Raw genomic sequence first — 72,089 nt, forward strand, 5'->3', positions numbered from 1 at the left:
ACACGCCCAGAGAGGTAATACCGGTATACACATACATGCCCAGAGAGGTAATACCGGTATACACATACATGCCCAGAGAGGTAATACCGGTATACACATACATGCCCAGAGAGGTAATACCGGTATACACATACATGTCCAGAGAGGTAATACTGGTATACACATACATGCCCAGAGAGGTAATACCGGTATACACATACATGCCCAGAGAGGTAATACCGGTATACACATACACGCCCAGAGAGGTAATACCGGTATACACATACATGCCCAGAGAGGTAATACCAGTATACACATACATGCCCAGAGAGGTAATACCGGTATACACATACACGCCCAGAGAGGTAATACCGGTATACACATACACGCCCAGAGAGGTAATACCGGTATACACATACACGCCCAGAGAGGTAATACCGGTATACATATACATGCCCAGAGAGGTAATACCGGTATATACGTACACGCCCAGAGAGGTAATACCGGTATACACATACATGCCCAGAGAGGTAATACCGGTATACACATACACGCCCAGAGAGGTAATATCGGTATACACATACACACCCAGAGAGGTAATACCAGTATACACATACACGCCCAGAGAGGTAATACCAGTATACACATACATGTCCAGTATTACCTCTCATTTTTTACTGGACAGAGTGTCCAAATACAGGACAGTCCGGTTAAATACTGGACACCTGGCAACCGTACGAGACGGTGAGAGGTGACAGACAGGGGACTGTGCCTTTAACCCCTTTGCTGGAAAAAGAGCCTGAAACGTGTACCTAAGGGATTAATAATCCCTGTCCTTTCATCTGCAGCTGAACGTTGGGTGTGTGCTGAGACCATGCGCCATTTGCACTATACTAGCCTGCAGGCCCCATCTACAGCAGCTGTAATAGAATGCATTTAAGACACATGATCTGGCTTGTGTTCATATATGCCTAACCCAGGGAAGCTCTGCCACTGCTTCATTTATAGCTCCACTTCTCCCTGTATACAGTGATGTGCTCTCCCTGCTCTGTTAATCATGATGCTGGTTTGTTGCTTCTTGCGATTTTCCGGAGTAACCACAGTTCAGACCTGACACTTCATCAAAAGCACAACAATTGTTTTCGTAGTTAAATTGTGCAAAAACATATACACAAGTTTTTACTAGAACTCCTGAAAATGACTCAGAAAATGACACATATTATGAGATAACTCCATATAACTCCCTTCATAATTGCTGGTATTGCTCCACATAGCTCCCCCTATAACTCTTCCTATTACTCTATATAAACATTCCATAGAAATCCTCCTATTGCTCCATATCTCCTTTCCCTATAACTCCTAACACTTTATATAACGGCTCTCTATAACTCTTCCTATTTCTCGATATAATCCCTCCTACTGCTCCATATAACGTCCCCCTAAAACTCCTCATATTGTTCCATATAATCATTCCCTGTAACTACCTACGCTTCATATAATGGCTCTCCTTATAACTCCTCCTATAGCTCCCTATAACCGCTCCCTATAACCTATCCTATTACTCCATAACATCTTTCCCTATGATTCGTTCTACTGCTCCATACTCTTTGTGATTCCTCTTATTGTTTTATAAAATTATCCCCTTATTGCCCCAAATAAGTGCTCGCTATAACACTTCTATGACTTCATGAAACCGCTCCCTATAAACTCCTCCTATTACTCGATATAACCTTTCCCTGTAACACCTTCTGCTTCATAAAAGTCTCTCCCTACTGCTCCTTAGTCTCCCCCTACTGCTCCTCCTATTGCTTCCTATATGGGTTATTCACGAAGGTCCATTGCGGGTCCATCACGTACACCTGTATTGTATCTGTACCTCCCTGTATTTAGATTGCAAGCTCTGCGGGCTACAGATTCCCTTCTCTCTACAGTAATGTGTACCTATGCCACTGTGCATTAAAACCCCATTGTGTTGCCTCCTTACTCTGTATGTTACTGACTCGTTATGCTCTCAGTGTGACGCTCTGGCTGCGTGGCTATCGCAATGTTATGAATACATTACAACCTTAGCAAGGCAAAGCGTTTCCCCACCAGCACCGTGGCCTCCCCAGGTCTCACATACAGCTCTCTCAATCTATGGCGTGTGTTAAGAACACTATACCCTCTCATATCCTGGGTGGAGCTAGAGCTTGAAGTTACAGAAAAACATAAAAAACCCTTCAGATCTGTCTGTTACAGTACAGAAGAGGCAGACAGGGGACTATTAGAAGCGTGTTCTAGCAAGCAGGAAGACAGGACGTCAAATTACAGGGAGAGGGGGAGCTACTTTTAGGGCTAGGGAGTCATCTGTTACCCTATACGCTGTACTAGTCAATCAACTTTTCACACACAACTTTACCCTTCTGCTTAATGAACACAGGACATCTCTTCCGCTCTTCACAGTCTCTCCCACCAAGAGAAAGGACCTTCTACAACTTTAATGAACTTCTAAGGTTTTTATTATTATTATTATTTTTTAATTGTTATTTTAAACATTTTTTTTTTTTTTAATGTTCCTGATTTCTCGTAGCTGCAGAACCACTTATCTGTAAACAGGGCTTGGATTTCTCAATGCCAAAAGGAGGGGAATAAACTTTCAAGAGTTAAATGCTGGCAACGAGTTCACGGCAGCTTAACAAGTCCTGATTTAGCTGGGCCGGCATAACGAAAATTACAGCAGCTCAGCTGAACGGGTTTGAAAACAAGGAAGTCGTGCAAGTTTCAAGTCTTCGACTCCCTTCAGGTTTTTCAAAGCATGGAGGTCCAAGGTATGTGGCTGTTGTTTTTTTTGATGAACCTCCTCCACGTAGCGTTGTCTATGTCTACCTGTAAGACTGTCGATATGGAGCAGGTGAAGAGGAAGAGAATTGAAGCCATTAGAGGGCAGATCCTCAGCAAACTCAAGCTCTCCAAACCTCCAGATGTGGAGAGCGAGGAGATGACAGTGCCTGAGGAGGTCATCTCCCTCTACAATAGCACAAAGGACATGATCAGAGCCATGGCTGAGAAAGAAGAGGCGCATATGGCACAGGAGTACGCTGGCGAGGAATATTATGCCAAGCAGGTGCTGAAGTTTCCGATGAACCTGGAAGGTGAGAGTTAGAAACCCTTTTCTAGCACCTGCGAATTCCACGTTACACTTAATGCAGTCACCTCTGGTGTGGAATCTTCAATAAAATATTTTATATTTATACAGCACATCTCTATTTCAAAGTGTTAGGCAATTAAACATGCACCCAGCCACCTCTGGGGTAGAATACTTAATACATTTTAGAATTATACAGCGCATTTCAATTACACAATTATACTTGATGCAGACCGCTCTGGGTTGAAATCCTGAATATCATTTTGCATATTTATACAGTATCTTTCCGTCCTAGAGTGTTATACAATTATATTTCATGCAGTCACCTCCGGGGACGATTCCTGAATAATCTCTTTTATATTTATACAGTGCCTTTCAATTATACAGTTATTATTCAGCATTACACCCCTATGTGCCTGCATAGAGTATATATTATATATTTATACAGCGCCTTACAATCACACAATTATACTTCATACGGCCACCTTTGCGGTGGAAATAATCTTGAATATCATGATTTATACACTGCCTTTCAATTCCAGGGTGTTATACAATTGTACATCATGCAGCCACCTCTGGGGTGGAATCCTGAATAATATACTGTATTTACACTTCATGCAGCCAGTTCTGTAGGAAGGAGGGAGATACTGATAAATATATTTTATATTTATGCAGCGCTTTTCAATTACAAAGTGTGTTTCACAATTATTTGTTCCCGCAGGTGCAGTGGGGGGAATCCTGTATAATATTCTGTATTTAGACAATGTCTTTCATTTACAAAGTGCTTTGCAATTATGTTTCATTTAGCTGCCACTTTGTTTAACCACCTCGGGCTGGAATCTTGACAATCTTTTATGTAGTATAAAAGATATTATTCAGGATTCCACATGAGGAAGCTAAACGAAGTATAATTGCACAGCACCTACAAAATGAAAAGTGTGTTCTAAATATAAATTCTATTATATGTTTAAGGGAGCAGTATAGCTATAAACAATATTATTACAATTACTTTATATTAGTTAATGAATGATGCATGCAGCCACCTCTGGGGTAGAATGATGAATGCTGAGCACTAACCATGGCAGCAAAAAGATTAAGAAACAGAGCTTGGAATTGCTTTGCAAAGCATTGTGACAGTGAAGAGGTTTAGTAGCATATGGCACTGACCGTGACAGTGTCTGCGGTGAGATACATGGTGAAATTGTGCAGGGGTAAAGTATCTCTGGCCGAGACCTTTTTACTCAGATAATTAGTACCTGAAGTACAGTACATGGATAAAAGTGAAATTAAAAGGAGCTGCCAGGTCTGCACACACATATGGATCAAGTTAAAGTTACCAGGGCCCTGACAGTCAAGGGCTTGGTAACTTTAACTAGTTCCATGTGTGTTAACCTGATACATGAACGTAGCTATAGCTACAGGCTCAGACACCCGGAACTAGAGTTACTTGCTCCCACCACATGTAGAGTACTAGTTAGTTACTAGCTTACCACTCTCTGTCTTGTACACGCAGCTAGTTTGAGTTGCCAGCTCCTATCTTCCACACATACACCACATGTTAAAATCTCCTGAAACTGATGTAACTATAAGATCACACATGTTTCTTGTTAGAGATACCACCAACCATCACATTCACCAAGACGTAGTTTAGCTATCTCTCAAATGACTCAGAGATGGTCAGAAAACTAGAAACATGGAAAGTGACACCAGATACGAACCATTTGGCCCACACTGTTTGCCAGTTTTCCTGTATGTGGTAAAACCTCAGACCCTATCTGATCGGTGGCTTTCTTTCATATTGACTGTAGAATAGCCTTATGTCCATCCCAAGCATTTTTAAATTCCTTTACTGTATTAGCATCTACCACCTCTGCTTGGCGGCTATTCCACATATCCACCAACCTTTCAGCGGAGTAGCATTTTCTCGCATTTCCTCTGAGTCACTCTCCGGTTTCAGAACTTGACCTCTGGTTCAACCACTTCTCTTTCTCTGGAATATGCGTACTTCTTGCACCTTGCTGAACCCCTTGAATCTAGTTACAGTTACCCCCTGACTTACAGTATAACACAAAACTAGCTACAGTTACTGCCTGACATACTACACATTGTGACGGTGGGGGGTAACCAGGCTCTCAAATAAAAGGTTAAGCCCGTTTTTGGTTACCCTTGATCCGTGTATAAGGGTTCAAGTGAGTTAGCTCTTGCTCCCAGTAACATTGTATGTTCCAACCGTACCGTGCGTATTAAAAGTATTTTTTGTGTTTTTACGTTTCCGGGCATGTCAGCGAGCAGGGATTGCTGGGGTATGAGTTTCCGGGCATGTCAGCGAGCAGGGATTGCTGGTTGATGAGTTCCAAGGGGGTTTTGCGGAGGAATGGTTGTCAGAATGTGCCTAGGTAGTTGGGGTCCAGAGTTGTCTATTCCCCTAAAAATGTACCCGGGAATCATGCCTGATTCCCGGATACATGTAGGCACATTGTTCCAGCAATATCTCCCCTTGAAAACGCGAGCGCGACTCACCACTAGGGTACCCTGCTTCAGCATAGCCCAGAAAGGTGAATTGGGCACAGGGATGAACAAGTGTCCCTGTAGCTGAGGGGATCCCTAAATTAAGGGGGGTACCCCAGCTAGTGCCCAGGTGGCCCAGAACCTGTATTGGGTTTGTGGGTGCCCCAAACGTATATAAGGTTGCGGGGGACTCTCAGAGTCCAGACTAAGTCCGAAAAGATAGTGTAAGGGGAATAAGGGTGATAGAAATAAAAGTACATCTTTCTAATTCTATTCCCCATACCCAGAGACTTAGGCGTGTATTAACCATGCTTTATTATAATGTTCTGTAATGTGCTGGAATGTTGTAATGTTTCGGAACCGATGCCCAAACAGACTGCAAGGGTTAACCCATCGGCGCCATCATGTCTGCTGGACATCGGAGTTCAAAGTAGTCAGAGATGCTAAAGGTGTGAAAGTCATTTGGGTAGCAGGGAAGGGGAACTATGGCAGTCATCTGGGCTGCCATTTGCTCTGCCAGACCTAGTGGAGCCTGACCCAGTGGGTGGCATTGAGATAGCCAGGGACGGAGGTGGCAAACTAGCACATGTCCCATGGCAATTTCATATTTCCCGCTGACCTGGCTTTTTATACCGATGATTGCCTGCTGAGTTTCATGAATGAACTCAGAATACTATAAAGAATGTGTGGGCCAATGAGAATTGAGATTCCCAGTAGTAAGAGCGCAGTCGGTCTTTTCAAAGTTGCTCTTGTGCGAATAGCAGAAAGTCTGCCTGCCAGATTCTAAGTCACGATTTTAGCGGCCAAGTTCTCAAATCGAACGTAGCGGACGCGGCTGGGATTTGTAGATTTGAGTTCCATGAGATTTGGGATAAAGAAAGTCTCAGAAGAGAAGGGAGCAGTGGCATGTGGAACTTCCTGCCAATTTCGGTACTAGGAGATTCCGGGCTAAGTCCCGTTCAGGATAAAACTCTTATTTAGGGTTCCCTGCACCTAGGAGAGTCTAGTTTTTTTTACCCCAGTCCCAAAGTAAGTGTGTCTTTTTGTCTTCCATTGTGTGTAAGCAATATTGTACGAATAAACATCAATTTATTTCATTACCTTGTTTTGCTCAGTGAATGATCCCGGTTGAAAAGGGTTAAATTGCCTGATCTCCCGTGACATGCTTATTTACTGGTGGTAACGGTGGGATGATTGAGCTTTATGTTATAAAATCCTGCAGGGACTTATAACAAAGAGCAACTCGTAGATTGCAAGCTCTCAAACAAGTAGTGACTTACACACGTTACACAAAGCAGGAAAAGCGCAGGTTCTCTCTGTCACTTAAGTTTAGTGCCACCAGGCAAAGCTGGACAAACGGTTAGATAGTTACCGGACCTGGGACCGTCCACGAATTGTAACCCGGTCTGAGGGATATGGACTATAGACCATAGGTCAGGCAAAGACAATGCTGGAGGAGAATCTTGAAAGAAAAGAAGCGGCATAGCTTTACCTGCTGCAGATGTAAGGGCAACTACTCCGGCCAAGGTACAGGAGGATGTTCCAGCCCTGGAGGAAGTGGAGGAAGTGGAGGCAGAGGAGGGGGAGAGCGAGGATCAAGAGGAACCAGAGTGAGCCTGATCGAGGTAGTGCAGCCGTATTAGCCCCTATTGCTACCGGTCTCCCTGCTGCAGGACTTGCTTCTCTTCGCCACTTGGGGAGATGGGGTCACCTTCGAGCAGAGGTTGCAGCTAAATGCAGCGTCTCAAGTTGTGCAGCCCTCAAGACCCTGGCGGAACCCTGACCAACCTCCCCTGTCAAAAAGGTCTCACATTAGACCATCAGCACGGTTCCGTGTGCTAGAACGGGACTGGGTTTTGCGCTTGTCGCCACTATTGACGGGGATCACCCTGCAGACCTTCCAGGAGATCCCGTCGATGGACAGCAACGACTACCAACATGTGAAGGCTTTGCTGTTATGCCAGTATGCCCTCACTCCAGAGGCATACCGTGGCATGTCCAGGTCTGGGGAAAAGACCAGCCGGGAAACACACATGCATTTTGCTTCCTGACTTATCCAGCATGGCACTCAGTGGATGGAGGGATGCAATGCCACCATGTATCACAGTTTACTGGACTTAATGTTCAAAAAACAGGTTTTACAGTGGTGCCAGTCTGAGGTGCGGATTTGGGTATATCACCATAAGCCCGCCACTTGCCGGGATGCGGCCAGGCTCGCTGATGAATTTGTAACCAGCCGTGCCATGTCGCACAAGAAAGGGTCTGCCCAGAATGGAGCCATTCCGGTTCGGGCAGCTAACACCACTCCACACTGGTACCCCAAAGACTGAAAAGTTCAGGCATGAGAAGCGGTGCTATCAATATAACCGGACGGGGCACATCAAGCCCGATTGTAAGGAGATGCACCGGACCAACAAACCCCAGCAAGGGCAATGCTTTCCAGCTGCGAAACCAGTCGCCGCCGTGCGACTGGGACACACAGAGGAGCAGCGGATTCTACCCCTTCAGCAAGTGGCACAGCAGAAGCGGCAGAGGGGCATCAGATTGCAATGGTCGGGTTGCAATCCAACGATGTCAGGAGGAAGCATTTGCATCCAGTGACCATCGGAACTCGCCAAGCAGCTGGCTTGCTTGACTCCAGTGCCACTGTTACCCTGGTGAGACCTGATATGTCCAATCCAGAGGATCTGCTCCCGGACACAGGGATGCAGGTAACCATGCCAGATGGGGGACCTAGGTCAATCCAGGTCACCCGGGTGTTCCTTGACTTGGGCGCCGTTCGAGGCATGAGAGATGTGGGTGTTTTGCCTGGGTTGGATTCTGGAGGTGCTACTCGGTAACGTCCTACAGCACCTCATCTTCTCCTTTGCTAAGTAGGCTGCTCTAGTTGCAGCCATTACCAGGAGCTAGAGCAGGGCACTTGCCCAGATAGGGGAGCCTTTGGTACCCCTGCCCACTGAGGATCACGCCATCCCCCTGCATTTGGGACCAATAGCTCCAGAGGTCTCTGAGGAGACCAGGCAGGTAAGCCAGACAGAGACACGACAATGTACTGACTTCCCTTCCAACTTACCTGTTTCCCCATTATCCGACTTAGTGACTGAGGGAGAGTGGCCGATGCTGGGGGCACAGTTCAGTGATGCGGTGCGATCCGATCCCGGCTTTGAGGCCATGAGACTTTGGGCGTCCGAGTCTGCCTCAGAGTGGGTTGGACCAGTTTCTTTGGCACAGTGGGCTCTTGTATAGGGAGCAAGACCCTACCACTCCAGATAGAGTGTGGACCGGTAGGAGACAGTAAATGGTACCCAGGGAGTATAGGCAGCAGTTATTGCAGGTAGCCCACTCCATTCCACTAGCGGGGCATCAGGGGGTTACTCGCACCAGAGCCCGGCTATTGCAGCGTTTCTACTAGCCGGGGGCATCTAGGGCAGTGGCAGAGTTTTGCCGGAACTCTGATGCCTGCCAGCAAGTAGGTAAGGCGGCCGAACGTGTAAAGGCACTCCTGAATCCACTACCGGTAATTAAGGAACCCTTTCAGGGAGTAGCTATGAACATAGTGGGACCTCTGAAGATCCCTAGCTGGACCAGCAAGTGTTACATACTCACAGTGGTGGATTTTGTCACCTGTTACCCTAAGGCTGTAGCGCTAGCCACCAGGCGAGTGCAGTGGCAAAGGCATTGATAGGAATTTTCTCTAGAGTAGGTTTTCCTAGTGAGATTCTAACTGATAAAGGGTCGCAGTTCATGTCTGAATTGCTAGAGTGTTTCTGGGATTCGTGCTGGGTGAAGCACCAGCGCACGACCCCTTACCACAACCCAGAAAAACAGACTATGAGCAGTTCAGTGGCACCCTCAAGCAGGTGCTTCGGGCATTCATAGAGGCTGAAGAGAAAGACTGGGAGACTCATCTGCAGCACTTGCTGTTTGCATACCGAGAGGTACTGCAAGAGTCCACTAGCTTCTCTCCCTTCGAGCTTCTATATGGTCGCAGGGTACGGGGACCGCTTGACCTATTCCATGAGGGATGGGAAGGGGAGACTACTACTACTGATGCTTCTGTGCTGAATTATGTAGTAAATTTCCGGGGTGGTTAGAAATACTTATGGGGTTGGCTCAGGCTAACCTCAGGGAGGCTCAGACCAAGCAGAAGACTTGGTATGACCAACATGCTCATAGCAGAGAGTTCATTCCTGGGCAGCAAGTGCTTGTTCCCACTTGGCAGAACAAACTGATGGCTGCCTGGTCTGGTCCATATACGGTATTCAGCAGAATGAACGAGTGCAACTATGTTGTGCAGTTAGATGGAGAGACAGGAAGACATAGGACTTATCACATTAACATGTTGTAAGAGGATTTTCCGTTTGGCATCAGTGATGGCTATCTGTAGCCCACTGATGGGGAACCCGCAGAGCCAAGCTCTGCCCGACCACCTAGGGAAGCTAGGCAAGGGGGCACAGTGGAGCAGGTCAATATAGGGTCTCAGCTCAGTGCCCCACAGCGGGTGCAAGCACAAGCTATGCTAGAGCAGCATACGGTCCTGTTCACGGATAAGCCAGGCAGGACATATCACTGATCATCCAGTCCACACCTATCTGGTATCAGAGGCGAAGGGGAGTATAGAGAGGGAGGTAGAAGAGATGCTTGCCCTAAGGGTAATTTCCCCGTCTCAGAGTCCCTGGGCTTGTCTGCTAGTCCTCGTGCCCAAGAAGGACGGAACCACTCAGTTCTGAGTTCAGCTCACTGCTCAGATGGTGCTGGATGCTTATCCCATGCCCCAAATGGATGAGCTATTAGATGAGCTTGCGGGTGCAAAGTATCTTACTACTATGGATTTGTCTAAAGGGTACTGGCAAATCCCTCTGACCCAAGAGAAGTCAGCATTCATTATTCCGTGTGGCCTATATGAGTTTTTGGTTATGCCATTTGGAATGAAGAGTGCCCCGGTTACCTTGCAACGCCTGGTCAATAGGTTACTGGAAGGGATGCAGAGTTTTGCAAGGGCACATCTGGATGATATAGCTGTGTTCAGTAATTCCTGGGACACTCAGTTCATGTAGCAGCGGTGCTGAAGAGAATTAGGGAAGCAGGACTGGCACTTAAACCTACCAAGTGTCTAGTGGGTATGGCAGAAGTTCTGTACTTAGGTTACAGAGTGAGTGGAGGGCATCTGAAGCCAGAGCCAGCTAAGGTAGAAGCCATCATTCAGTGGCCAGTGCCCAGTACTAAGAAGCAAGTCATGACTTTTCTAGGCACCACTGGCTACTATAGGAAGTTTGTTCCCCAGTATAGTGCCATTGCCAAACCCGACTGACTTGACACAGAAATGACTCTCGGTTCTGGTAACCTGGTCTCCTGCCTGTGAGGAATCATTCCAGGTGTTGAAGACAACACTGGCTAGTGCTCCCATCCTGGCTGCACCTGATTACAGCAAGTATTTCCTTTTGCAGACCAATGCCTGCGACTATTGTATCGTGCTGTACTCAGCCAGGTGGACGAGGAGGGGGGTGAACTCCCCATTGTCTACCTGAGCAGGATGTTGCTGCCCAGTGAAGTGGCTTATGCCACTATTGAAAAAGAATGCCTGGCCATTGTTTGGGCACTGAAAAACGTCAGCCCTATTTGTATTGCAGGTCATTCACAGTGATAACTGATCACAACCCTCCGAGTTGGCTACAGAAGGTGTCAGGGGAGAATGGCAAGTTACTTCGCTGGAGCCTTGCCCTTCAGGAGTTTGGCTCTACCATACAACACAAGAAGGGTAGTGAGCTTGGTAATGCCGATGGACTGTCCCAACAGAACATCCCCAGCGAACCAAGAGCCTCAAGGACATCAGGCTTGCCCGATGAGGTGACTGCCACAGAGCCTTCATCTTGAGGGGGAAGGTGTGACGGTAGGGGGTAACCAGGCTCTCAAAGGTTAAGTCCATTTTTCGTTACCCCTGATCTGTGTATAAGGGTTCAACAGAGTTAGCTCTTGTTTGCTGGACATCGGAGTTCAAAGTAGTCAGAGATGCCAAAAGGTGTGAAAGTCATTTAGGTAGCAGGGCACAAGTACCCAGGTCCGGGGGAACAATGGCAGTCGTCCGGGATGCCATTTGCTCAGCCAGACCTAGTGGAGTCTGGCCCAATGCGGGTGGCATTGAGTTAGCCAGGGATGGAGGTGACAAACTTGCGCAAGTCCCTTGGCAATTTCATATTTCCTGCTGACCTGGCTTTTCATACCGGCTTGGCTTCAATTGGCTGCTTAGAAAGTTCCCACGCTTTGATTGGCTGCTGAGTTTCATGAATGAAACTCAGACTACTATAAAGAATGTGTGAGCCAATGAGAATTGAGACTCCCAGTAGTAAGAGCGCAGGCGGGCTTGTCAAAGTTGCTCTTGCCCGAATAGCAGAGCAACCGCTTCTATTTCAAGCCAGAAAAGCCTGCCTGCCAGATTCTAGCAGCCAAGTTCTCAAAATCAAACATGGCGGACGCGGCTGGGATTTTGTAGCGGATTTGAACTCCATGAGATTTTGAGATAACGCGCGGTCAAGAAAGTCCAAGTTCTCAGAAGAGAAGGGAGCGGTGGCGTGTGGAACTTCACGCGATTTCGGTACCAGGAGATTCCCGGCTAAGTCCCGGTCAGGGTAAACTCTTATTTAGAGTTCCCTGCACCTAGGAAAGTCTAGTTTTTTACTCCAGTCCCAAAGTAAGTGTGTCTGTATTTTGTATTCCATTGTGGGCAAGTGATATTGTGCGAATAAACTTCCATTTATTTCATTACCTTGTTTTGCTCAGTAAATGATCCAGGTTAAAAAAAGGTGTAAATTGCCTGGTCTCCCTTGACACACGACTAGTTAGTTACTGCCTGACATATGAACACATTGAATGACGGTGAGTTACTGTTCCAATCTCTGGTAAACACACGATTAAGGAATATGTGTGCCGGTGTGTACTAATTACAATTCATACAGGGTGTGCTTAATATAATTATGTGTCTGAATGTTTTTGTCTGTGTTTTCATATCCATACTTATTGAAGATGGAACCGGTGAAGTGTTTGCCAGCAATAATACGTTTGTCAACAGAAAAGTGACAAGTAGAAACTCACAGCTGGCAGCTTTCAAAATCCCCCTGAGGGAAGGAGACTTGTCAGTGTGAGGAAGGGAGAGAGGGAGGGAAGAGGTGCAGGACACGGACAATCCCAAAATAGCTTTGTATAAACATCATTTCACCCCTAAATATATCAATTACAGCGATGTGTTAGGGGCTCTAGTACTGAGGGTGTTTATCAAAATTACCCCACGTTACAGCACTGCTTGTGCTCTCTCTCTTTGTCCGTCCATCTGCCTTTTGTTCCTAATACACTGCAGGGGTTATTAATTAAACTGTGATAGTGCCAATCGGGGCACTATTGATGTCAAAGTGAGTTTCTGTGTGATAGTGCCTCACTATAACAGTTTAATAACCCCTATATTTTATCTCACGACTGTCCCTTTTCTCTTGTGCTCCTGTCCCTATCCTCTCGGTGCCTTGTAGATGTGACTGCCGCAGTCTCTGCCCTCCATATCACTTTCCTGTTACGCTAGGGCTTGTGTTCTCTACTGGCAACGCCAGGAAACATTTGCTAGCCATGAAACTGCACATATCTTGGAGACATACTTTCTGTGTGTGTGTTTTGTGCCTGCGCTCCGTGTGTGTGGCCAAGTCCCACCGGCCTGTTTATCTGTGTATTTAGAGGGCGTTGTTTGCTCGGAGACTACAGCATGTGCAAACGAAATGAACCCTTTCGCTGCCCGGGTGCCGGCCACACATTGCAGGCAACGTAACGCACTGCACCGTCCAGACCACAGGGGTGCAACCTTTTTCCCCTGCGCCCCACTGCCGGCTGTCACCTCACCCCGCGCCCTCCATCACCCCGGCGTCATGATGTCATATTGCCATAGAAACCTGACCTCATATGACCGTGCGGCGTCATTTGACGCCGCGTTGCCATGGCAACGCGTGTGGAGCCAAGGTGAGTAAAGGTTTACAGAGGCCCTACAGCTTCCCCGGCACTTCATTTAGGTGCCTTCAGGAAGTGCGCGGGGCCCCTGTAAACCGCACTTCCCCCGCAGGCAGTCTCGTGCCCCCCCTGGGGGTTTCGCCCCCCAGTTTGCGCCCCGGGTCCTCAAGGGCCAGGTTTTCAGGATATCCCTGCTTCAGCACAGGTGGCTCAATCACCACCGAAAGCCTGAGCTGTTGGTGGCCCTTGAAGGCGGGAGTAGGCCACCCCTGCTCTAGATTGCAAGCTCCCAGGATCCGGGCCCTCATTACCTCTTTGTATCTGTCTGCGCTTGTTTGTCGTTATTTGGTTTACGTAATTTACATCACTCTGTACCCCCCATTGTACCGCGCTGCGGAATATGTTGGCGCTTTACAAATAAGCAATAATAATAATAATAATAGCAGCGGGAAGGTTACAGATAAAGCATATAATGAACAATCTGTAAAGCCAGTGCGACCAGCCTCACACTGATGAGTCCCATTAAGGGTGAAACATGTCTGTGAATGGTTTCTCTGGCTTTGCATCTGATTCCCATGCGGTGCTTAAAAGCTGTGTTAACAGCGAGCATTAGCTTATAAGGTTTCCATGTAAAATGGATTTCATGCAAAAGGTGACATGGTGTGCTTATTTGCATGTCATTTCCCAGAATCCCTACCCAGCCTAGAAATATTGCAAAGCAAGTATAAACCAACCTCACTCTGATGATACCCATCAAGGTTGAAACCTGTCTGTGAGTGGTTTTAACTTGCTTTGCTAGTCCCATGAAGTGTTTAAAAGCTGTGTGAACGGCGATGCATCAGCTTAAATGGGCTGCTGCAGTGGTAGCACTGCATGCTAGGTGATAAGGGTTGAAAGGCAGGGGTGCAGACCTGTCTGAGACAAGTGATGTGCTCACAAGTGATATGTGTGTGTGTGTATATTTATTTATATATATATATGAATATGATGTGTGTGTGTGTGTGTGTGTGTATACACACACACACATATATACATACATATATATATATATATATATATATATATATATATATATATACACACACATATATATATATATATATATATATATATATATATATATATATATATATATTATACATGTAGAGGTATCAGTACCGTGTTAGCCGAGCTTCAGTAATCAAAAAATAAATAGATGATACCGTTCAATGGTGCCACTTTGGCAGATATAGAAAAATGCTCTTAGCGGCAAAATCATTACGCCTGTCTGCAGTATATGTAATAACATGTTCTTTTGAGCCACTTCTCCTGGTGAGTGCATTGGACAATAAATATTTAACATTTGCCTATACAAATTCCTACATAGTTACATAGTTACATAGTAGATGAAGTTGAAAAAAGACGTAGGTCCATCAAGTTCAACCTATGCTAAATTTAGACAACAGATACTTTATCCTACATCTATACTTACTTATTGATCCAGAGGAAGGCAAACAAAAAACCCCATTAAGGGGAAAAATTAATTCCTTCCTGACTCCAAGAATTGGCAATCGGATTAATCCCTGGATCAACATCCTTCCCATGTATACTTATTTGGTATATCCCTGTATACCTTTCCCATCTAAAAAGATGTCCAACCTTTTTTTGAACAAATCTATTGTATCTGCCATCACAGTCTCCATGGGTAATGAATTCCACATTTTAACTGCTCTTACTGTAAAGAACCCTTTCCTTTGTTGCTGGTGAAATTTCCTTTCCTCCAACCTTAAGGGATGGCCCCGAGTCCTTTTGCCCGTGGGATGAATAGTTCTTTTGAAAGCTCCTTGTATTGTCCCTGAATATATTTGTATATAGTTATCATATCCCCTCTTAGACGCCTCTTTTCTAATGTAAATAAATCTAATTTAGCTAGACTCTCCTCATAAGTTAGAATGTCCATCCCCTTTATTAATTTGGTGGCTCTTCTCTACACTCTCTCTAGTTCCATAATGTCTTTTCTTAGGATTGGTGCCAAAATTGTACTCCATATTCAAGGTGTGGTCTTACTAATGCTTTGTAAAGGGGCATAATTATGTTTACTTCCCTTCCATCCATTGCCCGTTTGATGCAAGATAAGATCTTGTTTGCCTTTGCAGCTACTGCATGACATTGGGTACTATTGCTAAGCCTGCTGTCTACAAGCACTCCTAAATCCTTCTCCATGAAGGATTCCCCCAATATATCTCCATTTAATTTGTAAGTCGCCTTTTTATTCTTGTATCCCAAATGCATAACCTTACATTTATCTGTATTAAACCTCATCTGCCATTTACCTGCCCATGGTTCCAGTCTCTCCAAGTCCTTCTGAAGAGAAATTACATCCTGCTCTGATTCTATTACCTTACACAATTTATTATCATCAGCAAAGATGGAGACTTTGCTCTCGATCCCAACCTCAAGGTCATTAATAAACAAGTTAAAAAGCAGGGGTCCCAGTACCAATCCCTGAGGTACTCCACTCACTACTTTAGCCCAACCTGAAAAAGTTCCATTTATGACGACTCTCTGTTGTCTGTCCTTCAACCAGTATTCAATCCAGGTGCATATATTATTACTGAGTCCAATTTTCTTTATTTTGTACACCAACCTCTTGTGTGAAACCGTATCAAAAGCCTTTGCAAAGTGTAAGTAGACCACATCAACTGCATTACCCTGGTCTAAATTCCTACTTACCTCCTCAAAGAAACAAATAAGGTTAGTTTGGCAAGATCTACATTAGTGGGTTATTTCTGTACTATCCTTAGCAGCCCCAAAAAGCCCAAGAAACCTTTTTTTCTGCGGGTGTCCCAAATACTGCTATCATCTCACCAAAATCCCCTTTGATTCTCTCCTGGAGCAACATACTGTACACATGCAGAGATGGGGTAACCCGACTCCTGAGGTGACTGCTCCTTTTTTATTTGGCAAATAAAAATATCACTTGTGAGCACTTTCACATGTCTGCAGCCCCGCTTTTCACCACTATCTCTTAGCATATAATGCTTCCACTGCAGCAAGGGATTCTGGGAAATGACCTGCAAATGAACACACAGCGTCACCTTTTGCTTCATGTCCATTTTAACATGGACCCCTATAAGCATATTACACAGCTTTTCAGCACAGCCTGGGTTAAAAAAGTGCACAGCCAGTAAATCCACTCACAGACAGGTGTTTCGACCTTTTGGGTCTCATCAGTGTGAGGCTGGTTATACTGGGTTTGCAATGTTAAGTTGGAATGGGTTGCAACCCCACATTATATAAGTTATGGTGGGTAAAAAGTGACAACAAAAACCCTTCAAACGTACAGCAAATAATTCCGCTTTTTAATTTACAGATTTACAGTATTAATTCTCTTTTAATGACAAATCAAGAGTATTACTATTTTTTTCATTTACAAACCCGCAGTACACTACTCTTCCAACTACAGGTTTAGGCTGCGCTTATACAGCTTGCGACGCGACCAATGACGTCACCCGTCGCCATGGTGACGAGTTGTATTTGGAAGTTTAGGCGACGTCGCTGGATGACGTCATAAAAGGGGCTGGCAGAGGCACGGAGAAGCTCCCGATTGGCCGCAAGGGGAGACCGTCGCCGAAAAAATCAAATATCAGTGACTACCAGATTTCTGGTAGCACTGTCGCTCTGTCGCTTTGTCGCCGTTGCGTGCACAATAAGCGCCGATGACGGCGACAATGCATTTGTTTTACCGCGAAGCAAGGGCGCCGTCTCCAGCACTATAAGCGCAGCCTTATACTGTTGTTCCACCTTCTTTAAATGGATTTATTTATGTTTTTAGAACATACACATGTAAACAGTTCTCTAATGAGGTTGATAGCCTTGCCCCAATATTAAACAGCTATATTATACTGAATTCAAATTAAACATATTAACACTCCTCCTCACCCCCAGTAACTTAAACCCCTGAGTGCACACTGCACCCCCAAATCTCAAAGAGGACCTAACACCTGGTTTGTCTCGCAAACATTACACGCGTTTCAAATTTCATGTAAATGATCACACTGCGTGTGTCACATTTAGCTTCCTCCGAGGGATTTCCCTAAAGTTTTAGCCTGTGGAACTAAGCTCTTATTACGGAGCTGAGCCAGGAAACTATTCAGGGACACCTGTGTCATCCTGCTGCATTGTTCCCTTTGCCCCAGCCAATCTCCAGTTTGCTTCTGTAGCAAGAAATGGACAGTGACTGAAGTGAAAGGACAGAAGAAGGGAGACATGTGGGAATGCAGGGGCAGAGAAAAGGGGAGACATGGGGGGGGGGGGAGATGTGGGGGGAGATAAAAGGGGAGAGGGTGAGCGCAAGGGAGAGTAACAGAGGACAATGCATTGCTGGGCTGCCTGACAGCAAAAGGGTTACATGTGTAACAGTGTATGTCCCATTATACCTTTCTTTCCCCCTGTTATCCCTGTTATGTAAGTCCTGTTAGCTGCAGGCAGTAACAGGTTAAATCTGTGGGATTTTGGGCCCCCTTGTGCTCCTCTTTGATGGACATTAGTGTGGTGATGACTCATGGCCTGTGTAAGCCTACCATGGATAAGTACAGACTATGAGCCAGCCCCTGATTCCCGAGGAAGAGGTAGAGCCAAAACGTATTCAGCCTTGTTCCTGCTCTGGTGGAGAGCGGAAGCAAAGAGCTGTCAGTCTCTCCTATGGCAGGATGTGCGTGCTCACCCCCAGCTACTGAGCTGGGGGAACATCTGACTCAGGAAGATGGCCCTATATTATCAGGGTCAAGCACCATCCAGAGGTTGGAAACCTCTAAACCCTTGCACCGCTGAAAGACCATCCTGCAGTGACTGCCAAATAAAGATCCCCTTGTTCTAATATACCCCTGTCTGAGTATCAGTCCTGGGGCAGGGGGAGAAAGAATGCAATAGTGGGGGCTGACCTCAGAACTCCTTGGAGCCCACTACTGCTGGAGGCACAAGCACCAGTGAGAAGAACTACAGATAACATCAAAAGCCTGTCCTGGTCTCCATAACACCGCATATCAGCTCAGCTCTCCTGATTTATACAGGTATAGCACCACACACCTAGATAGCATAGGCTGTGTAATCTCCCAGAGGGAGGGGGGGGGGGAACAGTGCTACACGTTATAGTTACGGGCTCCTACTTCTCTCAGTACACAATGCAGCAGCGATTCCCAAGTTACAGTGATCAGCTGTAAGGCACTTACAAAAACAAAAGCAGATGATTTTAAGATCCTCGCAAACAAAAAGTAATTGTCTCAGCAAAACAGACAAAACATGCCTGCATTTAATCAGTGATAAAGAGCAACAGGTAATTTGTACAGATGTAAATATGTTATCACTTTTAACCCTTTCTGCGCCAGACAGGTCTGAGGCACCAAAGAGTTGAATCACTAAGGGTTCTAAGAATCAACGTAGAGACAAGGTTGTTTAGACACACTGTCCGGTTTTGCAGCAGAGCTGCGGAACATATGAACGTAACTGTGAACACACCCACTCTGCCTATTACCATAAATAGGGGTGCACTAGGGTTGATGAGGCCAATTTGAAAGAGAAAAGGGTGGAGTACTAGCCGCAGAGGCTGCGGTACCTCTCCACCAAAGAACCCCTTACAGTGCACTCTCCTATGTGAATAAACTTGTATAGTACAACTGGACTGGTCGTGTGGTAATTAGTAGTAAAAAAATGTCTTATTAAAAATATGTTGACTCCTAATGCGTGTGTAGGTTATTGGTTTATAGGTAAAAAAAATATTGCTTTAATAAACTCAATCACTAAAATAAAGCGGGGTAATAAAACCTATACACATACAGACACGAACACTGGTGTATTTATAATATTAACACCTTAGAGGGATTGTAAGCCCCTCCTAACATATACCCTCCTTGTAGTTAAGTGTTGATCAATACAGCAATACCGTCTCTATGTAGAGATGGCTGTTGAGGGTTAATGTGCCCTCCTTGTTGTTAGGTTTTGATCAATACAGTGCTACGGTCTCTTCGTAAAGACGGCTGTTTGGGGGTTTGTATGGGCAGATGGTCTGCGTGACCCGCGTCCTCAATATGTCCTCGGTATATCTAGTACTTGCATATCACTAAGGACCTGATAACCTACCAAGCGTATGGTAAATGAACCCCAGTTTCTTACATCTGATGCAGAACGGCAGACTTCAGACATGGAGGATTCTTTGGAGTAAACTAAAAGACAAAAAGAGTGTCGCCGAGAGACGCAGAACGGGATGCATCTCATTATAATCTGTGCACCATTAACTCCTCCCCAACTCCTCCTGCTGACGCTCCCCAAGGTGCAAACTAGGACAGACAGGGGCAACATTGGAGCAAAGTACTTTGATACATAGGGGCAGGGTAAATATTCCCTGGTTTCGTTCCAATTGCCTTGATACATAGACACATAAGTGCCTGCAAGGCACTCCTTCCATTCCCCACCCAGGGGGAAGGTCAGATTTTCTCTCTCCCCTAAACCATACCGCGCTTTTGCTCTTCTCCTCCCTTGCATCCCCTCTCTCTCATTCTTTCTAATGAACCGTCTCATTCTCACTCTTTCTGCCTCCATCTCGTCCTTTCTTTTCTCTCATCCTCTTTTTGTTTAACTTCCTTCATGTCCTAAATAAAAACATTCAAGGTAAATTCCCATCCACACTCACTCTCCCCTGTGCACTCTATCACCTGAACGGTAACTCATGTATTCAATTAAATGTGTGTGTGTCTATATATATATATATATATATATATATATATATATATATATATATATATATATATATATATATATATATATATATATATATTGTCTATATATATATATATATATATATATATATATATATATATAGACACACACATATAGATATTATATATATATATATATATATATATATATATATATATATATCAAATGGAAATATTACTGTATGTCTCATTTGCATGTCTAAGACAGGTCTGCAACCCCACCTTTCACCATTATCACCCAGCACACAGCACTTCCACTGCAGCAAGGGATTCTGGGAAATTACATGCAAATGAGCACACAGTGCCGCCTTTTGCTTCAAAACCATTAACATGGTTCCCTATAGGCATAAGCTTGCTGCATGGTCACAGCTTTTGAGCACAGTCAGGGGTTAAGATGCATAACCAGTAAACCCACCCACAGACGGCCATTTCGACCTTAATGGGTCTCATCAGTGTGGGGTTGGTTATACTAGCAATGCAATAATGAAGCAAGGATAGGTTTAACCATACTTAGTTAAGTTATGGTGGGTAAAAAAAGCATACAGTAACATTTCCATTTGCTATATGCTTTGCTGTGTAGGGTTTTTGTCACTTTTTTTACCCACCATAACTTAACTAAGTGTGTGTATAAATATATATCTGTACCGTGTTAGCCGAGCTTAATAATCAAAAACAAATAGTCGATACAGTTCTGTGGCTAACGAAATGCTTTTATTTGTGCGAGCTTTCGATATACACGGATCTCTTCTTCGGGCGATGTTACAATTGATTAAGCCAAAAAACTCTCTTAGAAACAAAGCAACTGGAATGTTATCTGTGGGTGAAGCCTCCCCCCCTGTGCAGTATGCAATTTATGACTTAAGGTGTTAAATGGTCCCTGAATATTTGTGATGTAAGAAAATGTATGTGTGTGTGTGCGAAGATCTTGATTAATAAAGCGCCCACAGTGTATGTAGTGCTTTACAAAAGGCGTGTGTGAATGGGGAGTGTATAACAATGGTGAGGGTAGGTGTTGGAAAGTAAGAGGGTGTTGCATTTCTGTTCATGTGTGTGGCTACTATGTAGTCTCTGTCGGTATATAATTACATAGTACATATGTGTGTGTATGAAACAGGTGTTTGTGCATTCATTAGCGTGGTATAAATAGACGTGGTCTTGTGTTCTCGTCAGGGTAGTGGCTCATGAAGCTGCAGTCTCGGTTTAGGCCAGCGGTGAGTGTCCCGAACAGTCTCATAAATTTGTATTCGTGCAACCATCTCTCTTTCGGTGTTCTAAGATTACCTTTGAGTCAGAGAAATGTTCGCCGACAAGGCTGTCTCTTGTTCTGCGTGTGATGCTGTGGTGATGTAGATTCATTCTCTTGTTTATCCCCTGTCCCCTCTTACCTATGTATGTGTGTATGTCTTTATTTATATAGCGCCATAAATGTACATAGCGCATCACAGTAGTAATAAATATCATATAATTAGCAAATAATATAAATAACAGATCATGTATGTACTGTAGTAGCAGCCCCCTGGGCATTTCATGCGCATAATAAGGTACACAACATTGCTGGAGGAACAGGTGAACCTTCTTGTGATTTTGTGCTCGAGATTCAGTTGCATTGCTGAATACTTTACTCCTCACCATAATATTCTTGAGATTGAGGTTGTCTATATGATAATAAGGGTGCTTCAGGGAAGACCTGTTGCAGTCTTGTATCTTCCTGGAGATTGGGTTGTAGTTCCCTGGCGATCTTGCGTAGGCTTCTACGTTTTGGGTTATATGTGACCACCAAAGGTACCCTCTTTCTGTCTGTATTCAAGGAGATCACTTCTTGGTATTCTGGTGACTTTGTGGATTTGCTGGTCTACAATTCTGTGGTTGTATCTACGGTTTATGAAATCCGATCTCAAGGCTGTAATCCGCTGGCCTCACACAAATAAAAAGAAAGAATTGAGTGTATACATACTTACCGTATTGGCCTGAATATAGTGCTATATTTTTTTCCTAAAAATGTCCTTCTGAAAAACTGTCCTCGTATTATACAGTATGTGCAGCCTAACACCTTTTATTTTTCTTGTAGAACACCTTCAAAACATTAGGGTCGTATTATGTGTGAGGCCGTGCTATGTTCGGGCCAATACGGTGTATTTGAACAGCTTATATACGGCTGTAGAATATGTAGAACTGTACACAGAATTTTTAATGGAAAAAGTAACCCCTGACCCTTAGAGCTTACAATCTAAATTTGGAGCTGGGGGACTTCACACGAGGAGCTAACACTGAGCGCAGAAGGCGATGCTGCCCAGTTACAGGGCTGAGTGCTTTCAGTTTCTCTCGTCTGCAGCCCATGTGTCCCGATGTAAGCCGGACCTGTGTGGAGTGAGGGGGAGGTGGGCAGAGGGCAGGATGCTGTTTATTTGACTGTCTGTCTGAGCCCCCATTTGCTTTATATCCCATGGGGCCGCGGAATAAGGACGTATTGTTACAGGGACTCTGAAATAAACCTCATTATAAACATACAGCAGCTACCGTCTGGCACACATATGAAACAGTCTCTATGTGCTACTCTGCTATAGTGTTAACAATCGGTCTTCTTTTAACCCCTTCAACACTTACGGGATTGATATTTACAGTGCTTGGAAATATTTGTCTATATTCATTGAGGCTCCAATCTCACAGCTCAGAAATGATATTTCCTTTGGAAATAGTTCAATGTTCTGCTGGATGTGTTGGTTCTGAAGAAGTGTAAACTGGCTGCAGGATGTAATACTTTTTAATGAACCCACATGGGAGTCCTTCATAGATGAAATTATAGTGTACAGTACATATTAGTGCTCATAAAGAACAGACCTGCAAGGTTTGGAAAGCTCTAAATGTGAAGAAGAGGCCTGTGGGGTTTGGAAAGCTTTACACGTGAAGAAGAGACCTGTGAGGTTTGGAAAGCTCTACACGTGAAGAAGAGACCTGTGGGGTTTGGAAAGCTTTAAACGTGAAGAAGAGACCTGTGAGGTTTGGAAAGCTCTACACGTGAAGAAGAGACCTGTGGGGTTTGGAAAGCTTTACACGTGAAGAAGAGACCTGTGAGGTTTGGAAAGCTCTACACGTGAAGAAGAGACCTGTGGGGTTTGGAAAGCTTTACACGTGAAGAAGAGACCTGTGAGGTTTGGAAAGCTCTACACGTGAAGAAGAGACCTGTGGGGTTTGGAAAGCTTTACACGTGAAGAAGAGACCTGTGAGGTTTGGAAAGCTCTACACGTGAAGAAGAGACCTGTGAGGTTTGGAAAGTTTTGTACACAATTATTACTTCTCCTTTTGATATTGCACATACCCCTTTTCCATTCTAATCACACACTTCACTGTCAGTATTTAACGTTTGAGATACAGTATTAGAATATAAAATAAATGCCATGGTGCTATATATTGTATGAGATTTGGCAGTGCGGTTTCCTTCAGTATTTTAAGATGACTCATTCTATTCATCCGAACCTACATGTTAAACAGTCTGACCTCTTTTGTTGTATTGCTATTAGCTATTTCCTAAATGTATTGCTAAGTGAGACTGTGAATTCAATAATTACAAGGCCAGCGTTCAGTACTGTGTAATAGTCTATAGTGACTTTCTCAGATGGAATATAAATATTTGGTTTATCAGTAACAAACTACAAAATAAACTTGTATTTCCACTATTGTATTGCAAGCTTTTTACGGTGTGATGTCATAAAACGTCTTCCACAAATATAGATTGTAAGCTCCTTGGGGCAGGGAACTCCTTCCTACTGTCTCAGTTTGTCTCGACATATATGTGCTTTTTAGTCTATAGCCCCTCCTCACCCGGCTCTTAAGGGTGTATATCGAGGTGATGTATTTAAACAGTGGTGCTCAGTCTCTCACATTTCCTTCCCTGGGTGCTGGACTCATGCAGGCCGGGCGTGTAAAGAGGTGGTAACGAAGTGGACCAGGAACTTTATTAGTGCAATATGTTTGGTTTATTTCCAATAGATAACAGGATTCCTCATACTTAACACAGTTCTGAAACTCACATCATCTGTATCCAATAACTTAATCTCTAGGTACCTTACGCGTATCCCTAGAGAGGTACAGTGGCTTGTTTCTAAGTATAGAGTGTCTCTGACCTTTCCCTTCTCTGTATAGCACCCAGAAAAACCTCTCTGTCGGTTTCCGGCCCATATCCAAATCCTCAGGGTCCCGGCACTGTACCCTGGTCCACCCTCTTTGGGCTTTCTGGTATTGAGTCAGCTGCGAACCGGCCTCTGCTGCCAATCCTCTATGCTTTCAGTTTTCTATCTGCGAGGCCTCTATAGGGCATAGGGCTCCTCAGTTAGAAAGTAGTCTTATTGGTGCCACGTGAGTGGGTTCGTTTCCCTAGCTGTAACATAAAAAATAGGGACAGATCAAATATAAGATACCTAATTTACACATAAATGCCCAGTTACCCTGTGCCGGGTGACAGAAATAGGGCGTCACTCTGCATGAGCCCGCACAGGTAACCTGTTAAGGTAATAGTAATCCCAAAGGGTAGTCATATAATGCTATTGTCCGCCCTCCCGCTTTGCACTGCGCTGTGGAAAATGTTGGCCACATACAAATAAAAGATGATGATAATAATAACAAATATTGGAGAAAATACTTTTTTAGTTTTGTAAATCTCAGAATCAGGGATCACATGCTTCATTGTGAAACAATCTAAAACTCAACCGTTTTGGCCAATTTTCACAATTGTTTGCCAGAACAAATATTATAATTTTTTGCAAATAGCAGGGTTTAAGTAGCTCTCTGGAAATTATATTTGTATTTGACACGATGAATGTATTGCTCTTCACTTATTTGTATACTGTATGTCTATGTAGAGAAATAAAGAGACATACGGTACAGAGATGATAGGGAAGGGATAGTCATGGATGGATACGCAGATATAAAGAAAGTCTGATGCACATGTACATTAACTGATCGATTGTTTCAAATATTACATAGATACTCCGATACAAAGATAGGCCACATTACATTGTATGTACATACAGTACTCCTTGAGAAAGGGCTTTAGAGTCCGAAACGCGTGGGAGGTTTTTCCTGTCCTGTCATGTTTGTTTTTTTGTTTTTTATGTAGTCCAATAAACGATTTTAAATTTTCCACTTACCTGGTGAGCTGATGGTGCTTTCTTTTTGGACTTGGCTGTCTGGAACAAATCCTTCTTCTGCTCATACATTATATTGTACATTGTATTGCATCGTTAGACAGACAGAGGCAATATACAGCTGGATGAAAATAGATGGATAGATACATAGATGGATCTTGTTAACTGGTAATAAGAAATCTTGCTGACATTTTTCCTTTCTCCTCGCAGCGGAATCCCAAGGCAACAACGGATTCCTGTTCCCATTCAACGCCACACGGGTGAGGGAGAGCGTGGGTAGCGAGTCTCTGCTACACCATGCTGAGCTGCGCATGTTCAGGCAACAGGCATTCATACAAGATCAGAACATGGAGCAGAGGGTGGAGCTCTACAGGGTGAGATGGTGGTTATCGTGGGATCATACAAGCACAGCGACTACAATGCGCAAAGTATCCATACATCCTTCCAACCCTCTCTAATTTACCATGCCTGAACTTCCAGGCACCATGATAATGAACGTGCAGCATTACATAATGATACAAAGTATCTCTGCGCTCTACATCTAAAAAAGGAACACAATAATACATATCTCTGCCCCAATGAGAAGTAATGTACTGACCAATGAAGAAATGAATTTGTATACACTTTCAGTCAACATGCTACATTGTCTAATGGTAATTAGCATCTCGTTACACTACTAGTCATCTTCATAAAAATAAACCTGCTGCAAATCTCTACCCACTATCCCAGCCCACCGCAAATGAATATGCCAACTCTAAGGTATATATTTGGGGGGAGGGGGGATTGTTGCATTAAAGAGGCAATCCAAGACATTTTTTATCATCATTTAAAAAAAAAAAAAACATTATTAAAGCAGAGGGTCTTCGGACCTGGACCCCATTAATTTAAACTTCAGAGACCCCCTGCTTCCGGAGGTATTTTCCTCCAAAGAGGGTGCCGGTATCCACTCCAAGGTTCACTATGCGGCTGCGTTTCAAACCTCCCGTGTCCTGCAGGCCAATAGGAAGCTGGGACGTAATCCCGTGCAGCTTCTTTTTGGCCCATGTGACGAGGAAGCTGAAAACTGCAGGAGATACCAGCACCCCCATCTGAGGTCATTATCTCCGGAAGCTTCCAACCTGAATTAACAAATGAGCTTGAATTGCTCCTTTAATGGAGCAATGTGAGACTGCATTATAGATGGGATTCTAGCTGCCCTGACCGCCTGCCTCTCTCCTCTGCAGTGTACCGGGAACACTTCTTTCAGATACCTGGACACGAAGTTTGTGCACCCGGGAAAACCCAGTGAGTGGTTGTCATTTGATGTGACGGAGTCTGTGAAAGGCTGGTTGAGCCAGAAAGGTGAGAGAATGAGGGGTTGTGGGCAGGGTCGGGGTGACAAATGTACCACTAGGTGATTGGTGTATTGATGCCCAGAGCCTGGAATGTGTAGGACAATGATTATGCAAACAATTGCAGGGCTCCAGAGCTTGGAGTATAAATATGCAGAGTGTAGTGTGTGTAGGAGTAAGGTATACCCCGGTTTAAGGACACTCACTTTAAGTACACTCGCGAGTAAGGACATATCGCCCAATAGGCACACGGCAGCTCACGCATGCGCCTGTCAGCACGTCTTGAACAGCAATACCTGCTCCCCACCTGTACCGAAGCTGTGCGCAAGCGGGGAGACTATAGAGCCTGTTACACATGCGTTATTTACATCAGTTATGCACGTATATGATGATTTCAGTACAGTACATGCATCGATAAGTGGGGAAAAGGTAGTGCTTCACTTTAAGTACATTTTCGCTTTACATACATGCTCTGGACCCATTGCGTACGTTAATGCGGAGTATGCCTGTATGCAGTACGTAGCATATGCAGTAGTATTAATACACAGAGCCCAGTATGTGTAGTGGAGTATTAATACGCAGAGCCCAGAATGTGTAGAAGTATTAATATGTGGAGCCTGGCATGTGTGATAGTATTAATATGTAGAGCCTGGTGTGTGCCAAGAGTATTAATATACAGAGGCTGATGTGTGTAGGAGTAATAATATGCAGTCCCTGGTGGGTCAAAGAGTAATAATAGAGAGAGCCTGGTATGTGTAGGGTAATAAGTATGCAGAGCCTGGCATGTGTAGGAGTATTAATACGCAGAGCCTGATGTGTGTTCAGGAGTATTAATACTCAGAGCCTTGCATGTGTAGGAGTATCATTTTGCACAGACTGGTACCTCTAGGACTATACAGAGCCCCAACAGGTAGACAACTCAGGAAACTGGCACAAAGAGGCAGACCCTACTACCTCTAGAACTGGGCATCTTGAAAGAAATCCTAGCACTGATAGGGCTAGAGGTTTGGTGACAAGTATAGAACATGCCAACACTTGGGCAAGTTAGTTTAAGGGGCTGCAATTGTCATAGAGTCAAGCACCTCTAGGGCTAGACAGTTAGTGCATAACTGCAAGCATAGAGTCCGGTACCTCTAGGGTTGCACAGGTGTGCATAATCTGGTGCCTCTAGGGCAAGATAGCTCAAGGGGCAGGTGCAGGCATACAGAGCCTGACACCGCTTGGGAAGTGAAGGAGTGAGTAGAGGAATACTGACTGTCACACCTCTAGAACAGTATGAGTACATTAACCACTGCTTGTCATTCCCACAGATGGGAATGAGATGTTTAAGATGAGTTTGGCCTGCAGCTGTACAGAGAATCGTGAGGAATCCAAACTTATGATAGAAGGTAAGAGAATAGCCAACTACTCTTCTGTACGTCACATTGTGCCACCCAATGCCTCTGCAACACTACCCACATAATATATATTTATCTTCAATAGTCTTCGTCACCATATCACAGTTACATTTTCTTACTGTCACGGGAGACCCGGTTTATCAACAGCTTTTATACCGGGATCATTGGTTGAGCAAAGCAAGGAGGTAAAATAAATTGTCATTTATTTCAGGAAAATACATACACACAATGTAACACAATTTACACAGTTAACACACTTACTGGGAACGGGGCTAACGAATAAAATCTTCTTTTGAACGAAATTGTCAAAAATGACCTGTGTAGGAGCCCTTTCCAATGACCGGGAGGTACTCATATAAGTCTTGGGACGCAAATCGGCGCAATCCCAGCCGCGACCGCTACGTTCTCAAAAAGCGGGACTTAGAAACTTTTCTGACTCAAAATCTCTGAAGCCGGCTCGCGTCTATTCAGCACAGAGCATCTTTGAATTTGCCGCTGATGGTTTGGTGCTTGGAATCTGCCATCCTGATTGGCTGCAAGGTTTCTTATATGTTTTAGTGTCCTATTCAGAAACCACTACAACCAATCAGCGCGTGGGAATTCTCCTGTCAGCCAATCACCAATTTGCCGGTGTTCTAAAGCCAGATGGGCACCTTTTCTCAGTCTGCTAAAGGGCATACGCCAACCTGGCACCTCTGCCTCTCAGCATATTGAGCCCACCCGCTGTCCTGGCTCCACAGAGTCTGGATTTAGGCAAATGGTGGCCAGATGGCCCTGTGTTAGCCCAGGACTGAGGTACTCAAGTATAACTGCAGTACAACGCCTGTTCCAACACCTTGGCATCCCTGCGGCTTTCAAGTCCGGACTCCGCACAGACCCATAGGCACCAAGCTTGGTAGCCATCTGTTCCCTTGGAATCCAGGCCTCGGAAATGCCACAGTTCATTGATGGGTTATCAGTACAGATATGTATTAAACATAGCTCTTTAATAAAATATACTGTTCCCTGTATCTTGTGTGTTGAAAAGGTGTAAGTCCCCGTTCTGGTGTCAGGGATGGAATAAGGGGGTACACTGCTTACACTTACTGGCCTCATCCCTGCCACACTCTAGAAATTATTAAAAACTTTTACACACATAAACCACTCACAGCTTCATCATATAGCTGGTGCATCCCCTGAAACCCTATACTAGGTTCCGGGTACCTGGGCATGTACCCGGGCATCCCCCCTTATAATAGGGACCCCCTGTATGTTCCAGGTATACATTAACCCCTTCATGCCCCATTTACCCTGTCTTGATCATGCTGCACAGGAATCCTGCCGGTGAGTCGCAAGAACGTTTTCAGGGTAGGCGTTGGAAGGAGTTTGCCCGGAGCAAAAGCTTTGATACAGTATATCCGAGAATCTCACTTGATTCCCGGAGACATCGTTGGGGTATCCTGGAACTTTGGAACCCCGCTACATAGCCAGATTCTTTAATGTCGCATAATGTGCACACAGTCACAGTAATGCATCTCCAACATCTAGGTCCAAGAGCTGACACACTAGAACCTCAACACACAGGGCAGGGGTAATGAATTGGGCTTAACCTTAATTAGTGAGCCTGGTTACCCCTTCACCATCACACTTACAACTTTAGTTTTATATATATATATATATATATATATATATATATATATATATATATATATATATATATACGTATATATATATATATATATATAGACTATCGAAGATAAAAGCTAAAAGACGACGTAGCAGCGACTTATGATTGGGAAGAAGCAAATTATTGCACTCAAACGAGACGGCTCAACAATAAAAGACTGTGAACATTTCATAGAGACCTGACGGGCAATAAAATCCATGAAGAATGGGAAGGGTGCTGGGGAAGCTGAATGGGACATTTGGTTTTGGCCTAATGTCCATCACCACTACAAATCCCCACTGGACAGGTCGCCGCTCATACCCTGACGTCATCATTAAATCTCAATGCGGCTGCCATCTAATTTCCCATGTGGCCGCCATCTTTAAAGAGTCCCACCCGCCCTGGTCAATGTCCCTACTGCCGCCGCTCCGACGCATCATCTTTAAATCTCCCATGTGGGACATTTAAAGATGGTGCTACGGAGCGTCTGCCACAGGACATGGATGAGAGTGCGCAGTGACAATGGCCATGTGTGACATTAGATGGGTCAAAGCATGCGCAAAAGCACGTGCGGTGAAATGTCAAGCGTCGAGGTGGACAGCCGGCAGCGCTTTGGTCGCGGCCAAACGGTCTAGACAACACAGGAAGATGGATGTACAACGGAATTACAACTGAAATCTTGAAAGAATATGGGGAAGTAGAGAAAATCATAGCAAACCTCTTTACACACTACTTGAAGAACAGTACAATTCCAGAACAATGCAGAAATGCCTTAGTTATCCTGATCCACAAGAAAGGAGACAATAAAGACCTCAAGAACTAGAGACCAATCAGTCTACTGTACTTCTAATCACTTACACAAATGTACTAAGATACTAATCAACTGCAATAGACTCTGGACTTCACCCAGCCTAGAGAACAAGTGGGATTTCACAGTGGATATAACACAATGTACCACATCTAAGTTGTACAAGAAGTGATTTTTTTGAAGTAATTAATACAATCTACTACTCATCTTAAAAATTCATAGATTACAAAAGCCTTGGATTATGTCTACACCTCAGCGGTTTCAAAATGCATTAAGAAGACACAGTGTTAAAACAGCGTACATTGATATTATAAGGGACATTTACGAGAATGCCACCTCAACCATTATATTACATGAAGATACAAGCAAGATAGAGATCAGAAAGGGCGCGTGACAGGGAGACACCGTGTCACCAAAGCTTTGCACAGCAGAATTGGAAGAATTGTTCAAGACATTGAATTGGCAGGGGAAAAAAAGAATCAAAAATCAACGGTGAATACTTACCTCCAGCAAGAAATTGGAGGACTCGCTGCAGCAGAAGGTGGGCCTCCATATTATACTCCGCAAGACCAAAGTGATGTTCAACAAAGGTGTCAACTCTGCAAAGATGGAAATAAGTGGAATAGAACTACAAGAAGTTGAAGACTGTGTTTACCTTTTGAATGAAAGCAATAGGAGAATGAATAAGGGACGGAGTGCGTTTCGCAGAAACACCATCTTTCAATGGAACCTTCCACTGTGCCTCAAGAAGAACGTTTTGGAACAGTGTATTCTGCTTGGGCATGGATGTGAAACTTCAATCGTCCATGCAAAAATCATTCAGGAGCTTCAAACTACGCAAAAAAGTACGGAGAGATGTATGCTGGGCATTACCCAAAGAGACAGGAAAAAGAAAGTCTGCATATATAAGTAGATATATAGATATGCACAGAGTGAGTGAGGGTTGATGGGTGTACACACACACACACACATATCATACAACAAACACACACAGACAGACACACTACATAATGGCGTTTTTGTAGAAAAAAAATTGTTGGAACTCTAAGAAAGAAAAATACATTTCTATTTAAACTACCAGACATTTAAAAAGTTATGATGGATAAAAACAGTCACAAAAACCCTCCCTCGTACAGTAAATAACAATATCACTTGTGGGTACATTTGCATTTCTCAGACAGGTCTGCAACCCAGTCTTTAGCTTTTATCTCTTAGCATACAGTGCTTCCACTGCAGCCAGGGATCTTGGGTAATGACATGCAAATGGGCACAGTGTGTCACTCTTTACTTCTTAATCATTTTAACATGGACACCTATCATTTTTTTTTACCCACCGTAACTTTTTTAATGTCTGGTTATACCCACTTACCAGCTTCACGCCACACACTGACACAAAAGGTCAAAACAGCTGTCTGTCAGTATGGTTACTGGCTGTGCACTTTCTAACCTAGGTGGTACTGAAAAGCTGTGTAATACAGCAGGCATAAGCTTATAGGGGCCCATGTTAAAATGGATAAGAAAAAGGTGACGCTGTGTGCTCATTTACATGTTCCTACCCAGAATCCCTGGCTGCAGTGGAAGCTTGGTATGCAAAGAGATAATGGTTGCTGGGTTGCAGACCTGTCTGAGACGTGAATGTGCTCACCAGTGATATTTTTATTTACTATATATAAACTACAAATACCTAATACACTGACACACAGGGGGGGGGGGGGGGATTTATCAATGTAAAGAAAGGGAGTATAGATGTTTATTTTGACGCATTGCTCCATTTTCTATTTCCTCTTGCGTCAACTGTAAGAAACGGTTTCCTTCATTTGATGCAACTTGCGAGCCCTGTAAGTTTACGCCACCTCAGAATCGGCGGACTGGTTTATGCAAAACCCAGACAGAAAAGTGACACAATGAGGGCAGATTTGAGACATCTGGGTCATTACCCAGAATTCCTGGCTGCTGTGGAAGCACAGTATGCGAAGAGATAATGGGGGAAAGCCGGGTTGCAGACCTGTCTGAGACGTGTATGTGTTCACAAGTGGTATTTCTATGTGCTGTACATATACCTTGGATACATATATATATATATATATATAATATTACTACAGGATTTGGGTACAAACGGGGGGATATGAAGGACCTCATCCTCAGGACACCCAATCTACCCTACCTCCTCATCACATCCACCCCTGCAGAGCGTGCAGAGAATGCGCACAGCTCACGACGGAAGAGAGCCGTGGATAAGGAATACTGCTTTGCGTGAGTATCAAGAGCAATACATGTATGAGTATCTGTGGGTCCACTATATATATATATATATATATATGTATATATATATATATGTGTTCGAAAAGGGTGCTTTGCAGCTGTTGAAGGTCCCATCCGACGGCGCTCGGACTCTCGATCACATCCTGACTGTAGCCCACGGCTCCTGCTGCCACATGCACACTCTGCAATGCTTGACTGAACCTGATAGCACTCAGGTCCGCGCAGATCTGCTCTCAACATGTGTATATGTGTATATATATACATACAGACACATACATATATATTTATATATATATATCTGCATATATACCGTCAGGATGTGATCGAGAGTGTCCGAGTGCCGTCAGAGGGGATCTTCAATGGCTGCAAAACAAAGCGCCCTTTTCTAAGTACAGACCTGCCAGAGTTAGTACACAGCGAGCTCCCACGGTGTGCCGGCACCATCACAAAGCTAATATACCCAGGATTGGGTGGCTAACACACCACTGACACTGATTCACACTCGCGCAGCGCTATTGGGGATTGTGTTACAATTGTATGCTGTGTGCACTGATTCTCGGCTGAGGATCACAGGTTGCCCAAATTATTAGGGGTACAGTAAACCTGTTGTATCACCCGTGTCTGTATCTTTCCCGGAGTCTGCCCGTAGGCCAGGTGTGGCTCACTAAGTTATCAATAGGGACTCAGACCCACACCTCCAGCAATAGTCATAAGTCTGAGAGCTAAAACTGGAGGGGTTACGTGTGTGTGTGTGTGTGTATACTTATATCTTGTTATTATCGAAAGCAATTTGTTTGCTCAAATACCACTGCTTTTTATAAAGCATTTAAACCACAACACTTTAGCGTTGAAGTGCAAACATCAGCATAACCACAAACTCATAGCCAGTGAGGGAATGCATTGCACTTCTGACACCCTCTAGCACTGCAGGTCAGAGAGAATTGATATGAGTCTCTGTTGCAGGTCAGAGGAGAAAAACTGCTGTATACGGCCTCTGTATATCAACTTCCGCAAGGACCTGGGCTGGAAGTGGATTCATGAACCTAAAGGGTACAATGCAAACTTCTGCATGGGACCCTGCCCTTACATCTGGAGTATGGACACTCAGTACAGCAAGGTAAGTAGTCACCTCCCAGTGACACAGATACTGTAGGTGGGAGACATGACAAGTGGAGTCTGTGACCACCCCACTGAAGGGTGACACAGGCAAGAATGACCCATGGCTCATGGAATATGCCCAAATGCAGGGTCGACACAGCCAGACATCACAACCCATGGAATCTATCCCTTCTACCACAGGGTGACACAGTAACACAGACAGACAAATCTATGACCTATGACGTCTGTCCCTCAAACTACCGTACATGGTGAATGACACAGCAACAAAAACGGTCCCATGACCCATAGAGTCTATGTCACTGTGTCACTATGTTGATATAGGGATATATGGAAGGAAACCATGACCCCTGGAACCTGTCCCTTTCAGGATGACGAAGACAAAAAGCATGTCCCACCAACCCTGTTTATTTCCATGTCCTGTGTATAACCCCAAATATATAAGAACAGACGTGTCTTAATGATTTTTAGCATCAGCGCTAAATAGACTTTATGGGAATTTTACTGATGAACATCAGCACTTACATTTCTTTACATTCTCCCTGGTTTTGGTAAACATACACATGTTAAACTCCCTCGGTTGCCAAAGGCGCCTGTATAACTGTGATAGACAAAGAATGCATGACATGGAAGGATGTGAACGAATAACAGAACAGTCAGGAGAGCAGAGAACCACAGTAGACATCTCTTACCAATCAGAGACATACCTTGATAATGAACATGCTATGAACACTATGCACTGTACAATGATGCCGAGTATCTCTATACACTGATAATGAACACACCACACTGTATAATGGACACGAAATATTGCTATACACTGATAGTGAACTTGCTGCACTTTATATTGCTACAGACTACAAACACACTTGCGTCTCCTATAAAGTGAGCATGCCTCAGTGTGTAACGATGATGCGTACCTCTGCACCCCATCTCTAGAGGTGCAAATGACTGCTCTGCTCTTCTCTCCGATGCAGGTGCTTGCCCTGTATAATAATCACAACCCCACAGCCTCTGCCTCTCCCTGCTGCGTACCTGACGTCCTGGAGCCTCTCACCATTATCCATTACGTTGGGCGCACTCCCATAGTTAAGCAGCTCTCAAACATGGTGGTGAAGTCCTGCCTGTGCAGCTGAGGCCTGATCCTCGGGGGTCAGAGATCAATGGAGAGACACGGTACAGACCCCACTGCCTCCCCACCCTACCACCGTGACCAATCTCCAACCCAGGAGCAACAGCACGGAGCGGAAGCACAACAAAACCCTGCTACACTATTACAGAGTCAACACAATCGGCTGATAAATGTACACATGGTTTCCCCAAAGGCTGGGGACAAAAGGTCAGCAAAGACAGCACCTAACCCTACAAGATACACATGGATACCCCCAAGACTGGGGGTCAAAGGTCAGAGACCGCACGCTCCCCCATAAGGCCAACATGGTTACCTCCAAGGCTGGGGGCCAACGTCAGCAGAGACAGCAGCCCCTCAATAATACACACATAGTTAACACCAAAGGCTAGAGGTCCAAGATCAACAACCTTCTTTAAGGCCATTCACTAATCCACAATGATTGTGATTGAAGGTCAATGGAGACAGCGAGATCTCAAATACTGACACCCTCAAAACATTATTGCTCAAATAGGCTTGGAGCATAAAAAGGTCAAGCATGGCACCTGTAATGCACCCACACTTTTACCCCTACAACCCTGGAAGTGTCAAAGGTCAAAAGGTGCCAATCTCTAACCCTTCTGTGCTGCCCGCCAGAAACAAAGGTCAACAGCACCTGAGAAATGCCCAGGCTATTACCCAAGGGCTTTGGGTCAAAGGAGAAAGGCCATACCCCTTAATGACGTGGACAGTGGAGCAATCGGGGGACAGAGAGATGGGGTCATTCAGACCCTCCCACAAGGAGTAACTTTCCCTTGCAAGATGGCTGCTCCTTCATTTCCACGGCAACACAGGAATTAACCAATTACTGCTAACGTTGTTTTAAGCCTCACGTTCTCATGTTATAGGAAAAATCATGGCCCAGCAGACATGTCCTCTGTACTATTAACCCCTTCACTGCTACAAGCTTGAATCATTATTAGAGGTTCAGTGCTACCCTTTTTGGGGGGAGGGGTTGGGGAGGGATGGTTTAAAGACAAGATTCCTGTAGCAAAGAAATACACCGCAAATACTGTAATATTCACAAATCAATGGGGATTTTATCAAATAAAATAGAAGGGGAATGCTCCTTAAACGCCTTAATTTCTTAGCAGGGCTAGTAAGGAATGGGATGACACAGCAGTCCTCAAGTCATAAAATACGTTTTTTGTTATGTTTAACTAAAGAAAACAGATTTAAACGACACTTAATGAAGGACCTTGCTAATTCCTAATTGCTAATTCCCTCTTACTGCGTCTACAAAGTGTAGACAGCCACCAATTACACAGCAGCTTAGAACAGCACAGGGACTACTTACTGTACAAGTCCCGGCATTGCATTGGGCCATAGCAGGAGCCAAACTTAAATTGACTTTCCACTGGGAAATCACAACTTATTGTCAAAAAATAAAATATTCAGGAGAGACTCCAAATAGACTGGATTTGGGGCGGACTGCAGTTTTAATACCTCTGGTGACAGGGGGTTTGCAATGCATCTGCGACATCAGAGCAATGCATCGGTGACACCCTGGCAGCGAAGGGGTTAATAATTTGTTTTTGATAATGCATTTTCTACTTTGTTCTTTTGTGTTTTTTTTATATACGTTTTTGTTTATATTATTTAAAAGAGGGAGGTTAAAAAATAAATAAAAAACAGAGGTACTTTGCAATGAACAATGAGTGTGTTTATGTACCATGCTGACTAATGCAGGCAGTGGCAGCCTCCCTCACACATGGGTAGCAGTGTGTGCTACATCATGATGTGTTTCCACAGCACCAGTACAGTGCAGGCAGCAGCAGTGCCAGCCTCCCCCTGATATACTGTACACACTTGTACATCTATACAGTACATAGCACAGGTAAAGCTCGGGCAGAGGCAGTGCTAGCTCGGTAAAGCACAGAGACAGACAGAGGAAGTGCCAGTCTCCTCTACAACTGTGTGTGTTTATATATATATATATAGTCAATGAAAAAATAGTTTGCACTCACGGTTTTTCAAATGAAGGCAGATGCTCGTCCCATATAGAAACATGTACAGGGTAACCAGGGAAATCCAGGTAACAAAGAGACAGCACACCGCAATATAATGAAGTAAATAACGTGTATTAACAACACAGGGCAGCCAACGTTTTGGTCCTCAGAGTGGGACCTTCCTCTTTCCCCTCTCTCTCCATTGAATATGTATCCCTATGTGAGCGCTAGTGGTGCTCCTCTTGTGTCAGTGTGGGTTACAGTACAGATACATTGTCGGACATTGACTGGGTCAACTCTATCCCCCATATATATATATTTCATGATCGCTGCACCATAAGCAATACGCCTTCACTTCCTGTTGTTGTAAAATACTTGAGTCATAAATCCATGATGATGTCACCAAGTGGAAAATCCCAGATATGATGCAACTTCCTGCACAGGCGTGTGTGTTTCTAAAAGGAACCCCCTTAACTTGATGACGGAGGTGACATTGGATACCATGCGTATTACGAAGTGACAGAAGTGTGTGCTACGTATGTGGTACTTGTCCTCATTGTAATTTGTAAGGTGACACAGTGGTGTAGACAGAAAGGGCCTTTTTTCCCATGGAGTCTGTCCCTCAAGCCGTAAAGTGACAGTAATACAGGGAGAAGGGACCTACGATGATGGAGTCCGTGCTACCTAGAGCAGGGTGACAGTGACAGACAGAAGAGACATATGGTGAATAGACTTAACAGCTGAAACTGTGAAAACAGGAGGGACTTTTGGATAATAGCATCATGTCTCTATTCTCTCAACGGACTGTCCTTCTCTTCTGTCACCGTCCCCTCGCCTCCTGCTCACTGTGACTGTCCTATTCTGCCACTGTGACGGTCCTATTCTGTCACTGTCCCCTCTCCTGCTCACTGTGACTGTTCTATTCTGTCACCGTCCCCTCTCCTCCTGCTCACTGTGACTGTCCTTCTCTTCTGTCACCGTCCCCTCTCCTCCTGCTCACTGTGACTATACTATTCTGTCACCGTCCCCTCTCCTCCTGCTCACTGTGACTATCTTATTCTGTCACTGTCCCCTCTCCTCCTGCTCATTGTGACAGTCCTATTCTGTCACCATCTTCTCTCCTCCTGCTCACTGTGACTGTCCTATTCTGTCACCGTCCCCTCTCCTCCTGCTCACTGTGACTGTCCTATTCTGTCACCGTCCCCTCTCCTCCTGCTCACTGTGACTATCCTATTCTGTCACCGTCCCCTCTCCTCCTGCTCACTGTGACTATCGTATTCTGTCACCGTCCCCTCTCCTCCTGCTCACTGTGACTATCTTATTCTGTCACTGTCCCCTCTCCTCCTGCTCACTGTGACTGTCCTATTCTGTCACCATCCCCTCTCCTCCTGCTCATTGTGACAGTCCTATTCTGTCACCATCTTCTCTCCTCCTGCTCACTGTGACTGTCCTATTCTGTCACCGTCCCCTCTCCTCCTGCTCACTGTGACTGTCCTATTCTGTCACCGTCCCCTCTCCTCCTGCTCACTGTGACTATCCTATTCTGTTACCGTCCCCTCTCCTCCTGCTCACTGTGACTATCGTATTCTGTCACTGTCCCCTCTCCTCCTGCTCATTGTGACTGTCCTATTCTGTCACCATCTTCTCTCCTCTTGCTCACTGTGACTGTCCTATTCAGTCACCGTCCCCTCTCCTCCTGCTCACTGTGACTGTCCTATTCTGTCACCGTCCCCTCTTCTCCTGCTCACTGTGACTATCCTATTCTGTCACCGTCCCCTCTCCTCCTGCTCACTGTGACTGTCCTATTCGGTCACCGTCCCCTCTCCACCTGCTCACTGTGACTGTCCTAGTCTGTCACCATCCCCTCTCCTCCTGCTCACTGTGACTATCCTATTCTGTCACCGTCCCCTCTCCTCCTGCTCACTGTGACTGTCCTATTCTGTCACCGTCCCCTCTCCTCCTGCTCACTGTGACTGTCCTATTCTGTCACCGTCCCCTCTCCTCCTGCTCACTGTGACGGTCCTATTCTGTCACTGTCCCCTCTCCTCCTGCTTACTGTGACTGTCCTATTCTGTCACTGTCCCCTCTCCTCCTGCTCACTGTGACTGTCCTATTCGGTCACCGTCCCCTCTCCACCTGCTCACTGTGACTGTCCTAGTCTGTCACCGTCCCCTCTCCTCCTGCTCACTGTGACTGTCCTAGTCTGTCACCGTCCCCTCTCCTCCTGCTCACTGTGACGGTCCTATTCTGTCACTGTCCCCTCTCCTCCTGCTTACTGTGACTGTCCTATTCTGTCACTGTCCCCTCTCCTCCTGCTCACTGTGACTGTTCTATTCTGTCACCGTCCCCTCTCCTCCTGCTCACTGTGACTGTCCTTCTCTTCTGTCACCGTCCCCTCTCCTCCTGCTCACTGTGACTATACTATTCTGTCACCATCCCCTCTCCTCCTGCTCACTGTGACTATCGTATTCTGTCACCGTCCCCTCTCCTCCTGCTCACTGTGACTATCTTATTCTGTCACCGTCCCCTCTCTTCCTGCTCACTGTGACTGTCCTATTCTGTCACCGTCCCCTCTCCTCCTGCTCACTGTTACTATCGTATTCTGTCACTGTCCCCTCTCCTCGTGCTCACTGTGACTGTCCTATTCTGTCACCGTCCCCCCTCCTCCTGCTCACTGTGACTGTCCTATTCTGTCACCATCCCCTCTTCTCCTGCTCACTGTGACTATCGTATTCTGTCACCGTCCCCTCTCCTCGTGCTCACTGTGACTGTCCTATTCTGTCACCGTCCCCTCTCCTCCTGCTAACTGTGACTATCTTATTCTGTCGCCGTCCCCTCTCCTCCTGCTCACTGTGACTGTCCTATTCTGTCACCATCCCCTCTCCTCCTGCTCATTGTGACTGTCCTATTCTGTCACCATCTTCTCTCCTCCTGCTCACTGTGACTGTCCTATTCTGTCACCGTCCCCTCTCCTCCTGCTCACTGTGACTATCCTATTCTGTCACTGTCCCCTCTCCTCCTGCTCACTGTGACTGTCCTATTCGGTCACCGTCCCCTTTCCACCTGCTCACTGTGACTGTCCTATTCTGTCACCGTCCCCTCTCCTCCTGCTCACTGTGACTATCCTATTCTGTCACTGTCCCCTCTCCTCCTGCTCACTGTGACTATCCTATTCTGTCACCATCCCCTCTCCTCCTGCTCACTGTGACTATCGTATTCTGTCACCGTCCCCTCTCCTCCTGCTCACTGTGACTGTCCTATTCTGTCACCATCCCCTCTCCTCCTGCTCACTGTGACTATCGTATTCTGTCACCGTCCCCTCTCCTCGTGCTCACTGTGACTGTCCTATTCTGTCACCGTCCCCTCTCCTCCTGCTCACTGTGACTATCTTATTCTGTCACCATCCCCTCTCCTCCTGCTCATTGTGACTGTCCTATTCTGTCACCATCTTCTCTCCTCCTGCTCACTGTGACTGTCCTATTCAGTCACCGTCCTTCTCCTCCTGCTCACTGTGACTATCCTATTCTGTCACCGTCCCCTCTCCTCCTGCTCACTGTGACTGTCCTATTCTGTCACTATCCCTCTCCTCCTGCTCACTGGGACTGTCCTTCTCTTCTGTCACCGTCCCCTCTCCTCCTGCTCACTGTGACTGTCCTATTCTGTCACTATCCCTTCTCCTCCTGCTCACTGTGACAGTCGTATTCTGTCACCGTCCCCTCTCCTCCTGCTCACTGTGACTATCCTGTTCTGTCACCGTCCCCTCTCCTCCTGCTCACTGTGACTGTCCCATCTCCTCCTCCTCCTTCCTGCCTGTGTCCTATTCGGTCACTCTCCTACTCCTCACTGTGATTAACCCGTTGCTGGTCTCTGTCCCTTCTGCCCTTCCCCACCATGTATGTCCCATGTCTGTCTCTCCCCAGTATAAAACAGCAGAATATCTGGGAAGTGCCCCTGCAAATTTAGGCAAATGACAGGTGACACAACGCTGAGCCATCATGAAGCTGACTGAGTTGGGAACACTGGTATTCCCAGGGTGCAGAGGACAACGCGTGCACACCCTGCCCCCAGACTGAACATCCCCAGTATCCTTACATCTCGGCGCTGGCTGGTGATAGATAGCACTGTGCGGCACCTCGATTTCAAAGGATTCTTTGCAACAGCTGCAGGGTCTATAAATAAACTCACATGGGATGTAGATGGCCCCTCTCTGCCCTACACTCTTGTGCTCATCTCTTCCCCTCCTCCCTTATCATGACACTCCATACCCCTCCGCAGAGCTGATTTCATCTGCCCACCTATTTATAGCTCTGCCGCAGGAAATGCGATACCCTCATTATAACACAGCTTGCACGTATATCCTCAGTCCGCTATGCCAGGCGTTTTCCACCCTTCTGTTCCTGTGGCGAGTTATCAGGGTATCCATAAAATATCATTTGTGAAAAGCGGATGGGGTTTTCTTTTGTTGCTATGTATGTTTTTGAATTTCACGATACATTGTACATATGTTTCCCTATACTGTATATCACTGACAGTGTACGCAGCACTATACACAACATTTTGCAGGCCCAATGAGTCCCTGCCCTGCAGAGTTTATAATTGAATGTTTGGTGCCTAAGGCAGAGGTACATCAAGTGACTTTCACAAGGAGAGCTGACACTCCAAGGCCCACAGGCACCTGTCCTATTTCACGTTGTCACTCTGTGGTTTGAGGGACAGCTTCAATGGGTCATTAGGTCTTCTCTGTCTGTCACCCTGCAGCTAGAGGGACAGACTCCATGGGCCTTTGAGTGCCACATGTCTGTGTCACACTGGAGTAGGAGTAGGGTCTTACAAGCCATGTGCCTCTTTGTCTGTTTCTGTGTTATTATTCTGCTATTGAAGGGACAGGCAAAATGAACCATAACTACGGGTCACTTTGTTACCCTGCACTAGGTGGCATAGGGGCATTTATCTCTCTATGTTCCCAGTTCTGAGTCCCTGTGGGTAATGAGTGTATTAGGCAAAGGCCATACACCCTTCGCCCGCGCGGAGGCGGGTGGAGGCTATGACGTCACCCGCATGAAGCGGGTGCGTTTTGTGTCCACGGTGGATGCTCCCTGGGGGGCGTGCCTAGGGGCGTCACGGAGCTCGTTCACCCTCCTTGGGCGAACCGCTCACGTGACCTGCCTGTCGCGCCAAGAAATCAGTCTGAACGGATTTCTTGCGCAACGTGCGCCCCCTCCTGCTTGCGCCCGCGCTGTCTATAGGCGCGATCAATGCCTTTAGGCAGTACTAGGGACAGATCCCCCACTCCTATATGTTTCAGAAAACAAGAATCTCACTGGGGAAATCGTCTTTGTGCTGATCCGCTGAACTCCCAGAAATCCCCTCTCAATAACGACCTCCGAAGTGGTCTCCTGCATTCCAGACCGATGTGCATAGGAACAGGCCCCCTCTCACCGTCCCATCCCTCCCCGACCACATCACAGTCACGCACACTCCCAGGAGGGGCACAGGGGGAGCGCAGTACTGAGCCCTCCCACAGGAAGGTGACAGTGATGCAGACTAAAGCCCGCATACTGGCCTTGAAAAAGCTACTCGCGAAACGCGCGTCGGCACGGCACCATGCAGTCACGTGCACGCGCCGAGCCCTCGCTCACAGACGCTGACTTCATTCAACTAGGGAAAGTCAGCGTGGCTCGGCTGCTGCACAGCTACGGGCTCTCAATAGACCTGACAGTCTTGTGAGCCAACACAATAGGGAGTGATAAAATCTATCTGGCTCACCACTATTATCTATACTACTAGGGACTACTATCTTGCTAATATCCTACCACTATACTATGTTAAGGGATTATGTAAACTTTGTAAGCATACAGTGTCCGATCCAGCCATTAACACCTGGAGTGCCAGTTTCATACCATATACAGTATGGAGCAACACAACACCAATTAGGATAAAGGTTTTATACTATTAACCTGCATATAGATCCTACACAGTGCAGTACTAAGCAGTCACTCCTTATCTAACCATATAGGAGTTTCTGCAATGCCCCTATTTTTATCAGTAATTAACCTCTTGAGTACCAGTGTTAACTTCAGATCTGCATACTTCAGATCCCAGGTTCACACGATATAATATTTTTATTCTCCGCGCTCACGCACAATTAATTTTAATTGGCGTTAGTGATCATGATTTTGTGCACAACTACCTAGGATTGTAACATACAACCAATATCACTATAACTGGCTGCAAAACATAGCAGCACATTATAAGGTCTCTGAGTATTGGTGCACCAACTAGTACTCAATTACTGTGGCACTACATACAGTAGAGGCAACTCTTATTCGAACAAAAACCAGTGGCAATTCCCCAAAAAACCCAGGAAACACCCAGGTACATTCTGAATACAAGCCTTAAACTTTCCTTAAACTAGCCCCAGCATTTCTGCATTGATTAATGGCCTATCAGATTAACAGCGGGGGTCCCTGGCAGTCCCATTCAAACTGAATTGGAATGCCAGGGATCCCTGCTGTGTTAATCCTATGGGTCGTTAGTCAATGCAGAAATGCCTTAAACGTGCCTCAAACTAGCCCAGAACATACCCAGCACACACCCAGCACATACCCAGCACATACCCAGCACACACCCAGCACACACCCAGCACATACCCAGCACATACCCAGCACATACCCAGAATGTAACCCGGCTAGTTTACAGCAAATGTTAGAATAAACGTTGCCTCTACTGTATATGGTCATTACTTTCATTCCCACTCCAAACAAATCCCTAGCTAATCACTATATATGAGTATTACTAGGGCCAGTGAGTTCACTAACACTGGACTTTAATATCCATATAACACTCCTCTGGAGTAACCTACCCAAAGAGTTTATTAAGCACTTGGTACTATTTAATCATTGTTTTAAACCCCATTGTTTTAACGAAGTTCTTGAATAAATATGTTTTCATTCATCCACCAACTCACATAGGAATAGAGTGCTATATAGGGGTTCTGTCCATCTTCAGTGTCACTAAAGCCTGTCTCTCCCAATGCTGAGTGACAGACAGAAAGGATTATTTTGCCCATACAGACTGTGCCTTCTCACGTTACTTTGTTACACAAATAGTAGAAGATTGATTTTGTTTCTTCAACCGCAATGTGACAACGACACAGAGTAGAGCAGTGGTTTTCAATTGTGTCTGGTAAGGAACAGTGTAATTATGTCGTGAAATTCTGCATAACCCCAACCCTCTCTAATTGAGCGTCTGAGATCAGATGAAGGAACCCCAACCCTCTCTAATAGCGCGTCTGAGATCTGACGCATTGTCAATTCCTTTGTATTTAAACAAAAAAGAAGAAACCGGCGCCTTACAAATCCAAAAAGAGTGAATGTCCTGGATAATCAATTCGAAATAGGGGAAATGTCCAAAGAGAAGTCCCTTCAATTCTTTGACCAGATACAGATTCCTCCGTGTTGTTGCGTAATATGAAAGAAAACAAAGAGAAAATATAGTGCAACACTGCCAGCAATTGGTGATACTGACTAGGGACATAAAACATAGACTGACACACTAATACAATGACACACAACAAACACACTGACTTTAAACAAACAATAACAAGGCTGTAAATGATTCCCCTGAAGAAGTGTGCGCATGCGCACAAAACGCGTAGGGTAATCTTCAGAGCTTGTAATTGACCAATCCGACGAGATCAGCGCGTCAGACGTGGAACAGAAGGCAGGAAGTTCTTTCCTCCCAAGGCCCGCCTCCCAGTGACGGAGTATCCGCCCGAGGAACGCGGAGAAACGCAGGAGCACGTTGGCGTAAGCTCCAGTGTGACCGGAGGAGTATCGTGTACTCTCTGGCGGCCGTATATCCATTGCCTGACTACATCATTCATCTTGTGAGTAGGATCCCGGTTTTAACCGACCGGACCAGCGATCATCTTGTCTATTGCACATTTACAATTTTATTATTTTATCTCTTGTATTAAATAAGCTCTTTATTTTATTTTTGTTTACAGCCTTGTTATTGTTTGTTTAAAGTCAGTGTGTTTGTTGTGTGTCATTGTATTAGTGTGTCAGTCTATGTTTTATGTCCCTAGTCAGTATCACCAATTGCTGGCAGTGTTGCACTATATTTTCTCTTTGTTTTCTTTCATATTACGCAACAACACGGAGGAATCTGTATCTGGTCAAAGAATTGAAGGGACTTCTCTTTGGACATTTCCCCTATTTCGAATTGATTATCCAGGACATTCACTCTTTTTGGACTTGTAAGGCGCCGGTTTCTTCTTCTTTTTTATTTAAATACAAAAGAATTGACAATGCGTCAGATCTCAGACGCGCTGTTACCAGTGTAGTGAATTGAACTCCTTCAGAGCAGAGCAATGCACTCAGCCTCCCTGGCATCGCTAGGGTTACGTATAAAATGTATTCCTAAGCTTTGGCGGTCCTCTATTGCCCCCCCCCCCCCCCCCCCGTGCAAAGGGGTTAAATTTGGGGGTAGAAGGGGAAGAAGCTGAAATGGATGTAAGTGGGGAGATGCGTGTCTGTGAGAGCTTGGTCCCTGTTAGGGGAGCAGCTGAGCTGAGTCAGCAGGAGAGAGAATGTAATGACTTTGTAATGACTCAGCCGGTGTCCTCTTATGAACATGGGAAACGCACACACGGCCAGCACTGTGTGTGCTTTGTGATTGGACTGGAGAGGTTTGGACAAGCAGGATGGGACACAGGTCTCCAATGTGTGTTACCTGTTGGAGGATGGGACGCATTGGATGAACTAGAACTCCCTTCTATCTGACACAGTGTGAATCCTGCAGTGAGAGGAAAAGCTGCACGTGCCGTAACTGCCTTCTGTATGTGTCACTGGGTCACCCTGTGGTGGGAGCTACAGACTCTGTGTGACATAGATCCTTTTATCTGTGTCACCCTGTGGCGGGAGGTACAGACTCTGTGTGACATAGATCCCTTTTATCTGTGTCACCCTGTGGCGGGAGGTACAGACTCTGTGTGACATAGATCCCTTGTATCTGTGTCACCCTGTGGCGGGAGGTACAGACTCTGTGTGACATAGATCCCTTGTATCTGTGTCACCCTGTGGCGGGAGGTACAGACTCTGTGTGACATAGATCCCTTTTGTCTGTGTCACCCTGTGGCAGGAGCTACAGACTCGGTGTGACATAGAACCCTTTTATCTGTGTCACCCTGTGGCGGGAGGTACAGACTCTGTGTGACATAGATCCCTTTTATCTGTGTCACCCTGTGGCGGGAGGTACAGACTCTGTGTGACATAGTTCCCTTTTATCTGTGTCACCCTGTGGTGGGAGGTACAGACTCTGTGTGACATATATCCCTTTTGTCTGTGTCACCCTGTGATTGGACAGTGCACAAGTGGTTTAGGTCAGTCATTCTATCCCACAACCCCGTACGCACACTGCTGGGATTTCTTTGCCGGAAGTGTCTGACTCCTCTCTCACACCCTATATTTACAGTGCCAACAGATGCCATCCACCCGGCTTACGCAATCCCCCCATCCTTATTAACGAACTTCCCGTTCCTGCCCTTCCCCCTCCCCACACACAGCACCCCTCCTGTTTGCACGCTCCCGAATTTAGCAAGGAAAATGTTTTTCTTTCCTCCAGCTGACTTCCGTTAACTGGCCCAGACCCAACATGAGCTGGAGAGAGGGCAGGTCTCTGAAAATTACACATGAACATGCTGCATTATATAGCAGTGAGGAGTATATCTATACTGGACACCCCCAGCCTACCACAAAGGATGGAGTTAACACTGCAGAGTGACACAATGATACAGACACAAGGGACAATGTCTCATGGAATCTGTCTCTTCCACTGCTGTGTGACACAGACAGAAGAGACCTACAGCCCAAAGAGCCTGTCTCTGTTATTGCAGGGTGATGCAGACACAGACAGAAGAGACCTACAGCCCAAAGAGTCTGTCTCTGTTATTGCAGGGAGATACAGACACCGACAGAAGAGACCTACAGCCCAAAGAGTCTGTCTCTGTTATTGCAGGGTGATACAGACACAGACAGAAGAGACCTACAGCCCAAAGAGGCTGTCTCTGTTATTGCAGGGAGATACAGACACCGACAGAAGAGACCTACAGCCCAAAGAGTCTGTCTCTGTTATTGCAGGGTGATACAGACACAGACAGAAGAGACCTACAGCCCAAAGAGGCTGTCTCTGTTATTGCAGGGTGATACAGACACAGACAGAAGAGACCTACAGCCCAAAGAGGCTGTCTCTGTTATTGCAGGGAGATACAGACACAGACAGAAGAGACCTACAGCCCAAAGAGGCTGTCTCTGTTATTGCAGGGTGATACAGACACAGACAGAAGAGACCTACAGCCCAAAGAGGCTGTCTCTGTTATTGCAGGGTGATACAGACAAATGGAACCCATGGATCATGGTGTCTGTCATGTTACTGAGGGACAACACAGTGACACAGACAGGGGAAGGGACCCATTGGATCTTGCAGTCACTGTCTGTCCCTCCCATTAAAGGGTGGCACAGAACCTATGGATCATGGAGTCTATCCCTCCTATCATTTGCATCTCATATTATTTTTAATGTTTGCAAGCCGTTTTGTAAATGTGTCCAGCCTGAAATATGGGTTTTGAGGGTGAGAGACGTAAAATACTTGAGAGCTAATTTAAATATATGCTTATTATTTCCCACTTATCTCTCCACAGAATATCAGGGACTTTTTAGGCAGTATATAACATAATCTAAACATTGGTAAACAGAATTAGAACAAGTTTGCACATCTCTACTATGGCACATCCAGTGTCTTTCTTTGAAAACCAATTCAACTATTACAAATACTTGGTGAGGTGATACAAGTCTGAGCACTTTCACTGTGAAGCAAAACCTTTATACATTGCTACTGTAGGTATACATTGTAATACACACACACACACACACACCACTCTGCTCTCTCATTCACCAGCACACTCCTCTCCTGCTCTCTCATTCACACGTACACCCCTCTCCTGCTCTCTCATCCACACACCACTCTCCTGCTCTCTCATTCACACGTACACCCTCTCCTGCTCTCTCATTCACCCACACACCCCTCTCCTGCTCTCTCATTCACCCGCACACCCCTCTCCTGCTCTCTCATTCACCCGCACACCCCTCTCCTGATCTCTCATTCACCCGCACACCCCTCTCCTGCTCTCTCATTCACCCGCACACCCCTCTCCTGCTCTCTCATCCACCTGTACACATCTCTTCTGCTTTCTCATTCACCCGTACACCCCTCTCCTGCTCTCTCATCCACCTGTACACATCTCTTCTGCTTTCTCATTCACCCGCACACCCCTCTCCTGCTCTCTCATTCATCCACACACCCCTCTCCTGATCTCTCATTCACCCGCACACCCCTCTCCTGCTCACTCATTCACCCGCATAACCCTCTCCTGTTCTCTCATTCACCCGCACACCTCTCCTGCTCTCTCATTCACTCGTACACCCTTCTCATGCTCTCATTCACCCATACACCCCTCTCCTGCTCTCTCATTCACCATCACACCCCTCTCCTACTCTCTCATCCACCCATACTCCTCTCCTGCTCTCATTCACCCACACGCCCCTCTCATGCTCTCTCATTCACACGCACACCCCTCCTTCTCTCTCATTCACCCACACACCCCTCTCCTTCACCCGCACCCCCTTATCTTGCTCTCTCATTCACACGCACACCCCTCCTCTCTCATCCACCCGTACACCCCTCTCCTGCTCTCTCATCCACCTGCACAAATCTCTTCTGCTTTCTCATTCACCCGCACACCCCTCTCCTGCTTTCTCATTCACCCGCACACCCGTCTCCTGCTCTCTCATTCACCCATACACCCCTCTCCTATTCTCTCATTCACCCACACACCTCTCTTGCTCTCTCATTCACCCATACACCCTTCTCATGCTCTCATTCACCCATACACCCCTCTCCTTTCTCATTCACCCACACATTCCTCTCCTGCTCTCATTCATCACACCCCTCCTACTCTCTCATCCACCCACACATTTCTCCTGCTCTCATTCACCCACACGCCCCTCTCCTGCTCTCTCATTTCACCCTGCACACCCCTCTCCTGCTCTCTCATTCACCCGCACACCCCTCTACTGTTTTCTCATTCACCCATACATCCCTCTCCTGCTTTCTCACTGACACACACCCTGCTCTCCCACTCTCACTCCCACCCCTCCTGTGCTCTCTCTCACACACACCCCCCTCCACTCTAACTTCCCCCGGTGCTGAGAATAGCTTAATTCCAGGCCACACTTCCTATTACAGAGGTTGTAGGCGGGAAGGGGGAGGTGGGAGTTATACTGAGTATCTTATAACTTTGTATGCTCTATCATTGTGACTTCTCCAGTCTCTGTGCAATATTTGTTATTTCTTATATAGCACTAACAGTGTTTGCCGCTCTATACATAGAATTTTGCAGCCACAATGAGCCCATGCTGTACCTATCCAGTAGTCAAAGTGACTTAAAAGTAATTAGTGGTTCTGAGCCTGACTTGAGAGATCGTCTGCAGAAAATACATCCATTATTCACTCCTTAAAATTTTAATAATTAAAATGAGTAACATAATGACAAAAACGTAACCTACATGAAATATACATCCGTTATTCTTTAAATAGAAAGTGGAACCACTGTAGAGTTGGGTACGCCTGTTTGAATCCGAACCGTGGATGGTTTTACCTAATTCCGATCCACACACCAAAATCCACCTGTGGATTTGGTACTAAAAAAGCTGAGCAGATTCCTCAGAACCAGTCATTGGATCCAATACGGTTGGATTTTCGTCTTGACCTAGCGTTCAGATTTGAATACCTGAAATATAGGGATGGCTTCAATTTAGTGTGCGAGTGTGCGAGTGTGCGAGTGTGCGAGTGTTCCCCTCAAAACTCCCTCCAAGTAACTTAAGGAGAGATTGCCTGTGCAGAAAAAGGTCACACCTGAGGTACCCTGGGAGGTCCTTTTAGGAACTGTGGGATGTGACTCATTTAAATATACTTTACTTAACATTAGCATATCTCCCAGGGTACCTCAGGTGTGCTTTTTCAGCACAGGCATCTCTCCTTTGAGGGGATATATACACAACTAGAGACGCAATTAAATTGAACTCCTCCTCCAAAAAAGAGAGATGGGAGGAAGATAGGCGGGTAGAAGGACAAGAGAGGGGGAGAGAGAAGAGAGGAACAGAGAGAGAGAGGGAGGGATGGGAGGAGGACGGGAAAGAGAAAGCCCTGCTGGGAGGGGGTAGAGAGAAGGAAGAGAGAGGGAGAAGAGGGGGGGAGAGGGCTAGAGAGAGAAGAGAGGAAAAGGGAGAGAAGAGAGGAAAAGGGGGAGGAGAATGGGGTGAGGGGCACAGTAAAGGAGAGAGAGAAGAAGGGGGAGAGAGAGGAGAGAGTAGATGAGAGAGGGAGGATAACAGGTGGCGCGCGCGGGAGAGGATTACCGGGCGCGCGCGCGGGAGAGGATTACCGGGCGCGCGGGAGAGGATTACCGGGCGCGCGCGCACGTGGGAGAGGATTACAGGTCGGCGCGCGGGAGAGGATTACCGGGCGCGCGGGAGAGGATTACCGGGCGCGCGGGGGAGGATTACCGGGCGCGCGGGAGAGGATTACCGGGGGCGCGGGGGAGGATTACAGGTCACGGGCGCGCGGGAGAGGATTACAGGTCACGGGCGCGCGGGAGAGGATTACAGGTCACGGGCGCGCGGGAGAGGATTACAGGTCACGGGCGCGCGGGAGAGGATTACCAGACGCGCGCGGGAGAGGATTACCGGATGCGCGCGCTGGGATTACCGGGCGCGGGAGAGGAATACCGGGCGCGCGCGCGGGAGAGGATTACCGGGCGCGCGCGCAGGAGAGGATTATCGGGCGCGCGGGAGAGGATTACAGGTCACGGGCGCGCGGGAGAGTATTACAGGTCGGCGCGCGGGAGAGGATTACAGGTCACGGGCGCGCGGGAGAGTATTACAGGTCGGCGCGCGGGAGAGGATTACCGGGCGCGCGCGCAGGAGAGGATTATCGGGCGCGCGGGAGAGGATTACAGGTCACGGGCGCGCAGGAGAGGATTACAGGATGCGCGCGCGGGAGATGATTACCGGGCGCGGGAGAGGATTACCGGGCGCGCGCGCAGGAGAGGATTATCGGGCGCGCGGGAGAGGATTACAGGTCACGGGCGCGCAGGAGAGGATTACAGGTCACGGGCGCGCGGGAGAGGATTACAGGTCACGGGCGCGCGGGAGAGGATTACAGGTCACGGGCGCGCAGGAGAGGATTACAGGTCACGGGCGCGCAGGAGAGGATTACAGGTCACGGGCGCGCGGGAGAGGATTACAGGTCGGCGCGCGGGAGAGGATTACCGGGCGCGCGCGCGGGAGAGGATTACCGGGCGCGCGCGCGGGAGAGGATTACCGGGCACGCGCGCGGGAGAGGATTACCGGTGGCGCGCGCGCGAGTGGATTACAGGAAGCGCGCGAGGGAGTGGATTACAGGGCGCGCGCGGGAGAGGATTACCGGGCGCGCGCGCGGGAGAGGATTACCGGGCACACGCGGGAGAGGATTACAGGGTGCGCGCGCGGGAGAGGATTACAGGAAGCGCGCGCACCCAACCTTTCCATCCCTCAACCCGCACGGGTGGCCCCGCCAATCACGAGACGCCGCGTAACGCACCCTAGCCACACTCCTGGTTTCCATCTCTTCCCTGCCCCTGAGCCTATCACAGAGACAGCCTGAACGCACCTCCGCCCCACCTCTACCCTCTATTGGTCAGCCGCACTATATTACCCCAGTCCTTCCTCTCCTTCCTCGCTCTGCATAGCTTCTTGTGGCTTTGTGCTGTTCGGAGTTCTGTGCCTGGCGCTCTTCTATGTTTCAGTTCTCGTTCCTGACCCAGCCCGTCTGCATACCCTCTCTGGATCTGGACCTCGGCTTCCCACTGACAACGTGAACCTCTCTGACCCTGGACTTGGCTTCGGATTACGACTGCGCTGCTCTCTCCAACCCTTGACCCACGTTTAACGGACCCCACTACGCGGATCTCTGGCACTCAGGACTTGACAAGTATCTGACTACCCTTCTCACACCAGACCCGGCAACGCACACTACCACACTCCGGGTACGCCCTCACTGCTGTGGGTGTGTGGTATACCCCCTTCCCACCTCAGTATTGGGGACTGGTCTGGTCTGTGGGTAGCACAGCGTTACATTATGCAGAGCCCACCAAAAGCAGACCCCCCTGAGGTGGCCCAAGCATTGACCGCCATCACGTAGCACTGCCAGTACCTGAGCAACCAATTAACAGCCTTGGCGCAACAGCTTTCCAATCTTTCTCTCCAGGAATCCCATGCTAGGATCCTTCGGCCCGCAACCCTGTCCCCATTCACCCTGGAAGGCGCATCCACGTCAGAACCACGCATTCCTGTGCCTAAAACGGTACACCGGAGATCCGCTCATTTGCCGAGGATTCTTGAATCAATGTGACATCCAATTTGAGTTGTCCCCGTACCAGTTTCCCACGGACCGCTCCAAGGTAGCTTATGTTTACGTCCTACTGACTGGTGACGCTCTAGCCTGGGCCTCACCTATATGGGAACTCAGACCTGAATGAACCCAAGATTTTCCTAGGTTCCGACGTGAAGAACAGGTCTTCGATACTCCGGCACGTAAGGAAACTACTGCCTCCTCCCTGTTCCACCTTTCCCAGGGTCGCAGGTCCGCAGCGAGATAAGCGCTGGAGTTCTGCACAATCGCCGCGGAGACATGCTGGAACAATGAGGCCCTTTCGGCAGCCTTCTGGCAGGGCTTGGCCAAACCCCTGAAGGACGAGCTGGCGGCTCAACCCCGACCCTCCTCGCTGGAGAACTTAATTGCCCTGAGCATTCATGTTGACCAGCGGTTCCAGGAGAGACGCCAGGAACGCCAGAGCCCCAGGTTCATGATGCCCACTCCAGCTCCACCAAGGCCTCCTCCTACTGCCTTTCCAGCCCTTGATGCCCCGGAGCCTATGCAAATTGGTAGCCAACAGCTTCGGTCCACTGAGAGAACTCGCCGTAGGAACGAAGGTCTCTGTTATTACTGCGGTTCCCCCGACCATCTGGTACGACACTGTCCCCTGAGACCGGGAAACTAGAACACCCAGTGAGGTCTTAGGGGCTCTCCCTGGGTACCATCTCTTCTCGCCCCTCTCCCCATGAAGAACTTCCCAAGAGAATTCTATTGCCTATTGTCCTCGAAGGTCCCAACGTCCGGGTATCAGCCTCAGCATTCATCGACTCCGAGTCTGGTGGTAATTTCGTGGACCAGGTTTTCGCAGTCAATAACCAGATTCCTTTGATCGAGAAAAAGGTACCCATTGGTCTCGAGGCCATAGACAGTCATCCCCTCCAGCCGGCCTTCATCTCCTTTGATACTTTCCTGCTCACACTTTCCACCTCGGATGGTCATACGGAGCATATTACCTTTGACGTCTTCCACTCCCCCACAGCCCAGATCATTTTGGGGTTACCTTGGCTCCAACTACACAATTCCCGTATAGACTGGACGGACAAGTTACACATCAAGTGGACTCTCTTGTTAAAGGGTCCAGAAAAGTTTTCCGTGACTACCCATTCTGGTCTTGAAACTTCCGTTCCGTCTTCCTCTACTCTTCCTGAAGTATACATCGATTTCAAGGATGTCTTTAACAAGATCCAGTCCAAGGTACTTCCGCCTCTTTGCTCGTTTGACTGTCCCATTGAGCTAATTCCCGGAGCCACACTTCCCAAGTCTAAATCCTATCCACTCTGCTTGCCGGAGACCGAAGCTATGTCATCTTATATTCAAGAGAATCTCAAAAAGGGATTCATCCGGAATTCTACCTCCCCGGCCTGGGCTGGGTTCTTTTTCGTGAAGAAGAAAGATGGCTCATTGAGACCTTGCATTGACTACCGGAGTCTCAACAAGATCACAATTAAGAACCGGTACCCCCTCCCACTAATCTTGGAGCTATTCAACAGACTACAGGGAGCCACTATATTCTCCAAACTCGATCTCAGGGGGGTCGTACAATCTGATTCGAATCCGGGAGAGCGACGAGTGGTGGTCCTTTCACGCCTCCGCGCTAACAAGCTCTACGCTAAGATAGAAAAGTGTCTTTTCCACCAACCTTCCACAGCCTTCCTTGGCTACATCATTTCTGATTATGGGTTCTCCATGGACCCATGGACCCGGTAAAACTGAAAGCAGTCCTAGATTGGCCACAACCTAATTCCCTGAAAGCAATTCAACGTTTTCTCGGGTTTGCAAATTATTACCGGAAGTTCATCCGCAATTGTTCTACCACTGTTACACCCATTACTGCCCTTACTAAGAAAGGGACCGATCCTTTGTCATGGTCCCCTGAAGCTACTAAGGCGTTTGTGGTTCTCAAGAAAGCTTTCATGTCTGCCCCTATCCTACACCAACAATTGAATGGCACAGTGGGACCGGGGTGGGTGGTTAGGCCTCCCGGGTGGGTAGCGGGGCAGGGTGGGTTAACCCCTTAATTACTATAGCGGTTATTAACCGCTAAGGTGATTAAGGGGCTAGGGGACATTAGATTGTATTTATTATGTATTCTAGCTGGCATCGGAGGACATGGCCCTGCAGTAAGCTGGAACACAAGAAGAGATGGGGGAGCACAGTGTGAGGGAAGATAGGGTTGAAGTATACTTTCTTTCGCTGATGGTCAATGGGGTGTTCACACCTTCATTGAACCCTCAGAGAGAGATGGGCAACTCCTTGGATGGGGAGCTAACATACATGAGTAAAATGTGTCCAGGTACACAAAGTTAAATCAATAAATAAATAACTTACACGGCCTTGTGTAAGTTGTATCCCATCAAGGTTTCTTTTACATTCTCATCTTACTTCTAGGTGATGGTTCTTCCTTCTTTCTGATCCTTAGTTCCTTCTCACTTATTTTCTTCTTGCTGCGTCCTGGATGTTTTGTCATTGGATGGATGGATTCTTCACAGTAGTTCGCCTCTCATACAAATGTAAACATAAACGAAAAGGCAATTAGACACATGCATGCACAGATTCGCTGCGGTACAGGGAAAGGAGATGAAGCAATATCTGATGATATTCCACTCACACGGCCTAATGTGAGTGATCTCCTATATCCGTATCTTTAAAGCACATGTATAAATAACAGGTCTTCAGGTAAGTAAACAAACACAGACCGAGGGTCCAATGTTGAACAGTGGTAGGGGGTAAATAAAATGATATATCAAATGATATTTCAAAATACTCACACGGGCTAGTGTGAGCACGCACTCGTACAGGTATCTTTGGTACTCCAAGTCCTGTGTATAAAATACCCCTAAGGGCTAAACCAATCGTGGAAGGACTATGGGACACTTGGCACTATGGGTGGTGATGTCTTTATTGAAAAAACTGGCATAAAGTAATGACAGGTAACTTGAACAAATAGGTAAAAAAACAGATATAAAATATTAAAGGGCTTTAAGGATTAAAAACCAAGAAGCAGCTATTGCTTCTGGGGGAAGAAAACTGGCAGCATAAGGGATCAAATGGTGATTAGTGGACAAAAGTCTCTTGTCTCCGCGTCCGGATAGAGAGTTTCCACAGCACCTCTGGTTCCTCTCTGATTGCCGCACACTGTAGTTGGTGAAGAGCTACGCGTTTCGCCCTGAACAGGGCTTCCTCAGGCTCGTAGAAAGTGGAGTGGCTGAGTTTTAGTCTCTTTAAATAGACCCATGCCAGTCCTCTGGAATTTTCAATTAGGAGTGACCCTCTTGCGCGACGGAGCGCCACCATCTTGTGGGGTGCGCGCGCATCCTGCAATTGGCACCTGGTGTGACGTCTACGGGTGGCGCCCTCATAGTGGAAAACAAGTTGTCATGGTAATTCTGAGCGCCCGCACTTTGTAGGATCGCCGGTGGTGCTGGAATTAGTGCCTCCCATAGTTTCTCTTATGTAGAGCGTGATGATGTGTCTTTTGCGCTTTCATGTTGAGTTAAATTCACTCATGGTGTTCTAAAATACATAGACGGATGGTTGCATACATCCGTCATGGAAGTTATGAGAGTATATTCTTTACACATCCAATTCATATACATATAATTAATGTAATCCTGCAGATAATCTTACTAAAAGGTCTTTTTTTTTAAATTTCTTAAAAATGTTTTACGAATTACATTATAAGGTCACACATTAACGGTTCTATAACTAATAAAGCTGTCAAGTAATTGTTACAATAATATTTGTTACAATAATAATACAGTTAATCAAAAATGAGATTCGGAATATTATAAATAAAATCCCTTATGGGTGGAGGATGCTTTGTCAGCGTAGAATTGTTTGTTACATAGTCATTTAGTAAAAATTCTGTAGTTGAGATAACTATTATTAAATTGCCATAATCATAGTTCATGTTATTGATGTCAATAGTGATAAAATACATTATAAATAAAAATATAAATAATAAAAAATACAGACAATAAATAATACAAAATGCAGTGTAATCACTGATTTTCAAATGTCACCCACCCAATGTGAGTTTTGGAACATAGAGTTCCACAATACAAATTGGCCAATTAGGTATATAAAGTATTTGTCGGGATGAGTGCATACACGTGGATGCAAACAAAAGGTGTTGTACAGTTACATAAAAGCGCCCAGGTCGATATCAATATTAAGACCCCTTGGTGTTAACGTCTTTAATTTGTAAATCCAAAACGTTTCCCGTTGGCACAATTTACACAGCCTGTCCCCCCCTCTCCAGTGGGCGTCCACTTTCTCAATCCCTTTATAATTTAGAACTCCTGGATTGCCTCCATGGGCTAGACTAAAATGTTTGGAGACACTGTGTGTCATTAGCTGCTTACGTATATTGCCCATGTGTTCCAGTACGCGGACCCTCAAAGGTCTTGTGGTGCGGCCCACATACTGGAGTCCACATGGGCATGACAAGAGGTACACAATATAATCTGTGCAGCAATTTAAATTTTGTTTAATTTTTAAAACCTCTTTCGTGATATTGGAGGCAAATTCTGTTTTCTCCCCTTTAGTGACCTGTCTGCATGCCTTACAACCAAAACAGGCAAAAAAGCCCTTTGGCGAAGGCAGCCAACCCTGGGTCTGTGTTCCATCTCCTTTCTTGAAGACGCTGGGGGCCAATTTTGATTTTAGGCATGGGGCCTTTCTGAAAATTACTCTCGGTACATCTGGGATATGGTCTCTCAGAACAGGGTCTGTCTTTACCACATGCCAATGTCTTTTGATAATTTGTTGTATTCTATTGGCGTCTGAATTGTAGGTGGTAATGAACAGTGTGTTGAAATCGAATTTTTCAACCTTAGCCTTTGATCCTAACAAATCACTGCGTGGTAATCTGTCCGTTTTTTCTACTGCTGATTTTATAAGATCTGGCTGGTAGCCCCTTTCTGAAAATCTCCCTTGTAGTGTCTGGGCTTGATCCTTAAATATGCTGTCATCTGTGCAATTTCTTTTTATTCGCCTTAATTGGCCATAAGGTATATTTTGAAGCCATTTTGGGTGGTGGCAGCTAGTTGTCAATAAGAAATTATTGGCATCAGTGGGTTTAAAAAAAGTTTTTGTCTTAATGACTGAATTTTCTATATAAACTGTTAAGTCCAAAAAATTAATATTCGTTTTGCTGTGTTCAGAGGTAAACTCCAAATTCACATCGTTATCGTTAATATATTTGATAAAATGTGTTAGTTCTGTCTCTCCCCCCTTCCATATGAATAGTATATCATCTATATACCTGTGCCAGGAGACCAGGTTTGCACTGAAAGGTTGCGCAGAACAAATGTTTGCTTCTTCCCAATCCGCCAAAAAAATATTGGCGTAACTGGGTGCAAACCTGGTCCCCATCGCGGTTCCGCACATTTGGAGGTAAAAAAGCGGTATTAACCACTAAGGTAATGAAAGGGTTAAGTCCACCCGCAACCCCCCCACAAGGCCTAAACACCCACCAAGGACTAAATACCCCCTTCATCCACCCCTGCTACCCACAATAAGCCTGGCACGTGTGTTTAACCCCTTCATTGCCTTAGCGGTTAGCCGCTAAGTTAATGAAGTGGGCTGTAAATGCATTTTTTATGCAACGGATTCATGCCGGGGGTATCCGGTGCTAATATTAATGGATATCAGCTCCGGAGACCCCAGCATCAATCCGATGCATGAGAAAGGCCTGATTTTTTCTAAGTGCCGTCTCGCCGCTCATCGCCGCTTCTCCCCACCTTCTTGCCAACTTTTTGTAGCGGGACGATTGGGAGACAAAAAAAATCACAATTCTAAAGTGGCGATCAGCTGCGATAAGCTGGTCGGGGCTACTAGAATACAGCGAGTTTGAAAAGCTAGCGATGAGCGGCGAAAAGTGGCTTATCGATGAGCGTGCGGTGGGGTTTTTTCCTTTCGGGAAAATTTTTGCTCTTATCGCCAGCTTGTCGGGGCTTACTGAATGGCAGTAAGCAGTTTTGGCGATAAGTGGCTTATCCCTACGTACTGCATGAAGCCCTATGTCGCAACAGGATAGGGATTCAATCATACAGACATTTGAGTAGACCTCTTGGGTCTCCTCAGACTGATTGCGATGGGACACAGAGAATTTTGCCCCTGAGGAAAAATTATAGTATATTGTTGATGGGAGAGATAGTGAATGGGGAATCTTATGCCAAATTTTGTTAGGAGGATGTGTGGTGAGAGCTTTGATGTTAATCTTTGAAAATGCTATTATCTGGGTTTTTTTTACGTTTTATTATTATTTGTGATAATGTGTTGAATTTTGAAATCATAAGTATGGTGAGCAATACTAAAATCTATTTTGTGTAAAAGTATATTTTTTCTTTGGTTCTTATTGTTTTTTCTGTATTGTATTGTTGTTGTTTAATGTTTATGAACCCAATAAAAAAAGACTATTAAAAACAAAAAACAAAACAAAAAGAAAACACAACAACCCTAATACCCACCTCCTCTACCCCCAACAACCCCCTCCCACCCACCCCAACACATACAGTATAGTAATGGGCAAAATTACTATTATCCAGATATTTGCCCATTCTAAATCAAACATTAGCCAGCCAGCATAAAATAAAACAAACTTCTACTTACCCTTACCAAGATGAAGGCCATCCTCATCATTGTCCTATTGTATTGTATTGTATGTCTTTATTTATATAGCGCCATTAATGTACATAGCGCTTCACAGTAGTAATACATGTGGTAATCAAATAAATAACAGATCATGGGAATAAGTGCTTTAGACATAAAAGTAACATTTCGGAAGAGGAGTCCCTGCCCCGAGGAGCTTACAGTCTAATTGGTAGGTAGGTAGAACGTACAGAGACAGTAGGAGGGAGTTCTGTTAAGTGCGTATGCAGGGGGGAAAGCTTTATGTATCATGTGTTCAGAATATCCACAGTGCTATTCATATGCTTCTTTAAGCAAGTGTGTCTTAAGGTGGGTCTTAAAGGTGGATAGAGAGGGTGCTAGTCGGGTACTGAGGGGATGGGCATTCCAGAGGTGTGGGGCAGTCAGTGAAAAAGGTTTAAGGCGGGAGAGGGCTTTAGATACAAAGGGGTTAGAAAGAAGACATCCTTGAGAAGAACGCAAGAGTCTGGATGGTGCATAACGAGGAATTAGGGATGAGATGTAAGGAGGGGCAGAAGAATGTAAAGCTTTAAAAGTGAGGAGAAGAATGGAGTGTGAGATGCGGGATTTGATCGGAAATTTGTCCTCCACTTCCATGTGCTTCGTGGGCAGTAACAGTAGAATAAAAATACAATCTAATAGCCCCGAACTCCTTAATCACCTTAGTTAGTAACCGATATAGTAATTAAGGAGTTAACACCTATAACCCACTTGGGCGGCCTAACCACCCACCCCTGTTGTAGAAAAATTGCAGATGAACTACCTCTACCCATTGATTGCACAATTATATGGGCATGATTAACCACTATAGAAGTCAATGGGCAACCTAAAAAAAAACAACAGCACCAAAAAGACACAACAATAAAAAATAACCAAACACTTAAACAGTAGAACAATAAAAGAAAAGAAAACAAACACCTAAACACTAGAACAACAAACTAAATCAAATGCCTAAACACAACAATAAAAGAAATCAAACGTCTAAACAACCCAAAAATGTAATAAAAACAAGCCCTACAAATACATAACAATTAACTCAAACCAATAAACAGAAATACAAAAACATAACAATTGTATTGTATTGTATGTCTTTATTTATATAGCGCCATTAATGTACATAGCGCTTAACAGTAGTAATACACGTGGTAATCAAATAAATAACAGATAATATAAATAACAGGTCATGGGAATAAGTGCTTTAGACATAAAAGTAACGTTAAGGAAAAGGAGTCCCTGCTCCGAGGAGCTTACAGTCTAATTGGTAGGTAGGGAGAACGTACAGAGACCGTAGGAGGGAATTCTGGTAAGTGCATCTGCAGGGGGCAAGCTATATGTATCATGTGTCCAGTATAATCCACAGTGCTATTCATATGCTTCTTTAAGCAAGTGTGTCTTAAGGTGGGTCTTAAAGGTGGATAGAGAGAGTGCTAGTCAGGTATTGAGGGGAAGGGCATTCCAGAGGTGCGGGGCAGTAAGTGAGAAAGGTTTAAGGCGGGAGAGGGCTTTAGATACAGAAAGAATCTAAAGAAGAATCGTAGAGAGAAGACATCCTTGAGAAGAACTCAAGAGTAGGGATGGTGCATAACGAGAAATTAGGGCTGAGATGTAAGGAGGGGCAGAAGAGTGTAAAGCTTTCAAAGTGAGGAGGAGAATTGAGTGTGAGATGCGGAATTTGATCGGAAGCCAGGAGTGGGATTTCAGGAGGGGAAACGCGGAGACAGATTTAGGAAAGAGTAGAGTGATTCTGGCAGCAGCCGTCGGCGCACTCCTCACTCACCTCAGTCGGCAGACGGGACCCCTATGCTACCCACTCCCACCACCGCTAGCAACGCCGGTCCTTCAGACAGCCACCCCGCTGCTGGCGCACCCGCTCCAGCTTTAAAGACTTTCTCCTCACGCTCGGCACATACAGGCTTCCTCTCATCACTCAGTCATTCATTCCACCTGATCTCTGCTGCTCACTCTCCTACCACAGTCCCTATTACAAACACACATCCAAGCTGCAAGTTGTTCACTGGACGCTCTTATCCACACTCACTCCTGGAGACCAAGGCCATGAACGATTATATCCGAGAGAATCTAGAGAGGGGGTTTATTCGGAAATCCTCTTCCCCAGCCGGAGCCGGATTCTTTTTCATCAGGATTCCTTCGGCCATGCATTGATTATAGGGGCCTCAATAAGATTACTCTAAAGAATCGTTACCCCTTACCTTTGATCTCTGAACTTTTCGACAGCCTACAGGGGTCAACTATCTTCACCAAGTTGGACTTGTGCAGTGCCAACAATTTGATGAGAATGAAATTAATGGAAGACAGCATTCAATACCTGCGATGGTCATTATGAGTATCTTGACGTGCCCTTCGGCTAATGCAACGCTTCAGCTGTCTTTCAATACTTCGTCAATGACATATTCCGGGACCTTATCAACAAATTTCTCATCGTTTACCGAGATGATGACATGATTTTTTCCATGTCTGCCCAGGAACACGTCGGTCACGTTAAACAGGTACTGTTATGCCTTCGAGAAAATCTTCTATTCGCCAAGTTGGAGAAATGCCAATTTCATTGAACTTCCACTGCATTTTTAGGATATATCATCTCCGATTCCGGCTTCTCCATGGATCCAGCTAAGCTCAATGCAGTCCTAGACTGGCCCCGGACTACCACTCTCAAAGCCATACAACGTTTCTTGGGCTTTGCAAACTATTATCGCAGGTTTAACCGGAACTTTTCTTCTACGGTAGCCCCCCTCATGGCCTTAACCAAGACAGGTGCAGATTCCGTCTCGTGGTCTTCAGCTGCTATCCTAGCCTTCGATCATCTGAAAAAAGCCTTTGTGTCTGCTCCGATCCTCATACACCCAGACCCCAAACTACCGTTTTCCCTGGAGGTGGATGCGTCCGACGTTGGGACCAGTGCCATCTTATCTCAAAGAAACTCACCTCTGGCAAGACTGCATCCCTGCGCATTATTTCTAAAAATAAAAATATTCTGCTAAGCAGAATTATGACGTGGGGAACCGGGAACTTCTGGCAATCAAGCTTGCTCTTGAAGAATGGAGGCACCCCTTGGAGGGTACGGAGAATCCTATTACCATCTTAACCGTCCATAAGAATCTACTCTACATAGAGGGCACTCGACAAGCTCGCTGGTCGCTCTCCTTCTCCTGCTTCAACTACATTATCTCCTTTGTACCTGGTTCCAAAAACCTGAAGACCAATACTCTTCACGTCAGTTCCTTGCTGAAGATAAATCCAAGGATCATCTGAAGACAGTGCTTCCTTCCAAATATATAATCTACGCTAACTCCTTTGATGTTATGGACGACGTCCATCTGGACCAATCTCATGTTGCAGAGGGTCTCAAAGTCCCAGAGAGCCGCCTCTTCACCGCACCACTATACCAAAGGAAGGACCTTGAGTGGCGTCATTCCTCTAAATCGTCTGGACACCCAGGTACTCGAAGAACCATTGATCTCGTGGAGCGAACCTTTTGGTGGCCAGGTATGCAAGGAGACATTAAAGAATTTGTCAAAGCATGTGCAACGTGTGCCCGTAGGAAAACTCCCCGAAGCAGACCACTGGGACTCTTACATCCTCTTCCGATCCCGGATCACTCTTGGAACCATTTGTCTATGAACTTCATAGTAGATCTACCCACTTCCAAGGGGATGAACACCATCCTCGTCATCGTTGATCGATTTTCCAAGCAGACACATTTTATCCCATTGAGAGGACTTCCTAACTCTTCCAAGCTCGCAGATATTTTTGTTCAGGAGGTCTTTCATCTACATGGGGTACCACAGATCATCATCTCTGACCAGGGAGTGTCACAATTTAGCTGGTTTGAGCAGTCTTGTTCTTATTTCTTATTGTTTCCCATTCATTATCGCCAGTGGTTGACAAATCACCAAAAAATCTACTCGCCACACAAACAAATCTACTCGCTACCTAGTACCAAACGTGTGCTGCTTGGGCCAATATTTACTCGCCCGGGGGTTAAATCCACTCGCCCGGGGCAAGCAAATGTATAGGTTTGTCGAACACTGATTATCGCCATCACTGCAAGGTTCGCCGTCATCTTTGCGGGGTTCGCCATCATCCTTGCGGGGTACATCACCTTCCTGAGTAGAATTCTCTGTGTTTGGTAAAAAAACTCTGATCACTCCTGTGTTCTCCGTCGGACCCCCTTTGGGCTGGAAGCGTATATGTCAGACCCCAAGACTTTAAAACCTCTTCTGCAGGTGTAAGTTGAAAACTTTCTGATGACTCTGTGGTATTCTCTTTATCACTAGGAGATGCTGTAATCTGTACACTACACATTTCCTTCTGCGTATAATGACTGTGCTCGGCTTCTGGGCAATCTTTAAAGGAATGACCACATTTATAGCACAGGTTGCAGACTATGTCCATGTCACACTCAGAGCTGTGATGGCCAATTGAACCACATAAAGTACATCTGATTTGATCACACGCTGAGCTTAAGTGTCTGGGGGAATCATATTTAAAACACTTTTTAGGCTGTCCCCAATAAAAACATCACCCGCGATCCCTTCCAATATATATGGCGTCCGGGAGGTGACATGCCACATTGTTTGTGTATCTGAGCTTAACTTTAAACTTGTACCCACCATTCCAGAAACCTTCAGCATCCATATTTTTCACTGGACCAGACTGAGCATCACACTGTCTTTGTAGCCAAAAACATATATCTTCTACCGCTACAGTCTCAATATCAAAAATAATATTCACTTCCACGGTCACAAGGCGAGATACCTGGATAACTTTAAAAAATTCCCATTCTGGATTATCCGTCACTTCTCTGTAACGAAACCAGAATTTTTCTAGCCCTTCTGGTGTCTTAAAGCTAACTTCATAGTTCCTGCTATTAGGAGCATATAACAAAGCATACACTTCACTGGGTTGGAAGCCAAGAGAAACTTTGATCAAGTCTTTTCCTATAACAAATCTGTCCGGTATAGGAACCATATCCCCATAATAATGCAGTCTGACTATGTTCCTGCGCTTTCTGGCATCAAATGACATATAAGATGTACCTGGGCGTCTTGTACTCCATGCTGACTGCTGGGGGGGAGCTGGCTCAGCTGCTCCTGTTGGTTTTGCTGCCGTTCCTGCTTCCCCTAAGGACTTTGCCTTTGCTGCTCCTGTTTCTGCTAAGGGTTTTGATGCTGCTGCAGGCTGTATGGATTTCTCTCCCACTTTAGGAATCTCCATTTCTTGTGCCTCAAAAGCCTCTACTGCTTCAGCGCTCTCCACTGCTTCAGCCATTTCCATTTCAGACACTTCGTACTGTGCTTGGGCTGTTTGCGGGTCTGTCTCAGGTGTATTTCCAGCATTATTCCGGCTCTCAGCCTGGGCTGTTTGCAGTGTGTCTGCCTTGGGTGCGGCTGCTAATTCCTGCACCTGTCTGCTCCCCTCAGCTGCTTGCAGGGTCTCTGTGTCAGGTACAGTTGTATGTAGAGTTTCTGTATCAGGTACAGTTGTATGCTGGATCTCTGTGTCAAGTACAGTTGTACGCAGGGTCTCTGTCACAGGTACAGTTGTATACAGGGTCACTGTGTCAGGTGCAGCTGTTTGCGGGGTCTCTGTCTCAGGTGTAGCTGTATTTGCCTGTGCATTAGTGTGTATGTTTTAACAAATTTGTGGGATAACAATTTTTGTCTCTCCCAGTCTCCTTTTCTCATGTTCTGCCTGTCTTTTACTCCTGGCTTCATTAGACTTTGAGCTGGTTTTAACCACAGTTCTCTTACCCGTCTGGTTCTGAGTACTTTCAGTATTCTCCATTTCAGCTTCTTTCTGCCCAACATTTTCATTCATCTTTTTTCCATATTTTCTGACTCTTTCTTTTGCAAAGGTTTCTGCACTTTAGCTTCCAGGGAAACTTTATTCCACATTCAGATTAGCTTGAGACCTGGTTCCAACTCCTCTACCTCTTCCAGGGTCTGCCGCCATCTTGGCTCACAGCTCCTCCCCTTCCTGTGTGCGAGGGGGAGACTGCCACTGCCGCTGTCTGCACTGTACCTGTGCTATACAATATATACATGTCATGGTGTATCAGAGTGTGTGTATGTGAGGCTAAGGTGCCTGGTGCCGCTCGCTCCCGGAAGCAGTGCGACCTGGTGGACTCCTGGCAACGTGCGACGGGGTGGCGGGGGCACGGCTATGATGTCACGCAGCTGGTTTGCCCTCATTGGGCGCGCCCCCCAGGATTAGAAGGCATTTTCCAGAAAGATTATATATGTTTCCGAGGCCCACTAAGAAATTATTTGACATCCTTGTTTGCCAGATATTTTATATATAATATTTGAATATTATTTCCAATAATAAAAGGGAATTTGAGAGAAAAATAAATACTTATTATGTAATGAATTGGGATTGTGGCTTTAAGCCCCTTACCCTCGGATATTCCAGCAGCATATTTCATGACACACAACACAGGCTCTCCCCTCTGGCGCTTCTAATAAACCTTCAGCTGTTCTAACATCTGCTTTCTATAACTTTAACTTTCCAGGGTCCCAAACCGTATAATTAGGAGGAGGGAAGGTGAGAAAAGGTGAGGCCAGAGGGAGTGGTCTGACACTTCAAACCTGGGAGAAAGTGGATTAAAAGCTCCCTGGGAACTGCATTAACCCGTACACGGCAGACGCCCTGAAATACATGTTTTATACACTGTATTTGCTCTTAAACACTGCTCTGCCATATTGTATTATATATTGTAAATGATATCATTATGATTGAGCCACCTGTGCTGAAGCAGGGATATCCTGAACACCTGACCAGGTGGCCCTTGAGGACTGAAGTTAGCTGCCCCTGATAGAGAGTTCACAGAGTAAGCAGGGCTAGCCACAGCCAAGTTTAGCACTGTCCCGAAGAGCTGACAATCTTTTGCGCCTATATTCTATTCGATTGTAAGATCTGCAGTTTAGTGCTTCCTTTTTCACATGGATACATGGATAATCCATGTATTCCAGCTACATTTCTCTCCGTTTGATTGGTATATATAATTACAGTATAAAGCCTCTGAGCAGATCTTTGTATACAGAAAAGATAAAGTAACATTCTTTTTTTGTATATTAAATGAAACCTAATCTATGATTCTAACCTAATCTATATATCTTTATTTTGTATGAGTGTGTTACTGTATTTACAACCTACTTATCAGCTGTTTAGAAATGATCTCTATATTTTAGTTTGTTTATTTCCTACTGTATACAATTTTAAATTCCGTGCTTGAAGTACGCTGTATCTGGGAATAATAAAAAAGTAGTGATACTCTGGATTTATAAATACATAGCAGTAGTATTCTGTTTCAATTAATAAAAAGCAGCGATACTCAAGATCTATAAATTAGTACTATAAATAAAACACAGTTGTACCCTGGATCTTTAATTAAATAATGAGTGGTGCTCAGTACCATCACACTTCTAAAGTTGGAAAAAAATGGATGAATAATACAGTAGTAGACCTTAAAAAAAAATATATATATAAATGTCTATGTTGTATCAGTATACTAAATATTTCTGGGGTGAGTTTCTCAGCTTCCTGAGTGTCTCTCTGCACAGCTCCCACTTCCAGTCTACCCCCTGTGCTGCCTCACAGCTCTCAATGTGTAATCTGGGGAGCAGAGTTGACCCCGTACCACCCTGAGTCTAAACCTGCATAGTGGACTCACCCTTCTAAACTCTTTCTGCGTCACAGACCACCCCCAGCAAACTCCAGACTGGCTCTTATCAGAAGAGTCATTACTTCCCTTCTAAGCCCTGCTATTAATAAAATCCCATACTCACTCTAGTGAACATTAACCCATTGGCTGCCAGAGACTGGTAGCATATATAACACACCCCTCAATCCACCCTCATTGTAGCAGTGTTACATTCATATTTAAAGCTGCAGTTCAAGCTGCCATTTAAAAATAAATCAATACAAATGTTATTGAATATGAGCATCAATACAAGTTACACACTGACAAGTGATTAGCTAAGTTGCTGATCGATCCGTTCTCCTGTAATCGATTGCTGAAATTCAGGCTGGGGGTTCAGTAAATGCATCTTGGGTAATCTTCTGCTGCACTGACAGACAAAGTTCTGCGAGGAAGATCATGTGACCTGGCAGGTACTAGATTCAATTGGTTCAATCCAAAGGGTGATTTTTCAGAAGGGGAAGGGGGTGTGACTTTGTATATGGTTGCTATAGGAACAAAAATGCCTGTTACATTAGAATACATTAAAAATGTATTTAAAACGTTTTATTTGTATTTTTTTAAATGCTACAAGTATTTTCTCATAGTAGAGAACTGATTTATTAAATTTAAAAAAATACACATGTAGGATATTGCTTGAACTGCAGCTTTAACACACACCCTCTTACAAACATCAGCTGCCCTCATAGACTTCAATAGGATCCCCCTATTATACACGTCAGTTGCCTCCATAGATTTCAATAGGATCACCCTCGTACATACACATCAGCTGCCCCCATAGACTTCTAAGGAAGCTGATAACATTAATAAATTGTTTTAGGAATATATATAAATATAACTACTGTATACACACACACACACACACACACACACACACACACGATACACCTGTGCTAGTAAAAGGTCTCAGACATGGTATATGATCACACAATAGCCACATCACAGGCAGGAGGACTTCAAAGAGGTCTAAGCTGAGTCACACACCACCCGTAGCCCTCTGCAGTGCAGGGAAAGGCTGGTACCACATCTGTATGGGGTTTATTATATCAATATCTCCCAGCTGCAAGACCAGGAGGCTGATCCAAATACATTTAATAGCACCAGATTAATTAAATAAATACATACATAAATAAAAACCATATTGCTTTTATTTTTAATGCTACTGGACAAATTGTTGCCAGCAACACATTCAATTGGTTAAATGGAGATGTGCACCCAATGAAGACTTGAATCTAAAGGCTTTCATGTCAGGTAATAACTTTGTGTGTGTAATACATCCAGTAAGGGTCTTCATGGGGTCCATCTTATGATGTAGGCAAACAAAAAGCAGAACTCTAAATATGATTCTTGAGGTTGGTAGTAAACAACCGCATTTGAAATGGATTTGGAGTGATGCTCTATCTTTTGAGAGTTCCAGAAACCCCAAAAGTATTACTTCTAACTATATTATCAGAGTGATCGTATATCACTCCGTGTCCTCGGGACATATCTTCAGTGTTCAGCGTTCTGCATATCTCTGCTGTCTGACTGTCACCTCCTGTGATGGCATTTATGGCTATGCCTGTGAAAGGGGCCATTTATGGACAACAGGAAGGGGGTGTTTGAAAGGAGTTGGATATTAATATGAAGTTCTTATGTCAGACTGAGCTTCTTCAGTTTGGATGTGTCTGCAGTGTTAGAAGTATCTGCTGATAGATCATTTAGTACCATTGTATATTCCTGCTATATGGGGGAGAGTTAGGGCCACCAACAGCTTTCCCAGGGCCCAGGACTAGAGTTTCCACCTGGAACCCCATGCCGGGGGTCTTGTAGGACAGCTCTCTGCCACACAGAACATGGGAGTCAACCAAGCAAACACTCAGTCAGGAAAGCAAGATGGCGGTAATACGAGGAGCCTAAAGTAAGATCATACTAAAAGGCTGCCCAAGCAGAGCACAAACAAGCAAACAGACGCAGGCTAAAGGGAGACAGCGAGAGGGCTAACGGGAGAAGAGGCAAAAGCAGATAAAAAGACTTACAAGGAGTGCCCGGCTCCCAGCATGCCCTTCCAAGTGGCAGACAGGAGGTGAGATGAGATGACGCGAAAGCAGGAGTGTGAGGCTCGAGAGAGGCCCAGAAATAGCAAAAGGAGCGCTACAGGTCTCACAAGTAGACAGACAGGGCTCTACTTAACGCTACTCCTAACCTCACTCTAATTCCTATTACTCTTCAGTTTGTTCCTACCTCACCTGTACTGACTGAGACAAGCTTCCCCAAAATCCAAGTCCTCAAACCAAGTATTACATAACTGACAGCTGTGTAACTGCAATGCTAGCAGACATACAACAGACAGTATACTGTAACCATAGTGGTGTTCATAAGGTATCACTGTTTCTACCTAGTCAGCAATTGTAACCCATGAAACTATATGTGGCAGCAGCTTCTGTACTATACCCAGTATTTAATGGCTCTAGCCCCTTCATGAATATGGGCTCTGGGTTAGTTCACTTATTGTTACATCCTATTCAGTAGCTCTGGTCCAGTACTAGTTATCTTATTACTGTAAGGATACATAATAGGGCTACTTTGTTATCAAGATACACTGTCATACATCGCTACTTCAGTGGGGAAGCAAATAGAGTAACTAGGAGTTTATTTCATTTGATACTACACTATGTCTGATACCAGCAAGCAGCTGCACTATTTCTCACTCAGTTAAAGACTCCGTCAGGACAGGCGTATGTGGTGCTTTCCAAGCACACAGCTGGCAATCACACACACGGTGATTACAGCCTCACCTATCAAATTAGTGTTGTGTAGGCTACCTATTTAAGCATCTTTGGATATTGTATCATATACCCTATTCCTACCCCTGGACACCATTTAGCAAGGGTATACTGCATCACAAGTAGCTAGGTTCCTATATTAATATATCTGGTTAATATAGGTCACAACAAAGGTGTGAGGCTCAGGGAGCCACGCAGCCGTCTTCATGCTCTCCACTCACCTCAACCGCCGCAGGTAACTCCACGCCGCTCTCCGCCCCAACCTCCTACCACGCCGGGCAACCCCCGCTACACCAGCACACGTGGGCGCGTTGGTTCCCAAACCTAAATAGCACCGATCACAGTTGTGCGCACAGAAGCGCGCTATACACCATACACTGGCGACACACTTTATTCGAGCTCGGCTTGTCCCACGAATTCGGATATACCCAGGTGTATTGAGGTTTGTGACTGTTTTCTGCCCGAGTGCATTGGGTTATTTTCCAGGCAGGGATGGAAGCATTTTATTCCCGCTGGCTGCAATACTGCACAGTATATATATATATACTGCATTACAATTCATGAATTTATGCCATCTGGTAGACACGCGAAGCATTGCAGCCTATTAAATCCTAATCATTATCATTTAACAGATCAGCCGCCCGTCAGCCAGGCATGAACCCAGGCTGGGAAGGCAAACACAACGGGGCTTGTCAGAGGTGAGGAGTGGCGCATTCCAGGTATCTGCCAGGTACATACTGGGTATTTGCTCGAATAAAGTGTGTCGGTGCAGTAGGTCTGCCTCCTCACTCATGCTAACACCCGGCACCTGTACCCTGCCCTACCAGACCTCACCTTGCACACACCTGCACGCTGCAGGTACCTCATTGGATGCTCGCTCCTACATATGCTCAGCTGTCCCACTGGAAAATCGGCTGAGCATAGAACCAGTTGCATTGTACTTACCTCTTCTCTGCCGCCAGTCTTGCCTTGTCTTGCTGTTCCTTATTCTGTGTACTGACCCGGCTGTCCACGACGATCCGCACCTCTCCAGACCTGACAAACGACCATTCTACTCTCTCCAAATCTGACCTCGGCAACCGGACAACGACGACTCTACCCTCTCCAAACCCAAACACGGCTAATAGTACCTGAACGTTCCACACATCTCCTACTCTGACCCCGGCAAGTATATCGACCATACGTACCTCTCCAACCCCTATCCGGCTACACCGACCAAATCTACAATCCAGATGCGCCCTCGTGGCTGTGGGTGGCGTTATATCCTTTCCCACCTCAGCACCGTGGTCCCGCCTTGTTGGTGGTGAGCACAGCGTGACAATAGGGCTGCTCTATCATCAAGCTTTATTGTTATACATTGCTACTCCAGTGGGACAAATTAGAGTGACTAGGAGTTCCTATTCTGAAGCCAGGGTCACGTGTGATGTGTGAATTGCCCCAGATAGCATTAACTCAGCTCCCTTTCCAAATCACTCCAAGTCCTATAATATTTCCTTCACTTTATTGGAAATGCAGCAGTAAATACAGGCACTTGTGGATAGTGTGTAGTAGTGATTTGTAGTTAGAAACAGGTAGAAAGAGATGGCCTTGCCATAGGAGAGTAACAGAGATGGGTGCTGTACTCACTGTCTCCAGGGTGGAAAAGGAAGTGAGGAGCAAGGGTCACACTAGAAGTGAGATGGGACAAACTACTGTCAGCAAAGACAGGGGGGAGGGCGGAATAGCCCATTCTGAGAAGAATCTCAGAGGTTGCTGTAGCAACTCACTGGCTACATGCTCAGAGGCAGAAAGGGCAACATATTGATACATCACACAGGCCCTGTGTGTGTGTGGAACAAATACATGCAGCTGAACTTAAGGAGCTGACAAGCAGAAGCTGCAAAGAAGGGGGGGGTGATCAGAGAGAGCAGAAATGGGCTTACTTGTTCCATGGCACTCCCCGTCTGGTATCTGGAGATACCACTATATAGCTGGAATATGTGGAACATATGTGCAATGCATGACAAAGATAACATCGTATTCACAAAACAATGCAAAGGTCCATGTCCACACAACAATGTGATATCGGCCGGTATCACTGGCTTCAAAGTCCCTTGGCAAAGGTTCTTTGGCAAAGGATGCCAAGCGGATGCACCGGTCCAGGTTAGCTGGGTCCACCACAATGTCTTTCGCAAAAGTTTTAGATCTATGAGAGAACAGTCCTTTTATCTCCATAGTTTTCTCTACAGAGGGCATCACCTTGTGATAGTCTGT

The 72,089-nt window shown here is 45.7% G+C and overlaps 1 protein-coding gene across 1 annotated transcript; it reads left to right on the forward strand.

Annotated features, from left to right (window-relative positions):
- The first annotated feature begins 2,193 nt into the window (after window positions 1-2,193).
- TGFB1 (transforming growth factor beta 1) lies at window positions 2,194-35,299 on the forward strand. Its single transcript, XM_075606898.1, has 7 exons — window positions 2,194-3,110; window positions 25,698-25,861; window positions 26,711-26,828; window positions 28,129-28,206; window positions 32,771-32,921; window positions 33,894-34,047; window positions 35,024-35,299. The coding sequence occupies exons 1-7, from the start codon at window positions 2,774-2,776 to the stop codon at window positions 35,180-35,182; spliced, it is 1,161 nt and encodes a 386-aa protein (XP_075463013.1). The 5' UTR covers window positions 2,194-2,773; the 3' UTR covers window positions 35,183-35,299.
- The last annotated feature ends 36,790 nt before the right edge of the window (window positions 35,300-72,089 follow it).

This window comes from Ascaphus truei, chromosome 7 (assembly GCF_040206685.1).
Source record: "Ascaphus truei isolate aAscTru1 chromosome 7, aAscTru1.hap1, whole genome shotgun sequence".
In the NCBI taxonomy this organism is placed as follows: Eukaryota; Metazoa; Chordata; class Amphibia; order Anura; family Ascaphidae; genus Ascaphus; species Ascaphus truei.

Coding starts and splice junctions, on each gene's coding strand:
- TGFB1 (XM_075606898.1), top strand. CDS start 2,774: ATGGAGGTCCAAGGTATGTGGCTGTTGTTTTTTTTGATGAACCTCCTC. Junction 26,829..28,128: donor AGGCTGGTTGAGCCAGAAAG/GTGAGAGAATGA, acceptor TCATTCCCACAG/ATGGGAATGAGATGTTTAAG. Junction 28,207..32,770: donor ATCCAAACTTATGATAGAAG/GTAAGAGAATAG, acceptor ATATTACTACAG/GATTTGGGTACAAACGGGGG.